General features: G+C 38.4%; 5 protein-coding genes and 1 long non-coding RNA gene across 6 annotated transcripts in view; 4 read left to right on the top strand and 2 right to left on the bottom strand.

Moving 5' to 3' along the window:
• Nucleotides 1-26377: 26377 nt before the first annotated feature.
• LOC142624527 (putative 3-hydroxyisobutyrate dehydrogenase-like 2, mitochondrial) lies at nt 26378-28229 on the top strand. Its single transcript, XM_075798122.1, has one exon. The coding sequence runs from the start codon at nt 26612-26614 to the stop codon at nt 27542-27544; it is 933 nt and encodes a 310-aa protein (XP_075654237.1). The 5' UTR covers nt 26378-26611; the 3' UTR covers nt 27545-28229.
• Nucleotides 28230-28510: 281 nt separating this feature from the next.
• On the bottom strand, nt 28511-32884 carry LOC142624529 (endo-1,3;1,4-beta-D-glucanase-like). Its single transcript, XM_075798124.1, has 7 exons — nt 32651-32884; nt 32307-32328; nt 29940-30069; nt 29617-29707; nt 29398-29487; nt 29214-29314; nt 28511-28837 (listed from the first exon to the last, which is right to left on the bottom strand). The coding sequence occupies exons 1-7, from the start codon at nt 32796-32798 to the stop codon at nt 28697-28699; spliced, it is 723 nt and encodes a 240-aa protein (XP_075654239.1). The 5' UTR covers nt 32799-32884; the 3' UTR covers nt 28511-28696.
• Nucleotides 32885-36618: 3734 nt separating this feature from the next.
• Nucleotides 36619-41600, bottom strand: LOC142624528 (endo-1,3;1,4-beta-D-glucanase-like). The gene is made up of 7 exons (XM_075798123.1): nt 41349-41600; nt 40794-40815; nt 38192-38321; nt 37851-37941; nt 37633-37722; nt 37449-37549; nt 36619-37087 (listed from the first exon to the last, which is right to left on the bottom strand). The coding sequence occupies exons 1-7, from the start codon at nt 41494-41496 to the stop codon at nt 36947-36949; spliced, it is 723 nt and encodes a 240-aa protein (XP_075654238.1). The 5' UTR covers nt 41497-41600; the 3' UTR covers nt 36619-36946.
• A 16704-nt stretch (nt 41601-58304) lies between these two features.
• On the top strand, nt 58305-60663 carry LOC142626187 (uncharacterized). The gene is made up of 3 exons (XR_012842473.1): nt 58305-58389; nt 59315-59382; nt 60230-60663. It is a non-coding gene; the product is annotated as an uncharacterized LOC142626187 (long non-coding RNA).
• A 4289-nt stretch (nt 60664-64952) lies between these two features.
• On the top strand, nt 64953-65327 carry LOC142624802 (uncharacterized). The gene has a single exon (XM_075798552.1). It carries the CDS (start codon nt 64953-64955, stop codon nt 65325-65327), a length of 375 nt encoding a protein of 124 aa, XP_075654667.1.
• A 4994-nt stretch (nt 65328-70321) lies between these two features.
• The window catches only part of LOC142624005 (notchless protein homolog), an 8649-nt gene continuing 6881 nt past the window's right edge, over nt 70322-72089 (top strand). The window contains exons 1-3 of the mRNA XM_075797499.1: nt 70322-70608; nt 71320-71401; nt 71550-71639. Coding sequence (XP_075653614.1) covers nt 70450-70608; nt 71320-71401; nt 71550-71639 — 331 coding nt within the window. The 5' untranslated portion in view covers nt 70322-70449. The remainder of the gene's footprint in view (nt 70609-71319; nt 71402-71549; nt 71640-72089) is intronic.

Raw genomic sequence — 72089 nt, 5'->3', positions numbered from 1 at the left:
ATTAATTGTTTTATAGAATTAAATTCATCTTTCACCATCTTCTATAGTGAAATCCATAAAATTTTCATTTTCAATATATATAAGTTACCAAATTGTCTACCATTGCGAGTAAACAAATTTTCAATTGAACTAATGAAGTGTTGAGACATGAATGATCCAAAACTTTAAGAGATACGAGAACACATTTTACAACAAAAAATGAATTGAGAAACAATACATTCTCTATAACCACTTTGACCAATTAGACAATTTTTCCTAGGAAAATTATTTCAACTAACTCAAATATATGGGGGGGCCAAGTCCTCTTTTTGGGGGCTAATTTTTAAAATATTAAATATTTCTATATGGGTTTAGCACTTTGAGAAACATGTTGTTTAAGTCAAGTATTAAAGACATGAAGATTGGTTTAAGAAACAAGTGAAGAAAAGCTATTCATTAAGTCTTGACAGATAGCTCGACAGAAGCTTGCTATAGAGACTTGATTTAAAGCTATATATAACTCGACGGTAGCTCAATCTATCGAGAATTTCGATTTCAGTATTTCTAGATTTGAAATTCAGCCCAAGCTTGTGTATTTGTTTAGGGTTTCTTTTCTCACAACTCTAAACATATATAAAGCTTATTTTTAAGAGCCGTCAAACACGGATACAAAGACCAAGAGACTAATTTTCACAGTGTGAAGCTACTGCATTTGTACGCCATAAGGTTTTGTAACCAAGTGTTTCTTGATCTTCATTGTTGATAAAAGAAAGAATTTTGCAACCAACAACATCTATTCAAGCTGCTGGAATTAGTTACGTACTGGGATCCGTGCAAAAGATTAATTACAAATTGGAGGTTTGTGCATCAAAGGGAAAGAAGGCCACTACTAGATCAAGTTAAATTGGGTATTGGAGAAAAAATTCAATTGTAGGTTTGTATTACAAGATAGGCCAGAGTAGTTGCTAAGATTCCTTATACTTGTAACCGCTTAATTGTTGATTAGTGGATTTTTGGGAGCGGTGACTTTAAAATCACCCGGAGAGGTTTTGCCTTGTGAGGTTTTCCCTATTTGTAAACAAATCACTGTGTCTAATTTATTTTCCACTGCACAGAGAATTTTTGGTGATTTGTTGGTGCCTTCACAATTTGCATGCAATTGAACTTAATTAATCAACTTTGGCAATTGAATTAATTAACCGGGTTCAAGCTATCTTAACCCAACAAAAAGTTTTAGGATTCTCTTAAACAAAAACAAAAGCGGATAGGGTCGGGCCCTTTTAATTGGAAAAAAGAACTTTTCTTTTTTATAGTGCCGAGAAAACAACTACTACTGCTCTAGCGTGATTCTTACTGATTTCTCAAATAAAAAGCTCTAGTACAAAAACAATCTTGTTCATTATGATTGGTATTGATCTTCCTCCAGTTTTGGTTTTTAACATAACCTAAATCTTGAAGAAGTACTACTGTCTATATCAGAACTTAATGTAAATGATTGTATATTGATAAATGGAATTTGAGACTCTTTCATATGTTCTACTAGTATATTGATAAATCCGTAATGGTGTTGGGTCTTCTAGGCTTGTTATGCGAAATCTAACTTAAATTATGTTCAACTCTAAAACAATTGTTTGAAAATTTAAGCATAAAATGTTAGTACATAACTTTTACTTGCCAACAAGTCAAAATGATTCCAAAGTGAACAAATGTACTTCTCGAAAATAAATATAACAAACATAAGAAGTTATGTGTCATGATAACTTCCAATTGGCTCAAGTCAAAATGAAGAGACAAAAGTCTGTATTTTTGTATAACCAAATCCAAATTGAAAAAAAAAAACGTTTGTAGAATTGGAGGCCAATTTAAAGGCTCCATAAAACTTAATTGATACAAAAATATATTCTAAAACATATACTGATTGATACTTACCAAACTCTAATTTTACTTAAAAATATTAAATGCTCCTAAAATCAATGAAATAAAACCCCTAAACCTAAAAATCCAAAAACATAAAAAAAAAAAATCAAATTAATAAATAACAAAAGTGAAATTGTAGATTTTGTCATACATCATATAGAATACGTTTGGATCCAGCTTCTTTTAGCTGCGTCCACGTTTTGTTTTGTTTTTTTTCAACGTGTGTTTGTTACTGTTCATTGGCCATGAACAGTTATTTTAGGCCAATGAACAGTAACTTTTGGAATGAACAGTATTTTTTTATCCTTTTAAAAATTATTTTGCTATAGTGTTTTCAGTTTTCAGCAATAAGTTTTATCCAAACGGACTCATAGTCTAATTAATGTCACTTTTAATGATATAATTTCTAAGCACTTCAAAAATCAAATGAACATATTTTTGGTTTTGTGTTATAAATCGATTCTAAATCTAATCTTAATTGATAATCTTTGTAATGGCAAGCACGTACCTTATATACCTTATATATGAATAGTTAATCCAAACTAGTGCCACAAGAGTCAAAATATTTAGGATATTATGAAGAGTTAATTCTTGTTAAGATTTTATGAATATGTGGTTTGAAGAACTTTCTAGCTCAACTGAAAAACAGGGAAAAAAAAATTCCGGCTCTATTTCACAGATCAATCCATTATTTGTTGTTATTCGCATTTTCGATTAATTTCTCAAATTTTCAAAACTCACGATTCACAAATTAAACCTTGTAGTAGAGTTGAAATCAGCAAAGAACAAAGGCTCCTTTTCATTCTAGTGGGCATTCTAATTGGTTCCGCAGGAACATTTTTCATGCTCAAGCCACCTTTTCAATAAGTTTATCAAGAGAGGAACCATGTGATCATCATTGATAATTTTTAAATGATGAAGTCACTATAGGTGCACTTTCATGAATGCAGAACTAAATTCAACTCAATTCTTTGAAAAAAAAAAATTAACTCAACTTATTTTGAGTAAAAATGACAGATAAAGAAAAAGTTAAAAGCAACTTTTCTGGTTATCTTTTATTAGGTAGTCAACTAGCCAGGATTATCAATATATATATATATATATATATATATAATCCATTTATGCTATGTTGTGGACATAGCATTGCTCATTCACTTAAACCAACTTTAATTTCATTTTTTTTTCCATGCATCGGATTGCTAATCTGTTGTATGGCAAGTTTTTCATAGATATTTTAGATTATAATTCTAAAGGAAAAAAAATAAAGATACATGTTTGAAGAAAAAAAAATTATATATGGGTTAGAATTTAATTATTATTATTATTATTATTATTATTATTGTGGGGGGTAAAAAGATCCTGATGGGAAATGTGGGCCTTTTGGGCCGTGCTAAGGAAGGCCGACCTGCTCCTGGGTTTAGAATTTGTTAGTACTATGGGTCGGCCCATACACCGAGGATCCGAGGATCCAGCCGAGGGTGAACTTACCCTCGGACGGACACCGGAGAACCCGGGACTTCATGATAAAGGTTAGGGAAGGACACGGTCAAGACCAATGGTTAAAAGGGGTGAACCCTTGAATGTCCTGGAAGCACCGATATTAGAGAAAAACCAAAGATAAAGGCTGCCACCTCCACATTAAAGACCCTGCACCTACCACCCTGGCCGCATTAATGGGGAAGTGACACCTGAACAGTGGAAGGAAAACTTCTGGTTACTATTCAAAGGCACTGAGAAAAGAAATATCTAGGCTAAGGGGGAGTTGGGGCAACACGTGTACAAAGTATCAAAAAGAAGAGTATTTAAGGGGCAACCTAGAACTGAAAAAAGGGGAAGAACTTTGTAATCGAAAAGGAAAAGAAAAAAAGAGGAAGAGATAGTATAAGAACAACTCTTGGCTTAACGTCCGAGCAGGTTGATTGACAGTATTCCCGGTTGTTTTTGAGTGTTTGCAATCTTTGGCTTGTCATTTAATCCTCACACACTTCTAACCTGGGTTTCAAGCCCACACTCTACAAATTCATATTGTTTAAGGCTCATTGGGCCTGAGCCCGTAACTGTTCTAGGGGCCAGGTGTAATTGTGCACTTACAATTATTATTATTATTATTATTATTATTATTATTATTATTATTATTAGAAATAGAATTTGAATAATATTAAAAATATTTTATAAAATGGTGATTCAAATAAATGAATTCATTGAAACTCCATCCAATTAATTGGAAGAATTATAAATCTCCAACAAAAATAAATTTTGTTTTAGACTCATAATATTTATAGAGGAAGGGCTAAACAAGGAGAATAACAGTAGGAGAATAAAGAATATTTTTTTTTTCTTTCAATAATATTTTTTTTAAATTTAGATTTGATATATATATATATAGATGGTAGCCGTGGTCTCGTCTCCATCATCATTGGCCACTCCACTAATTATTCAAAAGACCCCCATTGTATAGCTAGAATTTTCGTAAAGCAAAAGAACAATAATTTTCAAGAAAACGAAAGTTTTGTATTGATTATCTCATTTTCCAAAATAGAAAAGAATCTTTTTTAATCGATTGGAATCCATATTATCAATAATCGACCCATAAGGTTATGGGTGATGGGACAAGACTTCCATGCTTATGCCTTCGGCTTATCGAATTATATAGTTTGGTCTAGAAGAATTCCCTTGTATGATTGAGAGCAGAGGCAGAGCTAGAAATTTTTGTTTGGAGAGCCAATTTGTGTACTAATTTGTTATCTATACAAACTTCCGTACACACACACACACATAGAATTTAGTATCTTTCATAGTGAAATCCTTAAAATTAAATGTTGTATAGAGTTAAATTCATCTTTCACCATCTTCTATAGTAAAATCCTTAAAATTTTCATTTTCAATATATTTAAGTTACAAAATTGTCTACCATTGCAAGTGAAATTTTTTTCAAATGAACGAATGAAGTATTCAAACATGGATGATCCAAAACTTTAAGAGATACAAGAACACATTTTACAACAAAAAAAGAATTTGCAAAACAATACATTCTCTATAACTACTCTGAGCAATTGGACAATTTTGCTTAATAAATTATTTGAACTAACTCAAATACATGGGGGGACCAAGTCCTATTTTTGGGGGCTAATTTAAGTTTCTTGAATAATCAAATACACAAAAACATTAGACTCATATAATTTAAATTTCTTAATGACTAGTCTAAAAAAATTTCTTAAAGCTGCAACTTCTTTTTACCATGTGTCATGATCTTGAATAATCAAATACACAAAAACATTAGACTCAAACCAAGTGCTTACAATAATTACTAGTAATTGTTATGTGTTATCAAGAGTCATATAACTTGAATAACATCTTTTAATGTTTCCATCGAATACATATTCAAATTCTCTTTCAAGGAATTTGTATTCAAATTCTCTCCAACCATGGAATTTATCAGGGAAAGAAAATACTAGTACTAGTTACTATATATATTCTCAAATCCTTATGCAAAACGTGGGAGGCTGACTGCTGACATAAGGGAATACGACATGAGATTAGCACTTGGCAGATGGCATTGGCAAGATGGTGAAAGGGATAGTTTATATTGTATTATGTTGCCCGCTAGTTCACACAATTGTGACCGAAAAATATTTAGATTCTAATTCATGATTGGCTTTTACCGTGATATATCTTATTATTGAGAACTCCAGATTTATCAAAATTACTTCACCACAATAAATAAATAATAAATAAAAATACGACATGAGATTAGCACTTGGCAGATGGCATTGGCAAGATGGTGAAAGGGATAGTTTATATTGTATTATGTTGCCCGCTAGTTCACGTAATTGTGACCGAAAAGTACTTAGATTCTAACTCATGATTGGCTTTTGCCGTGATATATCTTATTATTGAGAACTCTATTTATCAAAATTACTTCACCACAATAAATAAATAAATATTGATTATTCTTAATCACAAATTGGTAATTTTTTTCTTTATTTTAACGATATGAAATATATATTTGTAGTTAATTGAGATTATGGAGAATCCTGATCATAATACTGAGTCCGGATCAAATCCTAAACGAACTCATATGGAAGTGGATGTTGCAAATCTTCCCACATATCCTGGTTTAAGAATAAAAATTTCTAACTATCATCTTAATAAAAGAGATCAAATTATGAGGCATTATCTACAAAATAAACCTTGTCACCAGTTGACCATGATTTTCTACAAAGTCAATTTGGCAAAACAAAGCATCGATTTAATCTATTGTGATTCAAAGAAAATCCTAGTTGGTTGGAATATAGCATTACAAAAGATGCTGCATATTGTCTATATTGTTATCTATTTAGACCTAATACTGGTGATCAAGGAGGGGGAGACCCATTTGTTACTGAAGGATTCAAAAATTGGAAAAAAAAAAAGGAAAAATTACGGAATCACGTTGGGGATCACAACAGCGCACATAATATGGCTCAAAGAAAATTTGAACCTTTGTTAAACCAGAGACAAAGTATTCAAACAGTTATAAACAAGCAATCGGATGTTGAGAAAAGGGAATATTGAACTCATTTGAATGCATTAGTGGATTGTATTTGTTATTTACAATGGGAAGGATTAGCATTTCGTGGCCATGATGAATCTAAAGAATCCAACAATCAAGGAAATTTTCTTGAATTATTACAGTTTCTTGCAAAGAAAAATGAAGGAATTGATAAGGCAGTCCTAGAAAATGCTCCTGAAAATCATCAAATGACCTCTCCTGATATCCAAAAAGAAATAGCAAATGCTGCAACCGTTGAGACAATAAATGTTATTATTAAAGATACTGGAGACTCATTATTTGCTATTATAATTGATGAATCACGTGATATGTCTACTAAAGAACAATTGGCAATTGCTTTGCGTTATGTAGACAAATTGGGACATGTGAATGAGCGCTTTTTAGGCATTACACATGTTAATAATACAGCAGTAGTGACACTAAAGAGTGCAATTGAGGAAGTATTTAACAAACATAGCTTAAGCATTAGAAGATTGCGGGGACAAGGCTAAAACAGGGCAAGCAACATGCGTGGTGAGTTAAATGGACTAAAAACTCTTATTTTGAAAGATAATCCTTCTACCTATTATGTCCATTGCTTTGCACATCAGCTTCAACTAACATTAGTTGCAGTAGCAAAAAAATCACATCCAGATTGCAAACTTTTTTAACTTGGTTGCAAAGGTATTCAATATTGTTGGAGCATCATGCAAACGTCGTGATATTCTTCGCGAAAAACGTAGTGTTGAAGTTATAGAAGCACTAAAAAATAATGAAATTTCAACTAGTCGTGGCTTGAATCAAGAAATGAGTCAAAAAAAACCTGGAGATACACGTGGGAGTTCTCATTATGGTGCACTTGTTAATCTTATTCACATGTTTTCTTCTATAATTGATGTGATTGAAACTATTATAGAAGATGGTTTAGATTCTAGTCAAAGAGTAGAAGCAAATATCTTAATTGGTTTACTCCAAACATTTGAATTCATGTTTGATTTACATTTGATGAAAGGTGTGCTTGGCATAAGTAATGAGTTGTCACAGGCATTACAACGAAAAGATCAAGATAATGTGAATGCTATGAAGTTGGTTGACATTTCAAAGCAACATTTACAAGTCATGAGAGATGATGGGTGGAACTCTTTGCTAGAGGAGGTTTCTGCATTTTGTCCAAAAAATAATATTGATGTCCTTGATATGGATGATTTATATCAACCTTGGCCATGACGAAAAGTTCAAAACATGAAAAATTCACGTCATTATCAAGTGGAGCTTTTCTATACTGTTATAGATATGCAACTTCAGGAACTTCATAGTCGTTTTGAAATTTCTAAATTATTACTTTGTGTTTCATGTTTGAACCCAGATAACTTATTTTCAGAATTCAACAAGGAGAAATTGATTCGGCTTGCTTAGTTTTATTCAAGTGATTTTCCAATTTCTTTCTTGGATAACCAACTTGAGACATACATCCATGACATGCAGTTGTTGAGGTACAAATTTTAGGGCCCTAATTTCATTAGCCCACTCACAAAAAATACCCATACAGGCCCATAGACTATTTTGAGCCCACATAAATATTTCCTACATACCTCCCATATATTACCCAAAACTTTTATCATATTATTACCCACATTGAATTCCCACAAATATTTCCTATATAAGTCCCCATAAATTATCTTGGGCCCTCTCACAAATATTACCCATTATAGTCCACATATTATCCAACTTGGGTTTTCATAAAAATACTTATCACACTACTACCAAAATTGGGCCACCAAAATTATACAATCTCCACAAAAAGGCCCAAACTCATTTCCCTTGTAGGCAAAACCCAAAAAGTCCAAACCCTCTGAAAGTCCGTTACGACACGGCATCTCTAAAGGCTTGTTACGATACCGCACCTCTAATAGTCTGTTATGACACGGCATCTCTAAAAGCCCATTACGACACGACATCTCTAAAAGCCCGTTAGGATACGGCACTTCTAAAAACCCATTACGATACGGCACCTCTAAAAGCTCGTTACGATACGGCATCTCTAAAAGCCTATTACGAGACGGCACCTCTAAAAGCCCGTTACGACACGGCACCTCTAAAAGCCCTCCGTAATGACACAGCACCTCTAAAAGCCCGTTACGATATGGTACCTCTAAAATCCCGTTACGACACGGCACTCTTACTAAGTCCGTTGCTACACGGCGATATTTTTACAGAATCTCAAAAAGCCCAAATACTATTTTGCCAACTATTTTTAAAAGCCCAATATCATTTTGGCAACTATTTCTAAAAGCCCAATATTATATTGGCAACTATTTCTGAAAGCCCAATACTATTTTAGAAACTATTTTTAAAAGCCCAATATTATTTTAGCACATATTTACAAAGCCCAAATACTATTTTGACAAAAATAATCACATTATACTTAAAGCCCAAAATTATTCATTGGCAAAAACATATTTTCATAAGGTCCCTAACTCATGGGAAGCATAAATTACTCATCCCTCAAAAATACTTCTTTTACAAAATTTATGGGAACTATGCTTGTTTTCTTTCCATAATCAACTAACTACAAAAGCCCATGAATATCACCCATGGCAAAACTATTCATTTTGTAGGGATGGACAAGCCCAAAAAAGCTTAAGGCCCAGCTAAACCAGCCCAACTCACATGCAAATCCCAATAGCTGAAGCTCACGTGAGCTATTTCAGCACAACTTGACAGTTGGGGCCTACTACCATCAGTTCCAGCTTGTCAAATCAGACCAAAAGAGGACACGTGTCCAGCAGGGGTTAAACCCTTCCTTGCTAAGCTGATTTTCATCATTTCTCATGTGACACAAAGCTGAGATGACATGACATAAAGTTGGGAAGCTTCAACTAGGCATCTCTCCTTTCTTCTCTTCGGTCAAGGACTAAGAGCAACCATAACCAGACAATGAAAGCTTCTGGAACAACTTGAAATCAGTTCGTTATCATGCCAAAAACGTGTACTTTCTGGTTCATAGACCAAGCACATGATCCCTAAATGGGGAAACTTAGGGAAATGTGGTTTAGAGGGCACCAAGGGGATCTCCAGTAGACTTCCCAACAAAGGGCTCCAAGATTGACACTTGGCTTCAGGTGATACAATCTGCCCTAGGGAGCTCTGGTCCTAGTAGCAGCAAAACCAAGACCATTAGCTTAATACATGCTCTAATCCCATTAGCTGAGGGTAATTAGCATTTAACACCAAGTCAAAACTTCAGCTGTTATTACCCAAGATAGCAAGAACATTCTAAAAGCTGGACTTACCACTCTTGGCCAAATCCCAGAAACGATTCTTTAAGGATTTTCTGAAGATTGAGGCTGATTTAGCAGAGATTATTTGCTAATCACCCCCTAAAACTCAACTATTAATAGAACCCTTTATCAACACACCAAGATACACCAATAGAGAAGAACTCTCTCATAAACATCTCTATTCTCCTCTCTCTAATTTTCTTGAAGCTCCTAATGAGGTGTTGAGCCCTGAGTTCTTAGTTTCAAACTTAGAAACTAAGCTCTTCAGCCTACAGCTCAAAAAATACCCCTCACACCTTTACTTATAAGCATTTACCCGTCCCTAGTAGAAAACTCCAGCAACTTCACTACATCCTTACTCTCTCTTATTACTCGTACTACCCGAAATGACCCTCACTACTCACTACATATACTACATCCATGACCATACCCTGGCATCATAATGATCTTGCTGCGCTAGCTAGAATCTCTCTCTCTCCCTTCATCTCACACTAAGTTTCCTCATTATTTGTTGTAATGGAGCCCATGATATTTGCTTACTCATAATTATTGAAGGTTATAATGTAACTGTTACTATAGAATTTTTCCCTCATATTATTGTATTAGAAGACTCTTCTCCAGAGCCAATGGATGATGAGTTTGAAGATGTAGATGCTTTCCTTAATCTATGAAATAGCTAACGGCTGGAGGTTTATTTTGTCTCATTTTACTACTGGAATATTTTACCACGGGAACAGTTTATTGCTGGAGTATCTTACTGCTAGACTATTTCTTTATTGCAGTATGCTTTTTAATCATGCTGACATGTCTGCTGTAGGAAGTGTTTTTGGGCCATCCCATAATCATTGTTAGTCTCAACCTAGGCCTAAGGTATAAAATAAGGAAAATTCTTTAAATCTTCACCAATGGTCTTTGGGCCGTGCTTCAAGCCCATCATCAAATTTCAGTTTAGGCCCCCTAACCCAACATAAATCTCATTTGTCAAAAGGAAGACTTTCTGCCCCCGACATTTTAGCGACTCCATTGGGGAGCTTACTAAAGGCAAGAGTTCACCATGCCTCCTAGGCTGCGGAATAGCCAGAAAGAAGGGACTCAAAACAATAACCCTCCAGCAACATAAAGCCATCACAGCCTCACAGCCCAGCTACACAAGAAGAACAAGCTGACCAACATGAAGTTAATCAAGAGGGTTCTGACTATCGACTTGATTTCCTCTTGGAGATGTTACAAGGAATGCAGCAAGCTCAGTTTGAACTTGCTAAATTTATAAGAGTCTTGAGAGAGGCTCAAGAGCCAACACCCCAGCCGTTACATGAAGGTCCAAATCCTAAAACATAATAGGAGAGAGGTTCACCGCTAGAAATCCTCAATCTGGTGATAAAAATGTCTCTCCTCCTCAGTTTGTTACATTATCTGATCTCACTGCTTTGTTGGAAAGGGAAAGAATTAGCCAACCAAGGGAACCAAGGAACTTTGTTTGAAGGCCACCATACCCAGCTGAGTTACTAAGCAAGCCAGATCCGGAAAAGTATGATACTCCCACTTTCACTCTTTATGACGGGAGGAAAGGGAATGCACTTAAGCACGTCAACAAGTTCTTAGATTCTATGGGTCCTTTTATTGGAAATGAAGATCTTTGTTTAAGGGAGTTCTCAAAATCTCTTATCGATCGTGCTTACACATGGTATTCCACTCTCCAACCAGGTTCCATTGCCACATGGGATGACATGGTTGAAAGTTTCTGCTCAAAATATTTTCATAGGAAGGAAAAAGTTACTATCCTCACTCTTCACAACACCAAACAAAAGTCCTCAAAAGGACTCCTTGACTTCATTCGACGATTTAGATATGCTGCTCTTGATTGTTATGGGCAATACAAAGAACAAGAGCTTGTCGAAATTTGCATTGATAACATGTCTCATGAGTACCGGACCCGTTTGGAGAATCTTGTTATCATTCAGTTTGCCCAGCTGCTCTAGAAAGCTTGTAAGACAGCAATATCAGTCAAGCCCTCCACCACTGAAAAACCCAAGTTAGAAAAGAAGAGTGTTCCTCAGGCTCTCATGGTCTCCAACAGTGAACCAATCATTAGAGTGAAGCGAAAAAGAGAAGAGGAAGAACCAGAAAAGTACCTTCTCATACCATGCACTGATAAAGAGATGAATGCTATCATTGACAAATGGATGGCTAATGGAGTACTTAGGCCCTTCAAGCCTAGCCGAGAGCCTACTCTAGAGGACATGCGAAAGCCCTTTTATTGTCGGTATCATCGATATGTGGGTCATGGAACTAGAGATTGTAGAGCAATCTAAAGAACATTTCATAACAAAATTTCAGATGGCACCTTAAACATCACCCGTGAGCAAGAGGTCTAGCAGAACCCACTGCCTCAACATCACAGAGGGAAAGCTATAGCAGCTATACACTTTCATATTGGGGCTAATGAGGATGAAATGGCCAGCAGTACAAGCATGCCTCTAATAGCTATCTCTGCTCTTTAAAGGAGCTCTACCTTTCAGACTTTGTTCAACCAGCTAGGGCTTAAAGAAGAGTCAAGGAGAACAGTGACCGAAGCTCTTGTATCCATTGCTGCCAACTCCAGAACACACTTCCTCACAGCTGAAGCTCATGCCAGCCAAGCTTTCCTAGAAACTACTAATGTCATTACCTTCACCGACAAGGATATAGAGGTACAACACCTTGATCATAGCAAACCATTATATGTTGCTACTCAGATTAATGATGTTCACAATAGAAGGGCACTAGTCGACATTGGTGCATCACTCAATCTTGTCCCAACTAGCACACTCAAAGCAGCTGGAATCCCACTCAGCAGAACTGCTGGGGCTCCTATTGAAGTTTCTGGTTTCGCTGGAATTCATGAGTACACTATTGGAAGTATGCAGCTAGTCCTCAAAGTGGGGCCCATTGTTGCTCTCACCAGATTTCATGTTATTGACTCACCCGTCTTCTATCATGCTCTACTTTGAAGGCCATGGCTTCACAAACACAAGCTTGTGCCATCAACTTACCACCAATGTGTCAAGGGAAGATTTAATGGTAAACCCATACGCATCCCTGCTAATCCTACACCATTAGGCACACTACTTTGAGGCTACTTTCTATGATAAGCTCACCCCAAGTGGGGAAGATTCTACTTCAGGGTCTGTTGGGGTCCCATTACCCAGCTGGCAAGACATTGAGAATGATCCATAAATAGACATGAGGTCCCTCCTTGATCAAAAGAGAAAGAAAAGAGAATGTGGGGAAACGTCCAGCAGTGACTCACAGCCACGATGTGTACAAGTCCAACTGCCAGATGGTCGTTTGGGGTATCGTTTATGACGGTACGCGGGGCCTAGTTGTCTCAAGCAGAAGGGTCCCAGACTGAATGAAGCAAGCACTACACCAACATATTGTTATACTCAAGAAATAGAAACCCCAGCCATAGAAAAGAATCTGCCCAGCAGTCTGGTAGAACTATCTGAAGAGCCTCTAGCAGTAACCAATTTTTTACCTGATGTGGAACTGGAGACCATTAATCTCAATGACGATCCTAGTATCTAGCAACCAACTTCAGTCAATGCAACTTTGCCACCGCTGGAAAAAAAAAAAAAAAAAAAAAAAAAAAAAAAAAAAAAAAAAAAAAACCTCAGCTTATTTCATTATTGAAGGAGTATATTGATTTCTTTGCTTGGGAGTACCATGAGATGCTCGATTTGGATCCCAACCTAGTAGCACATGCTCTTAACGTGGAAATAGGGGCAAAGCTAGTAGTACAGCCCATGCAGAACCTTCCATCCTAATGTTGAAGATCAGATTATTCAAGAAGTTCAAAAGCTTCTCACAGGTGGGTTCATCAAGCCTATCATGCACTCAAAATAGCTTTCCAACATTGTACCGATCAATAAAAAGAACGAACAAATACGATGTTGTGTCGACTTTCGGAATCTTAATAAAGGATGCCCCAAAGATGAGTTTCCACTTCCAAACATGGATATGCTCATTGATTCAGCTGCTGGACATGCTATGTTTTCATTCATTGATGGTTTCAGCGTTTATAATCAGATCAGAATGTCAACCAAAGATGCAGCCAAGAATGCCCTCTGAGCTCTTATTGACAACTTTTACTACACCGTCATGCCCTTCGGTCTCAGAAATGGTGGAGCCACGTATCAAAGGGCTATGACCGCAATCTTTCATGATATGATGCACAAAGAAGTCGAAGATTATGTAGACGACATTGTTATGAAGTCAATGACAAGAGAGGATCATCTTGCTATATTACGAAAAGTCTTTGAAAGGTGTTCTACTCTACAAGCATGAATCCACTTAAATGATGTTGAAACTCGATACCCAAGGGCTGAAAGGGCTTGTCTTACTCTGATATATGCTGCCCACCGGTTGCATCGCTACCTGCTAGCTCACACGGTACAACTCTTAATAAAATCTCATCTGATCCACTCACTCTTGAAGCGTCTGATTCTTTCTGGAAGGCTAGCACAGTGGCTTTTGCAATTATCTGAATTTGAAATCATCACGATTACCCCAAAAGCTGTAATGGGCCAAGCCATCACTGATTTACTATCAAATTTGCCTAGAGAGGACAGCTGGAACATTACTGATGATGTACCTGGTGGGCTACCAAAAATTGCACTTATGGAAACAGCTGGAGTTGTTTGGACTTTACGTTTTGACGAATCCTCTACCACTTCTGAAGGAGAGGCTGGAATAGTCCTATCCAAAAATACTGGAGAAACAGTGGTTATGTCATTCAAGCTTGATTTCCCATGCACCAACAATATGGCTGAATATGAAGTACATCTTACAGGCCTAGCGATGGCTCGTGAAATGGGTATCAAACACCTTCGAGTAATGGGAGACTCAAATCTAGTTGTTTGCCAAGCCAGAGGAGATTTTGCACTCAAGGAACCATCTTTAGCTCCATATAGAACTATGGCTCAAAGATTGGAGGACTCTTTTGAAGAATTCAATATTGAACACTCTCTAAGGTCCGACAATCGCTTTGTCGATGCTCTAGCCACATTGGGATCAAAAGTCAGCTTTGAAGATGCAACTACAGATGTCACTATCATGAAGAGGCCTATCCCAGTCGTGCAAATGCTAAAAGAAGAGTTCTTTGATTAACTGTTGGAATAGACAGACTGGCGGTCTTCCTTTAAAGACGCACTATTATCACCAAATGAGAAGGATCATTTGAAGGTGCTCAAAGATTACGCTCTAATGATAGGGGAGCTGTACAAAAAACTTCCTGGAGGAGTTCTAGCTAGATGCTTGAGCCCTGATGAGTCCACTAAGTGATTGAAAGAAGTTCATGAAAAATCTGGTGGCTCTAGCGGTTCTGTCAATCTCTACGGACGCCTCCAGCGATAAGGGTATTACTGGCCAACAATGGGCAAACAAGCTGCCACTATCCAAGAACAATGCACCAACTGCCAATACGCTTCTAATCAGTTGGAGTCATGTGCAGTCTTTACCACTAGTGATTGGCATATACCCTTCCTTGAGTATCTCATAGAGGGCATCTTGCCCGACAATCATGAGAAGGCTTATCGCTTGAAAAAATTGGCTACTCGTTATTTTGTGGAAGGAGGTATCCTTTTTCGGAAGGGGTTCAATGGGGAGCCTTTAAGATGCCTAGGGACCCCCAAAGCACAATCAGTCATGCAAGAGGTACATGCGGGAGAGTGTGGTGACCATCAAGGAAAAAAGCGACTTCTCTAGCAGCTGCTCAATCTTGGGTATTTCTGGCCCACCATGAAACAAGATGCAGCTAAATGTGTGAAGACATGCCATACTTGCCAAGTTCATGGGAATCTTATACACACTCACCCCACCAACCTCCAAAACATGATGACTTCTTGGTTATTCCATACTTGGGGGCTTAATCTAATAGGCCCAATCAATCCAGCATCCAAGGGTCACATTTGGATACTAGTGGCTACCGAATACTTCACAAAATGGGTTGAAGCCTATCCCTTAAAGAAGGCTACAGGCCCAGTTGTTGCAACCTTTATCCGAGAGCATATAATCTATAAATTTGGCATCCCCCACAAGATTGTTACTAATAATGGCACTCCTTTTTTCAACAAAGACATCCAAAAGTTACTTGACCATCGCCACATCAAGCACCGTAAATCCATTCCCTATTATCCACAAGGCAATGGTTAAGCAAAAGCAACCAACTGAGTGCTATTGAGAATTCTCAGTAAGATGGTGCATGAATATGAGGGTGGCTGGACAGAACACCTACTGGAAACCCTGTGGGCATACCGAAGCTCAAGGAAAACAGCCACCGGACTATCACCATTCTCTCTTGTATATGGTACTGAGGCAATATCTCCAGTTAAGCTATTGGTTCCCACCCCAAGGTTGTTCATGGACAAGAAATGGACATGGATGCTGCCACTTGTGCAGAAATCAGAACTACAGACCTTGAAACCTTGGAGGAAACACGGAATCCTGCCTATAACCGTACCTAGTGGTATCAGCAATAGATGGCCAATGCTTACAACAAGGCCATGAGATCCATTTTTTTGTCAAAGGACAAATGGTTCTAAAAGCAACAGATCATATAAGAAGGAATCTCTCAGCACCCTTCAAGTTTGCCCCAAGTTATGAAGGGCCCTATCTCATAAGGGAAGCCAGTGACAGTGGTTATTATTGTCTAGCTATGGCAGAAGGTGAAAGTCTCACGGAACCTATCAATGGCAAATGGCTTAAGTTGTACTATGCTTAACTCAACCTTCAAGTATGTACTAAGTAACTTTCCTTGTATAAACTACTACTATGTGAATAAGAATTAAGCATTGCCTTTTGCCTCAAATTGGAATTTTTTATATTTACCAACACTCTAATATTACTTTCCATACATAAATATGCATACTCTAAATTATAAATAAAGTTATAGCCTTAACAATTGGGTATTTTGAACTTAAAACAATCATGAGCACAATGAATATTTTCAAAACTATGTATATGATTTCCATGGCCATATTTTAGCTGAATATACTATTCTTTGATAAATAAAGCATTTTTCACAAAATAAGTTCATACACTTGTGCATAAACAAAACACAGCTTGCACAGCTAGAGAAATATTAAGCTATCACATAAAGTTCATATGGCTGGTGCACCTTTGCACAAAACACAACCTACATAGCTAAATAAACCCAAAATACATAACATCCATTACATCATAATTTAAACACAAATTGTCCAAAATACTAAGCTACTAATAAAAAGCTAGTCTAATAAGCCATCACCAAAGGTTTCCGCTGAGGAAGAAGCACCTCCAGCTGACGACGACCGCATCATTTCCTCCTTTTGGCTCACTAGAAGAGAAAGCTTGACTCTCTTTGTTGCAATTTCTTTCTCAAGATCAGCTATCTTCATTGTAAGCTCATCATCTCGAGAAATACAAGCCTCAGCAGCTGTCCAAATCTTATCAAGGATGAATTGGATTCCAAACTTCATGAACAACAAATCCTTGAGAGCATTCTTCCACTCAAGTGCTTTCTTCAAGTTTGTACTTTCAAGCTTTGTACGCTGCATATCTAGCAGTACTACAACAAGCAACTAAAGTCCAAATTTCCTCAATGAAGCACCTCGCTTGCATCCAGTCATGAAGTGAGGATGTTTCCTTACAATTGCCTCCAGCAGTGGCTAACCTTCTGCAAGAATCTCAGACCACTGGAACATGACAATATTACTTGAAAGGGGATAGAAGTCAGTTGCCACTTTCTCATTCTCCTCATCCCCTGTAAATTGCTCCAAGAATTCTTCAAGGCCTATTCCCTTGATGGTAGCACTAGAATATTCACTCCGCAACTCTGCAAAAAGAAGCATGATTATATCTCCAGCAGTAACAGAAAGCACTCATACAGCCAAGCATTATTGGAAAGGAGATTTACTCTACTCTGTGTAAATAACTCAAAATCATCATACCTAGGGGTTCTTTGCTCTGGTGTACATCATGAACAGTCGAAGAAACAACGTGCCTTTGGTTGGGCACACTAGCAATAGCTTCTCCAACAGTGACAGTGACATTAGGATCCTTGCTAGCATGTTCTTGGCTAGACACTCCAGCAGCAGTTCCTCCAGTAGTGACAGCAACAGTAGGACCTTTGTCAGCCATCTCTATGTCTTCATCAGTTGGACTTAGAGAATAAACGACGTCAAGAGAAGAAACCCAAGAAGAAATCGAGGGGAGGAACAGTAGTTTACCAAAGTCAGCAGTTGTATCCTCAAAATCATACTCCTCCACTCTTCGCTATCACCGAACTGTTGTAGCCATAAAAACATATGGTTAGCACCAAAAATTAAGGCAAAGAAGAAAAGAAAAAAGATAGAAAGGATGTAAGAAGATAAGGGATTTGTCAGAATACCTCTTCTAAAGACTCAAGAGCCTTTACTTTTCCAACACTAGTCTTCCTCCTGTATTGCTTCAATGGTGAGAGTGCACTAGCAGATGCAGCAACTGGAACACTGGGCTTAGTGACTAGAGCTGCACCAAAACCAGATTGGACAACAGCTGGGGGCTTAGGACTGCCAGTCTTGGGCTTCTCAGCACTTGCTCTCTTACACCTCACCTTTTTGGGCTTATCTTCGGAAGGAGGTGATTTGCCACGAGATCTCTTTGTTGCACTAGTGGCTGGATTAGACTCGAGGGCTTCCACTATGGTATTGTTCTCACTCAACTCTATGGGGACATTGCCACCATGAACCACCCAGCCATTAATGTCAGCACGCCACTCAGCAAATCCCAAATTCTGCCTAGTAGCCCATGCTAAAGCTGCCCTTGTATTCGAAATAAGCCGAGCATTGGCAAAAGGCTCACCTAAAGGGGGACTTATCACTACTTGGTCAACCTCTCAGCTATTTACATAATCAACGAAGGTACCCATCACCTTCCTCCAATACAGTCACAAATTTGAAGTGGCATACCCCTCATGGTGCCTACTTGGTACCAAGACTCTCTCCACCTTGCTAGCCCAATACTCCAATGTTGTACTATGAGCCAACAGCTTCATTGCATCACTCAAGGGACATCATGTGGCACTGATGTCCGGGACATCTTGATCAAACCAAAATTGCCTCAAAACTCTATGGGGATTGTATTGTATCAAATTAAACCCGACACCACTTGGATATGGGATGTACGAAGGGGATGTAATGAGCAAGAAATGGGGATCTTCTCATGATCAGCTAGTCCAAACTCTTGAGATCCAGGCCTAGCATTTGGAAAAGGGTTCGGGCAACAAAACCCAATAGCAACATAAGAATAGGGCTTCCAAGCAAAATGAGACCCATCATCCAGCAATGTGATTGAAGGAAAATTCCAAACCTTCAATCCCATCCACTTCATAAGCAAAGGGAAACCATCTTCAAAACCAAAAAACCGAAGGTCACCATTCGGTCCAGCAGCTCGGACCACCCAATTAGCCATTTTGACATTGCCAATGTCTTTGCCAACATCAATGTAATCTTTCGAATGCTCCCATATGAAAGTTTGCAATCATACTACATTAACACTAGACTCAATAATGTGGTGTGGAGATCCTTCAAGCTCATCGCTACGCAATCTATCTAGCTCAAAATAAAGGGTACCTAAACACAAAGTACCTAAAGGCAAAGACACACCTCTACTCAACACTACGGCTAGAGGAAATGTGAAAGGCTTCATGAACTGTACCGAGTCCAGATTAAACACGCATTTGCTCATCCACAAAGCCAAGAATGCAGCTCTTCTTATATCAACATCCTCAAATTATCTAAACTCATAAATCCAAAAGGAGAACTTGGCTCTGTTACCTGTCCAAGACGCAGAAGTGCCTCCAAAGGTCTCCAGCAGCTTTCTAGCAATCGCAGACTCCTTATCAAACAGCCCTAGCTCTAGCAGATTCACATCTCCCATGCTAGGTAGCAAGCAAATCCTTTCCACATCTTCAAGGGTGACTATAGTCTCACCCCAAGGAAAAAAGAAAGTGTGGGTATTAGGATTCCAACGGCGTACCAAAAATCAAAGTGCTCTCATATCTCTATATAGGTTCCACCCACGAGACATAACTACGGCTTTGAAAATCTTGGCATTCCTCAAAATTTGATAGAATTCTTCATCGGCAAACTCTTTCTCCACCCAATCGGACCAACCAACAGTTGTGCCACAAGGACACAAAAATTGAATGGGTACTGGCAAAAGCTCTTTCTGGAACCTATGATACCAAGAGCAACTGGAACCCATGATGTCTCATGGCTGGGGGCTTCACCCTTCAAAATCCATTTCCTCAGCACACCAAGTGGGCTAATCTCAAAAGCTCCAATTGCTAGAAACAGAGAAGTTAAGAAATACCATGGGTCTTGCAACATCAACAAAGGCTCTCCTAGCTTAGCCTCTACACCAGCACCCACAGCAACAGCCCCAGCTTCGCGTCCAGCCGTAGCTTCACCACCTGGCACAGCCACCCCAGCGGTACCAGTATCACTAGAACCTAGCGGTTCTTCTCTTTCAGCCATCACTCACAGGAGCAAAAATATTTTCTTTTCAGAAACAAAAGGGGAGGCAAAGAAAACACTCACGACCACAACAGGAAATAAAAGAAATTGTGGGTCTCTCTCTCACACTTGGTCGAAAGCAAAAAGGTGGAAAGAAAAATCTTAGTTTCCCTCCAAACCCTAGCTGAAGCTCTCTGTTTCTCTCACTTTTAGTCAAAGAAAAGAAAAAGGAGGAAGAAAAGGCTTTGTTTCTCTCTCTGCTTTGCCAAGAATCCCAGTCACTCTCTCTGCCTTGGTTAGAATCGGTGTTTCTCTCTCACCCTTGGCCAAAAATAAGAAGAAGAAGAAGAAGAAGAAGAAGAAGAAGAAGAAGAAGAAAAGGCTCTCCCTCTCTGCCTTAATCTCTCTATTCTTCGATCCAAGCAAAAAAAATAAGAAGAACCAACCAAGGCCAGCCTTATACTGGTAAACGTGAAAGTTGCAAGTGACAAGACATGAGAAAGAGACTAGCATTTAATGCAAGAAACCTGGGGGAATAACTGAAAACCCACCAAGTGCAAAACGTGAGAAAGTTGCAGAAGCCCACTACTCACAACTACCACTAAATTTCAAACTCGCTCGTGTGACCAAACAAGAACTACTCACACGTGACTCGGGGGGCTAAATGTTGAGGTACAAATTTTAGGACCCTAATTTCATTAGCCCACTCACTAAAAATACCTATACAAGCCCATAGACTATTTTGAGCCCACATAAATATTTCCTACATACCTCCCATATATTACCCAAAAATTTTCCCATATTATCACCCACATTGAATTCCCACAAATATTTCCCATATAAGGCCCATAAATTATCTTAGGCCCTCTCACAAATATTACCCATTATAGCCCACATATTATCCAACTTGGATTTTCACAAAAATACTTATCATACTACTACCAAAATTGAGCCACCAAAATTATACAATCTCCACAAAAAGGCCCAAACTCATTTACCTTGTGGGCAAAACCCAAAAGTCCAAACCCTCTATAGGTCCGTTATGACACGGCATCTCTAAAGGCCCGTTACGATACGACACCTCTAAAAGTCTGTTACAACACGACATCTCTAAAAGCCTATTACGATATGGCACCTCTAAAAGCCCCTTATGACTCAGCATCTCTAAAAGTCCGTTACGACACGACACCTCTAAAAATTCCTCTAAAAGCCCGTTATGACACGGCACCTCTAAAAGCCTGTTACGACACGGCACCTCCAAAAGCCCGTTACGATGCAGCACCTCCAAAAGCCCGTTACGATACAGCACCTCTAAAAGCCCGTTACAACACGGCACTCTTACTAAGTCCATTGCTACACGGCGATATTTTTACAAAAATCTCAAATCTAAAAGTCCGTTACGACACGGCACCTCTAAAAGCCTGTTACGATACAACACCTCTAAAACCCCGTTGCAACATGGCACTCTTACTAAGTCCATTGCTACACGGCGATATTTTTACAAAAATCTCAAAACGCCCAAATACTATTTTGGCAACTATTTTTAAAAGCCCAATATTATTTTGGCAACTATTTCTAAAAGCCCAATATTATTTTGGCACATATTTACAAAGCCCAAATACTATTTTGGCAAAAATAATCACATTATACTTAAAGCCCAAAATTATTCCTTGGCAAAAACATATTTTCATAAGGTCCCTAACTCATGGGAAGCATAAATTACTCATCCCTCAAAAATACTTTTTTTACAAAATTTATGGGAACTATGCTTGTTTTCTTTCCATAATCAACTAACTACAAAAGCCCATGAATATCACCCATGGCAAAACTATTCATTTTGTAGGGATGGACAAGCTCAAAGAAGCTTAAGGCCCAACTAAACTAGCCCAACTCACATGCAAATCCCAGCAGTTGAAGCTCACTTGAGCTGTTTCAGCACAACCTGACAGCTAGGGCCCACTACCATCAGTTCTAGCTTGTCAAATCAGACCAGAAGAGGACATGTGTCTAGCAGGGGTTAAACCCTTCCTTGCTAAGCTGATTTTCATCATTTCTCATGTGACACAAAGCTGAGATGACATGACATAAAGCTGGGAAGCTTCAGCCAGGCATCTCTCCTTTCTTCTCCAACCCATTCAGCCAAGGACTAAGGGCAGCCATAACCAGACCATGAAAGCTTCTGGAACAACTTGAAATTAGTTCGTTATCATGACAAAAACGTGTGCTTTTTGGTTCATGGACCAAGCACATGAACCCTAAATAGGGAAACTTAGGGAAATGTGGTTTGGAGGGCACCAAGGGGATCTTTAGAAAAGTTCCTAGCAAATGGCTCCAAGATTGACACCTGGCTTGGTGTGATACAATCTGCCCTAGGGAGCTCTGATCCTAGCAGCAGCAAAACCAAGATCATTACCTTAATACATGCTCTAATCCCATTAGCTGAGGGCAATCAGCATTTAATACCAAGTCAGAACTCCAGCTGTTATTACCCAAAACAGCAAGAACATTCTAAAAGTTGGACTTACTGCTGCGACTTAAATAATGCTCCTAAGTGCAGGATTGTCGTGAAGTAATAACTCAGAAAGTCCGAGGTCAAATCCACAGGGAAAAGGGAATTGATTAGCAAACCACAATAAAATAAAACTAAAATAATAAAGTTTAACTGAAGAGATTTTCGATAGTTTAGTAAAGGTAATTTAAATTGAGAAAAAATAACAATATATTAAAGCGCTAAGGTTTAGGGATCCACGCACAACATATCTATTGGTAGCCTTAACAATGTTTATTTTATAACTCGACTAAAATTTATATGAAGGATGATCTTAGTCAGATGATTTAACAATAAAAATTCAAGAATTGATTGTCTAAGGTAGTTTCATGGAATTGATAGATTTTAGGTAAAACAAAACTAGTGAATTAGTTCGCAGAGAATACTAAGCATTTAACGTGCCCGGAGTCTATAATAAATCATTGGATTATACAGAACTAAGAAATTTTCTAGATGTGTAAAACAATCAAAAACATAAAAACATAAGCATTAAAACCAATAAATAATTGTTAAGAACATACCAATAAACGGTTGGGTTTCACCCTTGCCTTAGCAAGGCTTCTAGCAAGCCATAACACAAATCAAATTCTAAAAACTGTAAAGAAACTTTAAGAAAACCTAAATTATGTTCTACAGCAGCTCCCCCTGAATTTTGCCCTAAAGAGCCTTTAAATAGATCAAGGAATCCTATTACAAGTTGAATTCCCGTTTGGAAAAAATCCCAGGTTTTTAAGCTTCACTTAACCGACATTTTTGGCCTATTTAACTTCATAATTCGGACTTTTGGTAAACTACAAAGTTGTAGCCCTTTAAGTTAGAGTTCTATCCCAACTTGAATTATATCGATTGGACATCTGAGCTGAAAGTTATGCTCCAAATACAAATTGGTGCGCAAGCTGGAATCCTAATCCGAATTGGGCTTGGATTAGGTGCAAATTTCTTTTGATTCCTTGCTCCAATTGGACTTGAATTTAATTGGATTGGCCTTCTTTGACTTTATCATGACCCTTGTAAAATTAAAGTCCATTAGCTTTCTTCTTTGGACAAATCCACTTATTTAATTTCATTATCTTACAAAAGACAAATTCACGCATTAAAATTCAATTAAACACAAAATTAATTATTTAACATTATTCCAAAATCAACTATAAAATGCATGAATTAACTCAAAATAAGTATGTTAATGCTTTTCTAATAATGATATAAATATGTAGAATTAAGCTATTATCACTTACCACTCTTGGCCAAATCCTAGGAACGACTCTCTAAGGATTTTCTAAAGATTGAGGCTGATTTTGTAAAGATTATTTGTTAATCACCCCCTAAAACTCAACTATTAATAGAACCCTATTAACACACCAAGACAAACCAATAGAGAAGAACTCTGTCATAAACTTCTCTATTCTCCTCTCTCTAATTTTCTTAAAGCTCTTAGTGAGGTGCTGAGCCTCTGAGTTCTTAGTTTCAAACTTAGAAACTAAGCTCTTCAGCCTACAGCTCAAAAAATACCCATCACACCTATACTTATAAGCTTTTACCGTCCCCAGTAGAAAACCTCAACAACTTCACTACATACTTACTCTCTCTTATTACTCATACTACCCGAAATGACCCTTACTACTCACTACATATACTACATCCATAAGCATACCCTGGCATCATAATGATCTTGCTGCGCTAGCTGGAATCTCTCTCTCTCCCTTCATCTCACACTAAGTTTCCTCATTATTTGTTGTAATGGAGCTCATGATATTTGTTTACTCATTTACTATTGAAAGATATGATGTAATTGTTACTATAAAATTTTTCCCTCATATTATTGTATTAGAAGACTATTCTCCAAAGCCAATGGATGATGAGTTTGAAGATGTAGATACTTTCCTTAATCTGTGAAATAACTAACGGCTGGAGGTTTATTCTGTCCTGTCTCATTTTACCACTGGAATATTTTACTGTTGGAATATCTTACTACTGGGCTATTTCTTTTTTGCAGTATGCTTTTTAATCATGCTGATGTGTATGTCATAAGAAGTGTTTTTGGGTCATCCCATAACCCTTGTCAGTCTCAACCTAGGCCTAAGGCATAAAATAAGGCGAATTCTGCAAATCTTCACCAATAGCCTTTAGGCCGTGCTTCAAGCCCATCATTGAGTTTCGGTTTAGGCCCCTAGCCCAACACAAATCTCATTTGTCGGAAGGAAGACTTTTCTACCCCCGACAGCGGTCTACTGAAGAGTTTTCAACACTTAAAGGAATTGGACAGCTTGCTGAAAAGATGGTAGAAATGAAAAAGGATGTTTCATATCCGTTGGTTTACTCATTAGTGACTTTGGCATTGATCTTACCAATTGCAACAGCTACGGTTGAAAGAACTTTTTCAGCAATGAACATAATTAAAAATCGATTACGCAATCAAATAGGAGATCAGTAAATGAATGATTGCTTAGTCACATATATTGAGAAAGATATATTCAATACTATTAAGTGTGGAGAAATCATGCAGCAATTTCAAAATATGAAAAATCGTCAAGGGCAATTGAGTAAAATAAGTTAGGTGTGAAAAAATAAATTAAAGTTTACATTTTATGTTAGATTCTGTATGACAATTACATTATCATATAGTTGTTTATTTATTTTGTTATTAATATTGATTAATTTTTTTAGATTAATTTTTCACTTTCAATCTTGTCTTTTAATTTTGCTCCACTGACCTAAATTTCTAGCTCCGTCACTACGAATAATTGACACATTCTGGTATATTTAAAAGAGACATTCAAAGTTCAAATCCTCATTTCCTGATGTAATTATTAATTTGTTATTTAAAAAAACAAAGGAAATATAGAGTGAAAATTTCAAAATTGTCACTAATAGCTTTTAAGTATTTTAGATGATATTTATATATAAATAAATATTTTAGATGATCCTTCTATAGAAATATTTAGGTAAAGTGTGATTGTAGAGACTACCAATGCATTTGGTTAGGGTGTTTTTTTAGGAGTGTTTGAGTTACGTTACTCATTTTAGGGTGTAATTTGGAAAACTCCTCTTACCAGTTTTCGGATTTCAAACAACGTTGCTCAATGACACTTTTGTAAATATTTTTAAAAATATGAGGCCCACTTGATTAGACAACACATAAAACTTCCTTCTTCAATTTCAACTAAGGGGCGCACTTATCAGCTTTTTAACACGTATACCAAACACATAATTATGTTTTTTCATACACTGAAACATGGTACCAAACACATTTTTTGCTTTATAAATACTGTAAACACGTGTTTTCACAACACTTTTTAAACCACAATTTTCACATCATTTAAACGATACTAAAAATCTCCAACCAAACGGGCCATAATCCACTAGCAGCTGTTCATTTTAGGGTGTTTAAACACTGAATTTAAAAAACACCTCTTACCAGTTTTCAGTTTTCAAACAACGTTACTTAGTGGCACTTGTAAATATTTTAAAAACTATAAATCCCACTAATTAGGCTACATATTATCACTTCAAAAAAACACACACACATATCGAATACATAATTATATTTTTTCACTTTTGAAAACACATTTTTTTTTGTATAATGAGTACTTTTAATAAGTGTTTTTATGAAACTTTTTAAAGGATAGTTTTCACATCATTTTGAGCCAACATTGTCAAACACTTTGACAAACAGGCCATATGTAATAAACTAAAAATACAGCAGGTCGATTACCATGAGTACTGTAGTAATGTTGATGCAAAAAAGAGCCTCTTCTCTAAATTGAATCACCCGAAACCAAACCCCATTAAAGCCAGAAGAACAAGTTTCATTATTCAACAACTGCAAATCAAATCAAATCAAATGGGGACTCTCACTCCCTTCCCAAACCCCATCACTCCTTCCCAAACTCGCATAGGTTGGATCGGCATAGGCGTAATGGGCGCTGCCATGGCCTCTCGCCTCCTCTCTGCTGGTTACTCACTCTCCTTCTACGCTCGCACCCCTTCCAAGCCTTCATCCCTCTCTCTCCAATCCCAAGGCGCCGTTCTCGCCTCTTCCCCACGCGACCTCGCTCGTTCCTGCGATGTTATCTTCACTATGCTGGGACACCCACCAGATGTTCGACAAATTGTCCTCGACTCGGATGGCCTCCTCTCCGGCCTAAATCCAAACTCTGTCATTGTTGACACTACCAGCAGTCACCCTGCACTCGCACGCGAAATTTTTTCCGCTGCACGCAAGATAGATTGCTGGGCTGTCGACGCCCCGGTTTCCGGGGGCGACGTTGGTGCTAGAGATGGGAAATTGGCTATACTCGCTGGTGGTGATGGTGAAGTTGTGAAGTGGCTGACACCCTTGTTTGATATTTTAGGGAAGGTCACGTATATGGGTCAAGCGGGTTGCGGCCAGAGTTGTAAGATAGGGAATCAGATTATTGTGGGAGCGAATTTGTTGGGGCTGAGTGAAGGGTTGGTGTTTGCGGAGAAGGCGGGTTTGGATGTTGGGCAGCTCTTCGAGGCGGTGAGGAGTGGGGCGGCGGGGTCGATGGTGATGGAGTTGTTTGGGGAGAGGATGATAGGGAGGGACTTTAGGCCAGGTGGGTTCGCAGAATATCAAGTGAAGGATTTGGGGATGGGTGTGGATGTTGTGGAACAAGGTGATGATGAGAAGGTTGTGGTTTTACCTGGGGCAGCATTGTGTAAGCAGTTGTTTTCTGGGATGGTGGCTAACGGGGATGGGAAGCTTGGCACTCAGGGCTTGATCACTGTTATACAGAGACTCAATGGCAAGTGAAAGGTTAAACAATTTCCAATCTTTGCAATAATGTTTGGGGCTTATGTATGGTTTTTCATGAGAGTTAAGGCAATGTGTAGAGCATAAAGTATGTCCTGCAATGGGCATACATGGCATAATTCTTTAATGTATGTGAGATCCATACAGCATGCGAGAATGACGTTTTATGTGTCCATTACATAAGGTACGACCTCGAGTGAGATTGAGGTGGAATGGTGTGAAGTGGTAGGAATTTGTTCTTGGTTCATTTCGCTTGGCTGATTCTGTATTTTTCTGAGATGTTTGGTGATTATTTTGTTCTGCTCTGCAATGGGTTCCCTTAAGAGTTGTTTCTTTAGAGATGAAAATTAATGAAAGACGATTGTAAAATACATCATCGCGTGTAATTTGGAAAACTGGTGGTTTTTTTTTTCTTGTAATTAAATGAATTGGAATTTAATTGGTTTGCAAGTGTTGTGGAGCAAAATAAATAAATAGAGTCAATGGTGACTCTGCCGTGGAAAGAGCTGCTTCTTTCTTGCTTGATAGGGGGGGCTTCCATTCAGTTATAATGGTGAATTGATGAAAAGGCTTCTTTCTTGCTTGGTAAGGGGGCTTCCATTCAGTTATAATAGTGAATTGATGAAAAGACATTTTCACAATTTTAATTGAAATTCAGCTGATGTGGCATTGTGCATCCCATACATAAGATACACAGTGTGTGTGACTACCATATGCTTATATATCATAACTGAAATTTAGTTGGAAGGCTGCACTTTGTGCTGCCTGTAGCTAAGCATCAACTCAGACTTAATACCCTGGGCTCACATGTCACAATGCACTTTCTCTGTATATGCCTTGTGAGTAGCATTTTCATATCTCATGCTTGAGTAGAGTCTTGCACATTGAAATGAACATATAGCTTCGAATAAAATAAATGGCAAACAAGAATTGGTCATTTAATTAAGATAATTTCAATCAACATTCTAATCGTACTAATTGAAAATAATATCATTAGTAAAATAATCAGCCATGAGTATGTAATTATCACCGAATTTCATAAACAAGGATGCTGATTTCTGCATACAATACATGGAAAATTAGTCTTCTAGGCACATTGCCTTACAAGCACATTCCAACCCACAAAGTACACTTTCATGCGTAAACAATTTTTCACTTGACATACTTGGTAAACCAATTTAACATGTCCAATTGGGCCTCTTCAGCACTCTTGACGGCTGACTCATCCTCAAGACTGTACCTTACTGACCATCCATGAGCCACACCAGGGAATATTTTCACAAAGCTATCAAACTGAAAGATATACATAATAGGAGGTTAAAATAAAAGCAACTGAATTATTGTTAATTTCGACATGCAAAGCAGAAAAATCACTCCGTCCTTCTTGTTGGAAGAAGAAATAACATATTTAATAAAAGTAGCCAGAATATTTACTTGCCCCAATGTTGGAACTTGGAAGAGATTATGCTCTCTTATTGAGAGAAATTTTTCTGACTGAATTTCAAGTCTTGAAATTCCAGGATTATTACCCAGGCTTCATTAAATGCTGTAATATTCTATGATGACAAATTTAATTCAAAAATGTTTTAAATTGGAACATAACATTCACATATATAAAATCTAAAATCATGATGAGAGAATCAAGGAATGACCTTTTCTTAGGTCTTACCTCAGATTTTTCTGACAACTTCTTTCCAAACTCTTTCAATTGTTCAGGTGGGGAAGTATGGTCAATCTCAGCTCCCAATATAGCAATAGGAACCTTAACATCTGATAAAATGAACCTTAACATCTCAGACAACATGCTATCAGTAGCAAATAATTAGCCTGAGCTTGAAAAGTGGGAGACTAACCATCAATTTCATCTTCCGTGATCTTTCCAGGATGTAACACGACAGCAGCCTGAATGTCAGTAGAACTTGCTAATTTCACTACTACCTTCCCTGGTACATATGAAGGCATGCAAGATATTAGCAGCTGAAGCACTATAGGTTTTCTATGCAAAAACTAATTTCAAATAATTCAAGCATGAAGTCATACAACAAAGTTGAAATTAAAAGCAAATCACTTACCTCCCCAGCAAAAACCTGCAGCTCCTATGGCAGAAACTCCTCTGCTCTTCAGAGCTGTAAGCACAGGTTTGGCATCTTCATATCCTTTATCCTAGAGGTAAAATGTATTCAAATTCAGCTCAAAGCAATCAAAAATGTTCAATCATACATAATAGATAATAAGCCATTCTATTTCAATCAACTAAGGCCCTAAACAAAACATGCATAAATGTTCAACTTGGACACCAAAGGCAAATCGATATATGCCCTGTTTGATTTCTTGATTCTTGCACAATTTGTCATATGCCCATCCATAGATTAAATCTGAGAAGCAAGAAACTAACCGTGTTGTGAGTTTTTCGCCATGAGTCTCGATCAAATGTAGGGTCATTAAAATTAATAATAGGGTCCCCATAAAAAAAATCAGGAACTACCACCAAATAGCCAGCTGATGCAACTTTGTCTGCAAGTTTCCTTCACAGCAAGACAATACATAATATTAATTTCATACTAGTGAACAACATTCACTTCCACCAGTTCAAACTATAGAGGACAACTGAATATCATTTGGCTCAAGCTTAGATAATTTATTGTTGAATATATCATTAGCATGTGAAAGACTACTAGGTGGTATGAGAAAAATCATTTATATGGTAAGAGAAAAAGAAATGTATCCTGTACTTACTTAGTGTTTCAGACTTGTGACTCGCAAAAATTTAATATTTAGGATGCATATGCACAAGCAGCACAAACAACAATTATAAACAAGTTTGCTTCTCATCAAAACAAAAACAAAAACAAAAACAAAAAAAAAAAAAAAGAGAAACAAGTTTGCTTTACAAGCCCTTAAAATCAGTAAAGGGAAACTACCAAAAAGAAAAAGAAAAAACCCTTATGATTTGACTGTAAAACACGGAGACGCACTTAACTTTAAAATGTAACTCATAACTCCCCTGTAGTTGTGTTTTAGTTGGAATTGTTACATCTTCCGTTACTGTTGATGGTAAATAACACGCCTCACACATGCATTTACACAATTCAAAACAAAGGCTAAAAAGACATGAATATTTCCCGCTTCTTTCTGATGGCTATGAACTATAAAGGCTAAAATCGAGCCATTTAAGTCTTTATAACTGTTGGAAACTTTTTTCTGTTTTAGCCTTCTAGGGTGTACATGTGTCCATGTGAGGCAAACACTATCAACAATAACGAAAAATGTTATAATTACAAGAAAACCATGACCACAAGGTGGTTGTGTGTCACAATTCAAAGTTTGTTTTATGAGCAAACCACAATGGTTTTTTTTTTCTTCTTTTTTAAATAATTTCCCCTTATAGATACTTGCTACTTCATTTTTCTTATTCTTCTTTGAAATCAGAGACGTATTTTTGAGCTCATCATTGTATTCACTTTTCTTGTTTCATGATTCTCATAAAATCAATCAGTGAAATTCTCAATTCTCTACTCACACTTAGATCCGTTTTAGGCACAGTAATAAAATAATACATTTCTTTTGCTAACTCGCATTATTTGATTAGCTAAAACTTTCATTCCTCCAAAGGCTTTGAAATATATTTAAAATGATGTCAAAATATTAAAGCCATGATAGGCCTGGTGTTGCTACATATTAAGGGTTTCTTGTTTATCATCATCCTTTGAATGAGTTTTTGCAGGCAGAGAAACCAAATTGTAAAATAATGGTATTCATGAAGTTAACAACACACGAAGTTATGTGAAAATTTTTGCATTACTAGTGTTGGGTCTTGTTTGGTCCAGACCCATAAGGGCTTATTCACTTATTCATGCCCCAACCCATCAGGCATTTTATAAAACTAAGTGGCGGGAACTTCCGGCACACAAAGCAATAGACACAAACGCACACACACATAATGAGATATACACAAGTGGCTAAGAGAACACAGAAGTGAAAGAGATAAGGGTTTGGGTGTGAGTTTTCTTTCCTCCTACCATGGCCATTAAAACTACTGAAAGCAAGTGTCTGAAAGGTGTTTGGGGTCTCATTGTTGTGTAACCTCAAGTTGTGTGATAAAACTTGGGTAGAAAACCGTTGCAACTTGTTGTCTATAATAAATTGTTCGGCACTCAACCCATAGATGTAGGCTGAGTGCCAAACCAAGTAAATATTGTGTGTGCATTGTGTATGCCTTCTGTGTGTTTGATAATTTGTCTCTTAGATTCAATATTGCATATATTGCCAACTTAGCCTTGGTATTTGTCGTGACTAATTTCCAATACCTCTGTGTTGGTAAATTTAGAATTTTTTTTTTATTATTAGATAATTTTATTGAAAAGAGACTGCTTCATGCAAAATGACATAAATCAGCCTAAGAATTACAAACAAAAACAGAAAATTTAGACTTGCTTGACAATCTTGGTGGAGACTTTGCTCTCACCAAGAAGTGGCTAGTTTTTCCCAACAACTAGTACATGTATTTTGAGGAAATCCTTAATCCTAGAGAATGAAAGATTTATAAGTTCAGCTAGCTATGCTTTCAAAACCAATCTTATGTTTCTGTGCTTTTCCTTTTTGTCACAAAATTCTATCCTCTTATTTTGAGTGACAGTTTTCTTCTAAAATGGAAGCAAGCACCAAAATATGTAACTAGTTGCCTCTATATACCGCAATTAAATTTGAACCATTCAGTAAGTTACAAAACACCTGATCCAGTAAAACAAAGAAATCATCGTACCTTAAATTGGGTGCTTCATACCCTGCAAAAACATCACCAGATGATACAAAAATTAAATTGTAGCTCCAAGGAACATTATCAAATTTATGTATTACATAAAAATAATAAATAAATAAATAAATTCCACATTCACACACATATGTATATAAGTGAAAGTTGTGAAATTATAAATTGAACAACAAAATCATTCAAACCCAGATGGCAAAAAAGTGTTTTTTTTCTTTTTTTTAATGCTTTATTATCAAAACCCACGTCTCTAAACTTTTTGAATTAGAGATTCAAGAATACAACATTTACATACATGTTATAGTGAAGAAGGAAAAACAAGTAAGATGGGGTGGTACCAAAAACATCGGAAATGAGAAGGATGGCAAGCTTGGAATCTGGAGAGCCAGTGATATAGGTTTGAAGGCCTCCAAATTCTTGGACTGTCCCTGCTCCACAGGTTGAGCTCAGAGTTGGTGGGTTCTCAAAGCACTGAGAGCTTGACATCTTTACAATTTTGAGTGGCAGTGTCAAAGTGTGAAAGTCGGGACTGAGGAGACGAGTGGAGGGAATCTCAGGTCTTATAGAGAAGACAGCGTCACCGCTTACGTACGTGAAAGGATAAAAAAATAGAAATGTTTGACAAGTAATTCAAGCACCGCGCTATTTAACGGAATTACTTGTGGTAAATTGTAATGGACAATCTGTCCTTTTTCTTTTTTTTCTTTTTTTTTTTTTCTTTTTTTTTTTTAAAATTTTTATTCTAACCTAATTTAAGCGTGTATATATATATATATATATCCTGTAAAAAGTTTGTTGATTCTTGAAGAGTTAGGGTGGATCTGACTCATCTCATGAGGTAGAATAAGCCATGACTGTCAAGAATTGGGGAGAGTACAGCAATGGTCACATGAAGACCATTGGGAGATGCCCATTGTCAGTTTATTTGTCCATCTACTCTCTTAGTTATATAATTGGGTTTATGGCCAACATGTTCATATCTGGAGGTCTTGAAGAAGCACCAATAGTTAGATCTGGTGGTTACATGTTAAAAATCTCATCATGCCATTTTGAAGGAGGGTTGTTATCAATGGTAAACAAGTGCTGGTAGGCTTGGGTTGACATTTTGGTATTTGGGGGAGAACTTTCTATGAACTCTCCATAGACTGGAGTTGCATCAACAACTGTTTTCTTTCTTTTTCTTTTTGCCAAATGAGGGGGAAGGAGACAGACAAATCTTTTACTGTGGAGGCAATCGTTGCCAATTCTTGTTCAAGTGATTGTATTTTTTTTCTTCAAATCTTCAATAAGAGAATTTGAGGACGAGAAGGTATATATATATGTGTGTGTGTGTGTGTGTGTGTGTGTGTGTGTGAGAAACTCTCTTCTGGAAATTTGAACCTCAGTCTTTACCCCACAAGCACTTGTGGAATGACCACACACCCTTGTAATTGACAATCTGTCACTTTTATGTTAATCCATCATTTTTTATTTATTACTCACATTCTATCATATCAGAGTTGTGTCAAACTTATGACACAAAAATAGTGTAGTCTTAAATTCTTACGTTCAGAAACACATGAAGAAATCTCATTAGTTTTTGGACTTAGTGTTTGGTACAAATGAGAACCTGTTAAAGTGCATTGCAATTGATCCACAATAACCAGATTCATATAAATAATTTTTATTTTTATCTGACTTTAATTTTGAGTTTTAAATAATGAATTGAGTTACTAAAACTTAAAAGAGTTTTAATTGTTTTATTGACAAATTCTTCATTTTGGTCATTTTTTAAATAGGTTGAAATGGGTAGTGGCCGTATCAACTCTATACATGTTTATTAAAAATATTGAAATAAGTTTGTTTGTGTTAACCCAACATAACCTATATGTTAAGTGCATTATATGGATCATATTTTTAAACTAATGGTTGATGGATTTTGACATGATTATTAAATATGCCACATTAAGGGTTTGTTTAAATATCGCTAATTTTGCTGAAAACTTATTGCTAAAAAAATTGTAGCAAAATAATTTTTTAAAGGCAAAACACTGTAGCAAAACCCATGGCTGCGTTTTTCAGTTCTTGGTGGTCCATGTATAGTACCCATGGGACCCACTAAAAAAACGCAAATGCAAAAACATTGGTACGCAAATGCACACTAAGATTGATCCATGTAGTTTAATCCTCATGTCTAGATATGAACATGATCCACTATCATTAAATGAGTGAAGGAAACCTCAGTCATCTCTCCAAAATAGCAATTCATTTTTGTAGCCATAACATACTAATATTCCTTCTCTCTCAGTCCCTACATTATGTTACTTTTTGTTTTATTTTTGCTTTTGCTTTAATAGATAACATAGACTTCACCTTATGACATCTATTCTATAATAATTGATTTATTCTTTGCTATTTGACCAAGATACTAATTGGTTTTTTTTTTTTAATGTATAAAAGATTTGACCCTAGAAAGAGACCTTACTAATCGAAAGTGAATCAATATTTTGAAAATGCCATTTTTTAATTAATTTTATAAAAATTGATTCATTCTTTATCGTTAGGCAAAGATACAAATTGGTTTTTGTGTATAAAGGATTTTTGTGTATAAAGGATTTGAACCTACAAAGAGACATTACTGATTGAAAATGAATCATTATTTTGAAATAGCCATTTTTTTAATTTAATACTATCCCATAAAATCATGAAAACACCTCAAGAAATCGGCTACTTGACTACTTCCCTGCTCTTACAAACACACAGACAGATTTTTCAAATTTCTACTATCAGACATTTTAAATATTAGCACGATGCACATAAATCAGGCTTGTGAGGCTTGTGCTGGCTGTAGCACGAGGTTTTTTTTTTTTTTTTTTTTGAGAGAGTGTTTCAACTTATAGCGTCCGCTCTTGATAATAGCTCTTTATCATCAGACCAAGACACCAATCAGTTTTTGGTATAGGCGGGAATTGAACCCTAGATCTCTTATACAACCATCAGAGACTTTACCAATTAAGCTAACTAGAACCCACTGTAGCATAAGGTTATGTTACTGTGAATTAAACATTAGACAAGAGTGTGAATGGTCCAAATTTACAATCCTCTAAGCATCAACTCAAATTCAATAATAATTTATGCTCAACTGGTAAAATCTCTAATAGTTGAATAAGAGATCTAGAGTTCAATCTCCACCTATACCTAAAATTGAATGGTGTCTTGGTCTGATAAGCGGACGCTATAGGTTGAAACTATTCAAAAAATAATAATAGCTTATACTCAAAATGGACTTTGTATGTCTATTTTAGAATATATTTGTTGAGAAAAATTTTATATAAGTGGGAATAAATGCCAACAAGCACAGCAGAAGCACAACCATAGCAGAAGCACAACCACATCAAAATACAAATATTTACGTGAAAACCCTTGTTCCTTGAAGAAAAAATCACGAGACAAACTCCGAATAATTTCACTATATTAAATAAAAATTACAACACTTAGAGATGCAATTTGAGCAAAAAAAAAAAAACTTTATTTTTCTTTTCACTCGCTGCTCTCTTCTTCACTGTGTATCTCTCACAATTTTCTCTTGCCCTCTATATTTCCCTCTTTCTCTTTTGTTTGCTCTCACGCAGTTATTTAAAACTACATTGGCCTTAGCCTCATTCTCTAGGACTTCTCCACTTACTCACTGGCCTAATGGCCTCTCGTTTTATTTCTTTATCTTTTCCTTCTTTTCTTCCTTTCACACTCTTGACATCAATTCACTTGCCTTGACTTTTGCTTCAGCCAGTTTCTTTTTTCTTCAGCTCTCCCATAGCTAGGCTGAATAGCCCCTTTCTTTTCTCTTTTTCTCCTCAACATGTCCAACACGCCTAAGCCAACCAAGGCAATAACTCATGCTGACTTTCGTACATGATGAAGAAAAGTTTAATTAATCGTTTTCGTTCAAGATTATGTATCTTTACGATAATTTTTCACCTATTCATATTTTAATAACACTTTTTCACTCACATGTATTTTTACAACATTTAAATAACATTATTAAAAATCTCTTACCAATCCGGTCGGAGAGACATGAAGACAAGCTCATTAAATGAGCATGTCTATTACAAGTGGGCTTGACCCATGGTGCAGTGCACCCAACAATATTGTGATTCTCCGTATGACATATTTATTGAGAAACTCTATTCTCACGTAGGATCACCATTAAAGCAGATTTTTTGCCTGGAAATGTCCGGTTAGAGAGGGAATAATAAATAATATTATAAAGTCTTAACAGAAGATATCCTGCACAAGTGAAGATATAGCTAAATGGCCAAAGAGAGAATTGAACTCTTAATTCAGACAATTTTAATTAATATTCTAAACGGTGCTAGTACAAAATAATATCATAAAGTCATAAGTAATTATTACCAAATTTCTGAAACAAGGTTGCTAATCTTCTTCTTTTCGATAATTCAATTATTGCAACAAGTGAAAGATGGGGTTGGTTCTTTTCACTAGAAAGACCAAACAATACTACTAAAGTACAAGCTTTTAGGCGAAACAAAGAGGCTAATTTCTGCGTACAATACATAGATAATTACCCGTCTTCTAGCCGCATTACCTTACGTTATTCTAACCCTCACATTTCTCTCTCATGTATAAACAAATTTTCACTTGACATACTTGGTAAACCAGTTTAACATGTCCAAATGGGCCTCTTCAGCACTCTTGACGGCTGACTCATCCTCAACATTGTACCTTACTGTCCATCCATGAGCCACACCAGGATATATCTTCACAAAGCTATCGAACTGAAAGATATACATAGTAGGAGGTTAAAAAAAGCAGCTGAATTATTGTTAATTTTGATATGCAAAGCAGAAAAATCACTCTTCTTTGTTATAGGAAGAAGAAATAATAACTTTTAGCCAGAAGATTTACTATGCTGGAAGAGATTATGCTCTCTTATCATGAGAAATGTTTCTGACCATGAATTGCTGGTCATGAAAGAAATTCCAGTATTTTTACTGAGGCTTCATTAAATGCTGGAAATATACTATGATGGAAAATTACTTTTTAAAAAAATGACTTAAATTAGAACAAAACACTTAAATTTATAAAATTCAAAATCACGAATAGAGAATCAATGAATGACATTCTCTTAGGACATACCTCAGATTTTTCTGACAAATTCTTTCCAAACTGTTTCATTCGTTCAGGTGGAGAAGAATGGTCAATCTCAGCTCCCAATATTGAAATAGGAATCTTAACATCTGAAACAATGAACCTGAACGTCTGAGACAACATGCTACCTGTAACAAATATTTAGCACGAGCTTGAGAAATGGAAGACTTACTATTGATTTCATCTTCTGTGATCCGTCCAGGATGCAACAAGACAGCAGCCTGAAGGTCAGTAGAACTTGCTAATTTGACCAATACCATTGCTGAAACACATGCACACAAGCTAGATGTTAGCAACTGAAGCACTCCAGGTTTACTATGCCAAGAAATTTTCAAAAAACTCAAGCATTAAATTCGCCATCAAAGTTTAAATTGAAAGAAACTCACTTACCCCCCCAGCAAAAACCTGCAGCCCCTATGGCAGAGAATCCTTTACTCTTCAAAGCTTCAATCACAGGTTTGGCATCTTCAAATCCTTCATCCTAGAAAGGTAAATATATTCGAATTAAGCTCAAAGCAGTCAGAATTAGGTTGGTTCAAGTCATACATTACAGATAAAAAGCATTCAGTTGCAACTTTGGTTTTAGACAAAAATGCATAGACGTGTAGTAGTATGTACGTCAAATAGGACATCAAACACAATTCAATATGTGCCCTGCTTATTTTCTTGATTCTTGCACAAATTTTTATATGCCCATCCTGAAGATTGCAACTGAGAAGCAAGAAACTAACCGTGTTGTGAGCTTTCATCCAGGTGTCTCGATCAAATTTAGGGTCATTTAAATCAGTGACAGGGTCACCATGAAAAAAATCAGGAACTACCACAAAGAAGCCAGCTGCTGCAACCTTGTCAGCTAGTTTCCTTCATAGAGAAGCAATGCATATTATTAATATCATATAGCTAGGAATAACTGATATTTGAATGCACTAACATCTAGTTTATCTAGAACACAAGAGTAAATTTGGCTGGTGAATAAGAAAATTGATGGAACACAAACAGCTCTAAGACATGGTTGATGACAGTTTGGATTTACGTGCTTAGTAAAAGCTAAAATGTGATAAATCATAGTATTTGAAAAACATTTGCTTCCACTAATTCAAACTATTAAGGACTAGATATTATTTGGCTCAATTTTAGATAATTTATTGCAAGTATATATCATTAACATGTGAAGGACTAAAAAGAAGTATGAGTAAAATCAAATAAATGGTGAGTACAGAAGAAAATAAAGAAGAAGAAAACATTATATACCCTGGACTAAGTATAGCATGTCGGACTTGTGATCAAAACACTTCATATTTAGGATGAACTTATCAAAACACTACATGTTTAGGATGCATATACAATCAACAATTAGAAACAAGTTCACTTTACAAGCCCTTAAACTCTATAACGTGGAAAATGCAGAAAACCCCCTTGCAATTTGCCTATAAAACACAAAGACCTCATGAAATTTTAAGCCTGACACACAAATTTATGTAATCGTGCTTTAGTGATAATTGTGACATTTTCCATTACTATTGATGGTAAATAGTATCTGTACCTCATGTGGGCATTTACACACTCTGAAATAAAGGGCAAAAGAGGAGAGTCATTTCTATTACTATCTCCAGCCTCTTTCCAAAGGCTATAATTCCATGAAATTCAAAGAACTTTAGGCCCCTTTGGCCCTTGGATTTCTTGATTGTGTTCCATTAGCTAACTAAACATGACTAAATTTAGGCCAATTACATGTAAATGGCCAAATTTTGGCCTCTATAGCTGTTGGAAAGAGGCATGAAATATTCTTGTCTCTTCTGTCCTCTGTTTCATATACACATATAATTTCACATGCGAGGTACATGTACTATTTACCATTAATAATAATGATAAATTAAAACAGTTATACCTAAAACATGACTTCAAGGATGTTATGGGTCATATGTCAAAATTCAGTGATCATGTCTTGCGGGCAAACCATATGAATCCCCTTATGGATACTTGCTATTTCGTTTTCCTTATTTTCCTTCTTGGAAATCAGAGTTCAAAAGTTTATAAGCTAACCATTGATATCACTTTCCTTGATATCGTCCTTCCCAGAATATTCATCAGCCACATGCTTCACTCAAACTAAAAATTCCAATCCTTCCACAAGCTTCATGTTTCCCACATTCTTGGACTTGATATCACTTATTTTTTCTTTTTCTTTTTCTTTTTTTTTCTTTTTTTTCCAAATTCATTAACAATGATGTTAAGGATTGCATATTTTTTATCATTGTCCTGCGTGACTGCATCACATCCTTTAAAAGACTTTCTTAGGCAGGTGAACAAAATTGTTGGATAATGATCCTTGTGAAGTTAACAATACATGTATTGGCAGAAATCAAGGAATTTAGGCTGGTCACAATTACTCAGTGTTACCAAATCTGGTCCTAATAAACCACCATTAGTTGGAGCCTCCTAAGGAAGCAATTACTCAAATGATACCAAAGTCGGTCCTAGTCAACCACCTTTACTATTGGAAAATTCTAAGGAAACAATCACATAATACTTTCTAAGAATCACACTTTGTACAATCGATTTTGAATTTAAATTCTTTTTGTATGGAGAATATGTTGTATTTTAAAAGGAGATGTAACCTTACTATACTAGCCGAATGAACAAGATACAGTTTCTACTTTCTACTCTCCAAATATTCTCTCAACTGTTTGATTTCTTTGAACATGTACTAGTTTTGTGAAAATTAAGAAGAGAAAACTCCCCATTCTTCCTTTTCATGGGTCATAGCTGCACAAAAAATGGATATCCTTCATCCCTAAATTCCTTAATCCAATAGAAGGCAAGATTTTATCTCGGAGAATTACTCTCTATATATATGGTTTTGAAATTCAAAATTCTATTTGTATAGAGATAATGTTGTGTTATAAAAGGAGATGTAACCTTACTATACCAGCTTTCTAATCTCCAAATATTCTCTCTACTGTTTGATTTCTTTCTACATGTACTAGTTTTGTGAAAATTAAGAAAAGAAGGATCATAGCTGCACATAAAAGTGGATTTCCTTCAAAATCCTTAATCCTAGAGAAGGCAAGATTTATCTCTAAGAGAACCAAGGGAAAAAAAAATAGCAGCTCAGCTAGCCGTCCTTTAAAAATCATTTCTATCACCTATGTTGCTTTTCTTTTGCTTAAATGATCCAAAGTAACTATTGAATGTTGTCATATAACTCTATCCTCTTAGTTTGAGTGACACTTTTCTTTTACGAATGCAAGCAGGTAACAGAATATGTAACTAGTTGCCTCTATATAGCGCAATTGAAATATTTGATCCAGTAAAATAAAGAAATCATCATACCTGAAATTTGGTGCTTCATAACCTGCAAAACACCACAAGATGATACATAAAAAATTGAATTATAGCTCCAAGGAACATAATCAAATTTATGTCTAGTAAAGATAGATCATATTCCTTATTTGTAATGCTATACTTTTATCTCAACAAAACTGAAGAACCGCTCCCCAGACACACACATATACACCACAACAACAAAAGGCAAGCCTTAGGTCTCAAAGTTTCTTGGGGTTGACTATTGATTATCAACCACTAATCATGGTCAATCACTTATTCTTTCCTATCGTTTTAATTATTCTATTCGAAGTCATATTTTTATTACTTCATTAACAATATTATCATTCAAACCCAGATGGTCAATTTTTTTGTTTTTTAATGTTTATTAGGAATTATAATCGCTTTGCAAGGAAGCTTCCACAAAACTAATCAAAACCCAGGTCCAAAACTTTTGAATTAGAGATTCAAGAATGCAAACATGTATTTAAACATCATGTATATAAAACATATATATATATATAGAAACAAAGGAACCCAAGTAAGAGAAAAGAGGATAGGTACCAAAACCATCGGAAAGGAGAAGGATGGCAAGCTTAGAATGAGAAGAGCCAGTGACATAAGTTTGAAGGCCTCCAAACTCTTGGACTGTCCCTGCTCCACAGGTTGAGCTCAAGGTTGGTGCGTTCTCAAAGCACTGAGAGCTCGACATTTTTTAGTTACAGTTGTGATCAGTGGCTGAGTCTGAGCTGCAGTGTCAAAAGTGTTGAAGATTTGGAAGGAAAAGTGGAGGCAAGTTGAGGTTTAATGGAGAAGAAGACAAGAATGGAGTAAACGTCACTACTTACGTCAAAGGACGCTCTGTCTTGGTCAGTCTCATCCCTCCAAAAAAAAAACAATTTGTTATTCCTGCTTATTATAAAAACAAACAATTTATTATTCCAAGCGTAATATACTACTAACATATTCCTTCTGTATAGATCAAACCTCTTTTTTTTTTAGCCACAGCATATCTAAGCTATAGAGATGTGGAGAGTAAAAGGACTTGAATGGGCATATGGACCTTTGGATTGTAGTACGGAGGGCCGACCTACTCCAGAATTAAACTCTACAAATTGGCTCATACGCCGAGGATCCGAGGGTACAGCCGAGAGCGAGCTTCTCCTCGGACAGAACCAAGAAAACTCAAGACTTCATTATAAAGGTTAAGGCACAACTCTCGAAAGACTAATGGTTAAAAGGGGACACCCTGAACCTTCTAGATGCACCAGTGTTAAAGAAAATATCAAGTGCAAAGGCTGCCACCTCCGCATTAAAGGCTCTGCATCTACCTCCCTGGCCGCATTAATGGGGAAGTGACCCCGAACGGTAGGGCTAAAACTTCTAGTCAGCACATCCAAAAGTATCGGAAGGAAGTATTTAAGATGAAGGCCAGAGAAGAAGGGGGATCAGCAAAAAAAGAAAGAAACTAAGAGTTGTAACTTCTAAGGAAGAAATATCAATAATACAGAAATGGTCCTCGGATTACGTCCGAGGAGGCCTTTTTTCAGTTATCTTTTGTTATTTACATGTGTTTGTAACTCTTAGCCCGTTATTAAGTTTTCAACACTTCTAATCTAGGTTACAAGCCCACGCTCTACAAATTTTATTGTCTAAGGCTCATTGGGCCTGAGCCCGTAGTTGTCTTTGGGTCCAGGTGCAATTGTGCACTTACAATTGGCGCCGTCTGTGGGAAATCTAGTCTAAAAGGAGTTGGGATACTATGGCAGGCTTGGGTTCCCACCATGCAGAGTCACAGGGATCACAGCTAGAGGATCTTTTCGAGCGTCTTGAGCGTCGAAGGGATCGGGAGGGAAGCGTCCATACAGAATACCCCGGGGCTAGCCATACTCATGGTGGGGGCAGCACCACCCATGGGGATGGAGCTAAAGCCATGCAGAAGGAGATTAATCGTTTGAAGAGAAAGTTACGCCGCGCCAGACGCAGGTCTTCACCATCCTCATCTAATCCTTCCTCAGAGGAGGTACAGGGAGGTAGCTACAGCTCAAGATCCTGCTCACCCCCCAGTGCAATGTCCTCTGGTGAGGAGGATGACCAGCTAGCTCGCAGACGCAAGAAGGCTCCTTCCAAGGGCTTAGGGAACGATGCTATGAGTCGGGCGTTGCACCAACTCTCCAAATCTCCGTTTTCACGGAGGATTGAGAAGGGGAGGCTCCCCAGGAGGTTTACTCAACCCACCTTTACCATCTACAATGGTCGGACTGATCTGGTGGAGCACGTGAGTCACTTTAACCAGAGGATGGCGGTGCACTCTCACAACGAGACCCTGATGTGTAAAGTTTTCCCCTCTAGCTTGGGACCTATTGCTATGAGGTGGTTCAACGGCCTTAAATCAGGGTCTATAGGTTCGTTTGGGGAGCTTACTAGAGCATTCGCTTCGCGGTTCATTACGTGTAACAGAGTACCTCGGCCATTGGACTCGCTGTTATCCATGACCATGAGAGAAGGGGAGACGTTGAAAGCATACTCCGACCGTTACTGGGAGATGTTTAATGAAATAGATGGCGACTTTGATGAGGTGGCGCTTAATACCTTTAAGGTAGGTCTTCCTACTGATCACGACCTGAGAAAGTCTTTGACTAAAAAGCCCGTCCGCAGCGTACGTCGCCTCATGGACCGTATTGACGAGTACAAAAGAGTGGAGGAAGACCAACAGCAAGGAAAGGGTAAGGAGAAGGTTATCCCGCAGGAGAGAAGGGATTTCGGATCGGGACAGGTACCAGAATTACAAGCATAGGAGAGATTACTTTGGGCAGTCAGTCTCGGCAGCACCTCATGCAGTGAACACGGTGTTACAGAACCGGTACATCACTCGCCGGAGAAAGTTCGTATGGAACCCTTCTTCAAATGGCACAGTAAGATGGCAGGAGACTAGGAATCAACAGCACACGCCAATACCATCAAGATGTGGGCCACACTACCGAGAATTGTCGGACCCTTTGGAACCACTTGGAGCAGCTTGTCAGTGAAGGAAAACTGAAGCAGCACTTGTGCCAACCTAGCGGGTCGGGCAGTCAATCTGGCTCAAACAATCAGATGAATAATTCATCTCGGCAGGCGTTAGGAACAATTAATGTTATTTTTGCTGCACCTGGCAGGATCGGCTCGGCTCCCACCAGGGTGATGGCAGTTTCACATCCTCAGGCCGAGGAGTCGGGCTGTATACCGAAGAGGTTGAAGCTAAACTTGCCCGTTTTGGAATTTTCCGAGGAGGATAAGGTAGGGACTATCCAACCCCATGACGATGCTCTTGTAGTTACACTTAGGATAGGGAATTATGATGTGAGGAGGGTGATGATAGATCAGGGCAGCGGTGCAGATATCATGTACCCTGATCTATTTAAGGGGTTAAGATTGAAGATGGAAGATCTTACTCCTTATGACTCGCCACTTATAAGCTTCGAAGGGAGAGCCGTTGTGCCAAAGGGACAGATCCGTTTGCCCGTTCAATCCAGCTCAGAAACGGTTGAGGTGGATTTCATTGTGGTTGACGCGTACTCTCCATATACAGCCATCCTCGCCAGGCCATGGCTGCACGCTCTTGAAGCTGTCTCCTCTACCTTACATGTTAAGGTTAAGTTCCCCTCGGGGGAATGTGTTGAAGAAATCCTCGACAGCTAATCGGTGGCCAGGCAATGCATGTCGGCTGTAGTGCTGCACTAGACAAAAGCCGAGTCTTCGGCTTCGATCACCAAAGACTTATAGCAGTTAACAGCTCCTGATGCATCTGGAATGATGACAGGAGAGGAGGCTCATTGTGAGGAGTTGGAGAAGTTTTTGATAGTCGATGATCCAGAGAGGTTCTTCCAAGTCAGCATGCGCTTGCCACACCAGGAGAAAATGGAGTTGTTGGAATTTCTGAAGGACAATATTGATGTTTTTGCGTGGGACCCGTATGAGGCTCCAGGTGTAGATCCGAGCTTCATTTTCCATTGTTTTAATGTCAACCCTGCAATTGTTCCGAGAAGGCAGCCACCTCAGCGTTCTTCCAAAGAACATTCCGAGGCTGTAAAGGAAGAGGTGCTCAAACTCAAGAGGGCTGGGGCTATTAAGGAAGTTTTCTACCCCGAATGGTTGGCGCATACGGTTGTTGTTAAAAAGAAGAATGGAACGTGGAAAGTATGTGTGGACTTCACAGATTTGAACAAAGCTTGCCCCAAGGACTCGTTCCCAATGCGGTGTATTGATCAACTGGTGGATGCCACTGTCGGGCATCCTCGAATGAGTTTTTTGGATGCTTTCCAGGGTTACCATCAGATTCCATTAGCGTTGGAGGATCAAGAGAAGACTGCTTTCATTACTCCAACAGGGAACTACCACTATAAGGTCATGCCATTCGGGTTGAAGAATGCCGGGGCTACCTACCAAAGAATGATGACCAGAATGTTTGAACAGCAACTAGGGAAGACTATTGAGGTATACGTAGATGATATGGTGGTAAAGAGCAAAACAATACCTTCACACGTCAAAGATCTAGCCGACACCTTCTAGGTGCTAAGAAAGTACAAGCTGCGCCTTAACGCCTCAAAGTGCTCTTTTGGCGTGGGGTCCGGGAAGTTTTTGGGGTACATGATTACTCACAGAGGCATAGAGGTGAACCCAGCGCAGGTCAAGGCTATTCAGGATTTGCAGCCACCTTGGAACCCAAAAGAGATCCAGAAATTGACCGGAATGATTGCTGCATTGAATAGGTTTATCTCTCGGTCAGCTGACCGATGCCGTCCTTTCTTCCAATTGTTGAATAAATGGAAAGGGTTTCAATGGACCGAGGACTGCGTGTTAGCTTTCCAGCAGCTTAAGCAGTATCTTTCTCGACCACCCATCTTGTCTCGCCCCGAGGCGGACGAGGTCTTGTTTGCTTATCTGGCAGTGGCCATCCACGCGGTCAGCCTGGTCCTTATAAGGAATGAAAGCGGGGTGCAAAGACCGGTCTACTATGTTAGTAAGTCTTTGAATGAGGCCGAGGTGCACTATCTGCTCTTAGAGAAAGCGCTTCTGGCCATAGTTCACGCCACGCGCAAGCTTCTCCATTATTTCCAGTCTCACATCGTAGTGGTTCTGACCCAATTGCCTCTCAAGGCGGTGTTACGCAGCGCCCATTATTCTGGTAGGGTGGCAAAGTGGGGAACCATTTTGGGGGCTTTTGATATTAAATACAAGCCTCGCACCTCGGTGAAGGCCCAGGTCCTCCCTGACTTGGTGGCAGAGTTTACTGAACCATTGTTAGAAGAAACTATAAAAGAAGCACACATGGATGGAAAATCAGTTGGAGTGATCACGGCCGTAGTGCCTTCGATTTGGAAAGTGTATATGGATGGGGCTGCTAATCAGAGAGGGTTTGGTGTTGGACTTGTTCTAACGTCCCCTGAGGGGATTGTCTTTAAAAAATCTTTGAGATTGGCATTCTCGACTACTAGCAATGAGGCCGAATATGAAGCAGTCTTGGTAGGTATGCAGATGGTACGTAGGATGGGTGAAAAGGAAATCTATGTGTTCTCGGACTCTCAGTTAGTGGTCGGCCAAGTCATGGGGACCATGGAGGCTAGAGACCCCAGAATGCAGGAATATTTGGCCCAGGTCAAGCGTCAGTAAGCTGAATTTGACTCCTTCGTCTTAGCTCATATTTCTAGGAGTGCAAACACCCATGCAGATTCTTTGGCTACGTTGGCGACATCCTCGGCTTAGGACTTGCCCAGGGTTATCCTCGTGGAGGATTTGTTGGAGCCAACTCTTACCGTCGTCAGCACATTTCACATTCATCTGATAAGGCCTGGACCTAGTTGGATCGACCCGGTTATAGCTTTTCTTAAGAATGATATCCTTCCTGAGGACAAATCTGAAGCAGAAAAGATACGTCGAAAGGCGCCACGTTTCTGGTTGTCCGAGACCGGAAGGTCTGTACAAACGATCCTTCTCGGGACCGTACTTGTTGTGTGTGCACCCCGAATCAACGGAAGCATTGCGGAGGAACCTGGCATGAGGGGATTTGTGGAAGCCACACTGGGGGAAGGTCCTTAGCCCATAGAGCTCTGACTCAGGGTTATTGGTGGCCCAATATGCAGAGAGAGGCTCAGGACTATGCCAGAAAATGTGATCAATGCCAGAGGTTCGCTCCTAATATTCATCAACCTGGTGGGGTTCTTAACCCTCTCTCCAGTCCTTGGCCTTTTGCCAAATGGGGATTGGACATAGTGGGGCCATTTCTGAGAGCTGCAGGAAACAAAAGATGGCTTCTTGTGGGAACAGACTATTTCACTAAATGGGTTGAGGCCGAGCCCTTAGCAAATATCAGAGATGTTGATTCCAAGAAGTTTGTCTGGAAAAATATTGTCACTAGATTCGGTATACCACACACACTTATCTCAGACAATGGCGTTCAATTTGACAGCAAGGCCTTTAGGCAATATTGTGGTGACATGGGTATCATAAATAGATACTCCACCCCAGCTTATCCTCAGGGAAATGGGCAACCCAAGGCCGTTAACAAGCTCATAGTCAGTGGGCTCGAGAAAAGGTTGGACGATGCGAAAGGCAGATGGGTAGAAGAGCTCTCTCATGTCCTGTGGACGTATCGGACCACACCGCGCAGGTCCACGGGAGAAACGCCATTCTCTATGACTTATGGAGCCGAGGCGGTGATACCTCTGGAATCTGGTTTTCCCACCCTAAAGACGAGCTCTTTTAGCCCGAAGAATAACAATGGACTTCTGGAGAAAGATCTTGATTTACTTGAGGAACGACGCGAGGCAGCTATGGTCCAAATGGCCTATTATCAACAAAAGCTAAAACGGGGATATGATGCTCACGTGAAGCTAAGGCCGCTCGCAATTGGTGATCTTGTACTGAGAAAAGTTGTGGGCACTTCTAAAAACCCAGCTTGGGGTAAGTTAAGTCCCAACTGGGAAGGCCCTTATTGCATTGTTTCAGTAGCAGGCATAGGGTCATATCGGCTAGCTGACTTAGATGAAAGAATTGTACCACGCCCATGGAATGTAAATAACCTTAGAAGGTATTATTATTAATATAATGTGCTTTTGTTAGTTAACATTTCAAAGTTATAAGTACCTCTACACTTGAAGTTACTATTCTTAAGAATCAAACAGAAACTTGGTTAAGTGTTGTCCTCGGACCACAAACCTTGTGGAAATTGATGTCTTGTCATTTGTTAAACAGAACCTTAGTTATGCCGGGTCCTCGGACCTCCTACTTTGGGAAAATTAACACTTGAAATTACTATTCTTAAGAATCAAACAGAAACTTGGTTAAGTGTAGTCCTCGGATCACAAACCTTGTCACTGTTCTTAATATTTTTGTCACTGTTCTTATTCTTATCACCCGTTTTATGGAAATCATTATCTCACCATTCATTAATTTGGATCTCAAGTTCTTCATTCTTAAGTGTTAAGCAAAATTTTTGTAAGGAATAGTCTTCGGACCTTACATCCTACTGAAAACAATATGTCAGATTACAAAGGTTTAACTGTCATGTGAGTTGTCTAACTTTGACATTATTTGACGTCTAAATTAAGTTATGTGGCTGTTTTGAAGTCATAGTTATTTGCATGGTGGAGTTATACTTATTTATTCTGTTTTCCCTTTAACTATTTGTTATTGGAAGCTCTCATGGCAAGCACAAAAAGAATAAAGTAAAACAAAGACAACATGAACGAGAATTGAATAAAAGTCTTCTTCATTAATTGTATACAAAAAAAGGAGGAGTACAAAAGGTTCTATCCTAGGCCTTAAGCTTGTGCAGGGGGGTCTTGGAGGGAGCTGCTGCCAGCCTCAGTACTCTTCAACTCCAGTTCAAAGGTGGACAAAACTTGCTTCCCTTTGTCTGTTGAAGGAACGAGGGGCTCCATGTCTTGGACTTGCTCCTTCTCGGCGCCATCACTTGTCCTTCTCTTTATAGGAACCTTCAGACCGTAGGATCAGAACAAGCTCTTGCACCACGGAGGAAGGGCGGGAGGCAGACGGCAACAGGAGGGTCTTCAATTTCCTGTATGTCTAGGGGAAGCCAAATATTCTCGGGCTTCCTCAGCTCGGAAGCTTGAGGAACCCCTGCTGCATTCATGGCCTCTCCCCAGACTTGGTGACAGTACTCTCGGCACAAGGCCGCGAAGGCCTCTGTCAGCTGTTCTTGTGTTCTGGTTACCCCTCCTGATAACTGGTCTTCTTCGCGGCCTCCAGTGCGTGCTTGTGGGCGCGAGCTTCCTCCTTAGCCCGCGTAAGCTCCTTTTCCAAGTCAGAGCGTGCCTGTTGGACTTGGGTGAGCTCGTCATCCTTTTGACGAAGGAGCTTACGCTGTCCCTCCACTTGGGTCTCCATCGTCTTTAGGCTGGCCTTGTCACCATCTCTCTCTCTTTTTAGATTGGCCAACCTTGATGTGAGCTTCCCATTCTCAGCTAGGGCCTGGCTTAAGGATTTTTCTGCCTTTTGCCTTAGTTCTTGCTCCATCCCAGTGCGCTTTCGAGAATCCTTCACGAACTTCTCAGCCACGAAAACTTCTTGGATGGACTGCAAAAATGTTAAGAGGATAAATATGCTAAAGTATTTACAATTAAATATAAGGTAGGAGGGCAAGGTGGAACTTACCAGAGCTAAACCCCTTTTTAACGAGAGGAACAGCTGCGGCTGGCCCATTTTCTCCAAGGTTTCCATGTCCTTAGGCAGCAGAAGAGGACGCTCCAGCACCTCGGCTAAGTGGTGGGCGTGGCCTTGTTGAACTGCCCTAATGCTGGAGTGGCAGGGAATGGGTGCGCCGTCCAGTCTCAAGTCAGGAGACCAAGTAGCTGGTGCTCGGCGCACCTCGGCCACATCTCTGATCTCCCCGCTTTCAACCGAGCGGGGGCGCCCTTTGCCCTTGTCCAACTTCTGCTGCTGGGCCAGCGCGGGCTGTTTCATTTTCTTTTGTTTTTCTCCTCCAGCCCCCTCGGCCTCCACTTTCCTTTTCTTCTTTGGATCCTTGGCTGGAGGCTTAGGGTCGGTTGGAGGAGGAGGAGGTAGTGGTAAAACTGGGGGAACCTGGGACCCCCGTGTCCCCTTCTTCGCCACTCGTGCGCCTCTTGCGGTCATAAGGTCCTTTAGCTCGTCCATCTCTTCATCAATGGAGTTGTCGTCTGGACGTGCTATCACTAGACCTTCGATCCCAAAGGCTTCGGCTGCTTCTTCTTCCTCATCAGAAAGAACGACGAACGGGTTTCCGCGAGGTCGTGGGGAGTCCTCGAATTGGAATTGTTCTATCTCCTCGTCCAACATGTTCGAAGAAGACACTCGCTCCTCTGGGACATCAATAGCCTGAGAGTGCACAGCGAGGGGAACTGCCGCAATGGGCTGTGTGTACAACACTGTATGTGGGGCGTCAGGGATGTCGTGGTCGGCCAAAAAGTGGGGTCTGGCTACGTTAATTCTCCTACGCCTTCAGTCACCCGCGATTATGGCGTTCTCGATCTCCTGGAAGTCCGAGGAGACGGGATCGTACCCCAAAATCAAGTGGGCCGCTCTAAGTTGTAGGTCTCTGCTAACGAACACCTCGGAGCATAACACTCTATTCAAGTCTGCAACGTTGCAGTGGCTTAAGCGCGGGCACACGTTTTGCTTATCTGCAAAGAAAAACATCCAAATAAACAAACATGGTCAGAGGCGCAGAACATATAATAAAGTAAAGGTATACGCTCGAGTAAATGCAAATGCACATTCCTAGATGATTTAGGGAGTTATGGGATGGGAAGTTAAATCCTAAGGTGTCGCACCTGGAACTCCCCACTCAACTGGGCAGTGGGGGCCGTCGTGCCAATTGCCAGAGACGACGAGGTAGTCATCCTTCATGCCTTTATTGGACTTGGGCAAACATGAGATCAACCTAACTACGCTGGAGCGGGATTTGATGTAGTAACCTACTCCAGTGAGTTTGTGGCATTCGTACATGAAGACGACATCATGCCAGGTAAGGTTCAGACCCATTTGCTCGTTTAGAGCGTCGACGCTACCCAAAACTCTAAAAACATTTGGGGCGCACTGGTCGGGACACAACCAGTGGTTGCGGAGGTACTCCCTAGTTACAGGCTTCATTGGGAGGGTCATCACACCTTCTACGAAGGCTACCATTGGGATGATAACCTCTCCAGCCTTCCTAGAACCGGCCACGGCTTCCACCAGGCAATATTCTAAACCTACGTCGCTGGGAATACGATACTTGGCTCTAAAGCCTTCCATCCCAGCGGCGGTATCAACTAGACATTTAAACTTTCCCATCGGAAAGGAACGAAAAACTAAGTTCTAAGAGGGAGAACTGTTATAAGGGGGGCCGAGGACAGGGTCCAAGGAGAAAGGGTTCAGAGAAAAGAAATGAGATTGCTGATATTTTGATGGGATTAGCCTCTGGAGAAATAAATGAAGGCGCAGGTTCCCGAAGCGTCACGACGTGCGGGAAGCGACCTCGAAATTGTATTTGTCCCGCCCAAATTTTCATGGAGTAACAAGGACCGTTGGATGCTCATCTCACCGTTGAACGTGGGGGACAAGGTATAACTTACGGTAATAAATGCGTGCGTTTTTGAAAATAAAACCGCCAAGTGGCATCCTCTGGAACGCCAAACGGTCTTCACACGTGTAGATATTTACAGAACGTGTGGGGAGAGTTTTCGTTGGATCAAAACCCTATTTTTCTCCTCAGATGATGAAAAATAGAGTTTTTAGGGGCTATTGTGGGGAGTAAAAGGACCTGAATGGGCATATGGGCCTTTGGACTGTAGCATGGAGGGCCGACCTACTCCAGAATTAAACTCTACAAATTGGCTCATACACCGAGGATCCGAGGGTACAGCCGAGAGCGAGCTTCTCCTCGGACAGAACCAAGAAAACTCAAGACTTCATTATGAAGGTCAAGGCACAACTCTCGAAAGACTAATGGTTAAAAGGGGACACCCTGAACCTTCTAGATGCACCAGTGTTAAAGAAAATATCAAGTGCAAAGGCTGCCACCTCCGCATTAAAGGCTCTGCACCTACCTCCCTGGCCGCATTAATGGGGAAGTGACCCCTGAACAGTAGGGCTAAAACTTCTAGTCACTATCCAAAAAGTATCAGGGAAGGAAGTATTTAAGGGGGGTGGAGGCCAGAGAAGAAGGGGGATCAGCAAAAAAAGAAAGAAACTAAGAGTTGTAACTTCTAAGGAAGAAATATCAATAATACAGAAATGGTCCTCGGATTACGTCCGAGGAGGCCTTTTTTCAGTTATCTTTTGTTATTTACATGTGTTTGTAACTCATAGCCCGTTATTAAGTTTTCAGCACTTCTAATCTAGGTTACAAGCCCACGCTCTACAAATTTTATTGTCTAAGGCTCATTGGGCCTGAGCCCGTAGTTGTCTTTGGGTCCAGGTGCAATTGTGCACTTACAAGAGACACAACAAATTTGATAGCTGCTGATATGAGAGGTTGGTAGTGGTTGGTTAAAAAATGATATCAATGGTGAGTCTATATAAAAATCAATAAAATTTTGCCAATTTAATAGTGAAAATATTTGTCATTTTTGTGCTTGTTTCTATATCAAACTTGAAAATAAGGGATTAATTGGGACAAATATCGGTGACAAATCGTTGACCTAGTCAATATTGTCAATATTGTTGAAAATCTTAAGAAATGACTTGAAAAGAAGAGATAAACTAAGACAAATATAGGTGACAAGTTGATATTGTCGATATTATTGAGAATCTTAAAATAAATAAATATATTGTAATGACTAGAATTGTGGCCCAAGTTCATTTAGAACAATGTGACTTAGCACAACAAGCCCTAAGCAATAGATTTGTAAGAGAGTGAGTTTAATGAACAACTACAAAGTTGAGCAAATTCAGACTTAAGATTGACTAAGCTAAGGTTATTATTATAAGAGTAGGAGACAATTTTAATGTAAAAACTTTTCATGGGCAAGTCCAAGGAAGAGTTGTTCATACAATCATCAGGATTATTCTCTTTACAATGAGATTATGTATTCTCCTTTTTTCTCTCTTTCCTCCAATGTCCCCACATTTCTGTGGGTATTACTTCCTTATATGGTCCCTTTTGTTTCATCTCAGCCCTCTATTTGTACAATTTCAAGGAAACTCTTTGGATGTTTGTCCCATCAGGACTCTTCTGGAGGTGGTAGGAAGGGCTATGAGCTGTGAAAACACTGTTCATGAGTCATTTTTTCATAAACGCGGCCAGTTTAGTTGCTACAGTACATTAATTGTGGAGGTGGTAGTCACCTTCTCAGATATTTCTTCTTTCTATTGCCTACATGGTTCTGATGCCTTCCCTGGAGCTCTACTTTTTGGTATGGTTGATTACCTAAAATATTTCCGAGGTGCCTTTACTCCTCAGGAACCTCAATCCATGTGCCAATTCCCCTTTTCTCCTCGAACTTCTTGTCTGCGTGCATATGGATCTTTAATGATCCTCGAACAAGGCCCGAAGGTCAAAGATGTGCTTGGATCACTTGCTCCCACACACACACACATACATATATAAAAGAATCTCGAGTTTTTGGTGGTCAATAGACAAATTAATAATATTTCTAAAGATAGTTAACACCTTTAACATGAAGCAACACCTGAGTTTAAATATTCATTAACTAAAAAACATTTGGTCATTTTTTCTTTTTCAAGAGTATGACCATAGGTAAAATTAATAGATTATTTGATTATTTATATTTTTGGAGTTTTTCTAGGTCAACTTAATTCTTGAGATGGAATGAATATATATATATATATATATATATATATATAAATTAATTACATCAGTTTTTTTATTTATAATAGTATGCTAGTCAATAGCTTTTTATTGAATGTGTATTATGCAAAAATCTACTGTTAGATTGTTTACATTTCAAGATAATAAGATGTTATCAATTATCTCAACTATAAATTGTTTACATTTCAATTATTTTGTTTTCTTAAAATTTATACATAAATTATGAGTTTATGGACTTAGTAGTACATACCATCTTATTAAGACCAATTTTAGTGTGCATATTAAAAAAGTGAGAACTTAAGATTAACAATGAAAATTTTAAAATATTGATTGAATAAAAAGTTATTAACAAAAATTTATATGGGTAGCATTGAATATAATTAAAAAAAATTCATAATTGCCACAATAACCTCTATTCTAAGAATTTCCTCAAAAAAAAAAACCTTTTGTGGGCTCATGAGGACCGAGTATGTATTGTGGGGGGCTTGAGGACCGATGATGAAGTTTAAAAGTCACAATATGGAGTGCCAATTCCACGGCCCACAACCCACAGGCCCGACGAAGAGGGTTGCTCAAGCAGATGAAGAGGTACATCAGAAATACTTTAATGCGTACCAAGTAGAGACCAAAAGTCAAGGAATGAGTTTTTAATTTGGAATAGCTTGTAGCCTCCACATCAAATGTCCTGCACACCTAGCCTCTTGGCCACATTAAATGGTGGGTAGCAGCTTTATCAGCTGCATTGAAGAAGTGACTTGAACAGTGCAAGTCATAGCTAAGCAAGCTCCTTCTACCACCTTCTTCAGACATAAAAAGTGACAAGTGTCATGCGAGGAAACTGGTTAGGTGAGAAATGGATGATTGAGATGCGAGGAAGGGAGGAGTATATATACAAGAAAGAGGGACTGCATAAAAGGACAGGAAAAAAAAAAGATCAAGGAAACGGAGAGAGAAACGAGAAGAACACTACGAGAAAAAGATAGGAAATTGTACAATGGACAGGAGATCTTGAACCTCCTTGGGAAGGCTTCGCGGGGGAGATTGGTTAATTTAATATACTTATCTTGCATTTTTTCTTTCTTGTCCGACCCTCAGATTGGGTCATTTCCATGTTGTGTTGTTCCCTCTCTACAAATTCTTTATTTTGGGTCATAGACGAATTGATTCGGTCACTGTTTTGAGTGGGCCGTGGGCCCTTAAGATATTTCTTGCCCTTACACCTTTTATTTTAAGAAAGCATTAACTTTAAGGAACAAAAAAAAAAAAAGAGGTGTTCTTCCACAAGTAAAAGAATGGTGTCACATATATCTTCGGTGATTAGTTTTTTTATTATATATTAAATGAAAATTATTCATTAATAACAATTAAATATTAGAATGAGTTTTTCTCTCTCTCTCACACACACACACACACACACACACATATATATATATATATATTAGAATGAGTATTATTATTATTATTATTATTTTTAAATCCCACTTCCCAAGTATGTTAGTCGGTTTATTACTAAATTTACATTTGACGTAAATAACGTGATCAGGATATTCGCTTGGAACTTGGGACTTGGGAGGGTATGAGTATGAGTGCTATCCGGTGGGAATTGGGGAGGTCTATCATGTATGTCTTGATCTTTTTCTTTTTAATCTTTGGTTTTTTTTTGGGAGTTTAACTTCAATGATATAAATTAAGAGCTTAAAGACACTGTTGATCCCTAAAGTTTAGCTAATAAACAATGCTAGGCTACAAGCAATGATTAAATGTTCACTTTTAATCTTATAGTAGTTATGATTAAACTAAAAATTAACACGATATCATTTTGTAAGGATTAATAGTAAAAACTGATTACTTTGAATTTGTTAGATAATAAAGACTAAAATTGATTATTTTAATTTTTTTTAAATTAAAGTGATTACTTTAGTTTGATGACTAAAAATGATCAACTTAAAATTTTAAAAACTAAAATTACTCGTGAACTAATTTAAGAACCACACATGTATTTTAACATTTCTTCATTCTATTAAAAGATGGAAAATGACCTTAATGTATTAAATTTTGTATTGTATAGACTATAATGAAAGTTGAAGAGTTAAATTACTGCGCATTCATCACCCTACCGGTTAACGTCGCAATCATGACAACACCAACCACTTCTCTCCGTTTGTAACTTTTCATTGGTGCTGTCTTGAAATGATTGAGATCTATGTATTGCACCTGATGCAATAGCTATTAACAATTAAGATTGAAAGTTCAAAAAAAAATAAAGCAATGCGTTTGTGAGTGGGAGAGGGGGTAAGGTATTGCACCCGATCTTAATTCATCCTAAAAATGTATAGTACACTTCTTACTTTTATTATATTTTATCATACGATTAAGTTGATAATTGTACTACATTTTTAAATTTGAGAATCTAAAATATAATGTATATATTTTTTGTCTGTAGAAATACAAACCACCCTATAAAAAAAATCTAATAGCCTGGAAAGGAAGATTTAAATATTAATTATCCTAGTTAAGAGGAACAAATTATGCTGTTGAGTTACAAAGATCTTGATACAAATCCCTATTTTTGAATGAGTAATTTTAGGAACACAACCGTTGTCATGTTATGTTATGAATAGAGAAACATTATTTTCATGTGAGTCTGTTCCGGACACCACATTTATAATACAACAATCAGAATAAGTGATATAATTAGTTTAAAAAGTTAAAAATATAATGTGTTTTGAGTTGAATTCTTTGCAAGCCTCTGGTTCTGCAACTGCCAACTGGCCCACCATTTTTGTAAAACTGTAAGATTGCAAAGTGCAGAGTAAATGAGACTAATTCATATAGAGTAGTACTATCTAGCCAATACTGTTATAATAAATTTTAGTTAGAATTTTGTTATTGGTTAGAATTTTTTTTTTTTTTAGAGAGTTACGATATATGACGTTTGCTCCTAATAACAGTTTTTTATCATTAAATCTGTGAGGACCCGAGGATCCAAAGAATTGAAGACCCGGAGACATATTGAAAGGTATAATGAGTAGAGGAGAATAAAAGTAATCTGCCCGAGAATGAAGTGGGATGGCCGGGCAAAGGACGAAAGAGAGATTGATGATATATGGGACATATTGCAAATATTCGGGTGGGGTTGGATAACTATGAGCATTGCATTGAATGTTCTGTACCAACTATTCTGGCCGCATTGAATAGGGAGTACCAGCTTTGTCCACTACATTAATGTAGAAATGACCTGAATAGTACAAAGCATAGAGCTAAAGCTTTTCTCCATTACCGACTACAAGGAATGGACAGGTGTCAATAGAAGGGATTAAGTAGATGGAGAGGTGTAGGGCTGAGATAATAAGGGCAAAGGGCATATAAGAGAGGAGAGACACAGAAAAGAGGACAGAAAAAAGAAGCTTTGTTGTTGCTACCCTCTCTACAAATTCAATGTATTTGGATCTTTAGTCATACAACGTGTTGTGGTTGTTAAGTTTGTTATATGATTTTTGGTCCTTACAATTGGCGCCGTCTGTGGGAATAACAAAGTGAGACGTTCTGGTTTAAAGGTATATGGCGGAGGCAAGTCCAGAAAGGGAAGAATCAATAAGTTCACAAAGAAGAAACTTACCTGTAAATATCCAACGGGGAGTAGGAAAGAAACGCACCTCAGGTGCAGTGGTGGAATCGCATCGTAGTGGTCAAGTGGTTGGGCAACGATCACCAACTGAGGGGCAAATGTCTCGCGATGATGTGTTGCAGCAAATGCAGTCCGAGATAGATTACCTACGCAGGCGCTTAGATCATAAGAAGCGGGGGAGAAAGAGCTCTTCTTGCTCTTCCAGTGATAGTTCTAAGGAAAAATTTGGAGGAAAGGAACTTCCAGCACTTGAGTCTCTTCACAGTAAGGCCCGTTTGAGTGCTTCTTCGGGTGTTAGGATAAAGAAGCGAAAGGAGACGCAAGGTGAAAGTGGAGCATACCACGGTGAGGGAAATGATGCAATGGGTAAAGCTTTGAGGCAAATTTCTAAATCTCCCTTTATGGCCAGGATAAATAAGGCAAAACTCCCCCGCAGGTTCTCTCAACCTATATTTACTATTTACAATGGGAGAACTGATCCTGTAGAACACGTCAGTCATTTTAATCAAAAGATGGTTGTCTACTCGAATAATGAAGCGTTGATGTGCAGAGTTTTTCCCTCCAGTTTGGGGCCAGTGGCCATGCGGTGGTTTGATGCTTTGGCAGAAAGTTCCCTAACGTCCTTTGAAGAATTGACAAGGGCATTCGGGGCACGGTTTATAACTTGTAGTAGGATCCCAAAACCCTTGGTGTAACACCCCAACCTAATTGCATAATTAAATTCATGAGTTTATATGTTTGTTATTACCTTAATTATTTTAAGTGCATTAAAACTTTGCTATTGTGATATTATAGAAGACATATGCTCTTTTAATGTTGTAGAAAAGAAATTTTATAAAGATAAGGATATATATGCAAAGTTGTATTGTCATTGGGCCTTTCTTGAAATAAAAGTTTATATGGGGTGAAAAGTATAAATGCCAAAAAGTGGAAAAGAGTGGGAAAAAGTGGTCTTGATCTTTTTCTCCTTTGCTATACACATACAAGCCCTCAAAGACAATTTCCTCATCTTTTCCTTTGCTGTACCAAAAGCTTCTTGCTTCATTTCTTTGCTTTTTCTTTTCTTTTTCTCTTTGCTTTCACATGGCAAGACCTCTCTCTCTCCCTCTCTCACCAAAACAATAAATCTCACTTTAAAGAAGGATTAAGAGCCTAAAACTAAAGTTTCAGCTTCAAACTTGTGGGTAAGTAATTAAAACCTTATTTGATTTTAGAGTATTTTGATAGTTTAATTGTTTTCCCTTCTTTGTTCTCAAATCTGATTTTAGCGGCTAAACTTGTGATTCTGTTTTTGTAAGTTGAAAGTTTGATAGTGTTATGGTCTATTGGATGCTTAATAAATCATTTTAATGTTTATTGTAGGGGTATAAAAATACCCAAATGAATTGAAGACCATTTGAATTTAGTTGATAAATTTTGTATCAACATGCACTGAAGCTGTCACTGTGACAGATTTGATGTTCACTACAAGAAAATTCTGTATTAAATCATTTGCTGTGAATTAGGATGCTAGGAGTAGTTTTTATGAATTCTAAGACACATATGGTTGTTATGGAAGTGGTCTCACTGCATTTGGATTAATACAAAAATAATGGTTTAATTTCTAAGTTGCATAAATTTCTGTCAGGACAGATTTGAGCACGTTGTCTTGTACGATTTTTAATAAATTATGGTTTTATGATTTGACTTTGAAATTTATAGGGTATATATTAAACATACAGGGGAGTAGCTCTGTAAAATTTCATGACAATTGGATTTATTTTGACAGCCCATTCGTATTTCACAAATGGGGAAATTGCTACTAAAATGATCAGTAAACAGTGTAGGATAACTATGACTTTGTAGATTTAATTTTGAAGTTAGGGTAAAGATTTTGAGCTATAATTTAATGTGCTTATCTTTTGGTATTTTTAGATCATATATGAATTTTTATGGCTTGGTTTCTCTGTATTTTGGTATGTTATGAGTTTGATGATTGTACCTTGTTTTCGGGAAAACTTTATGTGATGGGAATTAAGATTTTACTAAGTTGAGAGTTAGGTTGTGTTTGAGGAATAAGTTTATATTTTTGGAAGAGTTGTTAGTAATAAGTTTTGGTCTTTCATTTAGGTGACGAGAACGAGAACATGGACACTTGAGCTCCTCTGGTACAAATCTTTCGTGTCTTCTGTTTTCAGGTAAGGGATTTGTGACATGTGCGTTTAATAAGTATAAAGACTATTTAGAAAACTATAATGCATTAAAACATTTTAATTAGAGATATTACATATAAGCATGATTCAAGTAAAGATTTATGTTCGTGACTTATTAAATCCAATATATATATATATATATATATATGATAATTTTAGCATATTGATGCTATTACTCATATCACGAACATAATGTTTAAAGAAAGAATTGGATATGCTACTGTTATTAAATAGTTATGTAAAAGTATAGTATCTGAAAAGTATAGTTTTAGTTATTCCATTGTCATGATCTGAACTCAGCCAGTAAGGGTCATAGTACTGGTATTTCCATGGAGATTCTGTTTGGCCATTAAAAGTGGGACTGGCTCTGCTGTACCCGCCCTTGTTGGTAACCACCAACTTGTGGAGGATGTCAACCTACCCCTATGGTTGAAAGTATGTATTATGATATGATTCCAGAATTACCTAGCATTGTGGGGAATGTTGGATGCCTGGCACTAAGTGCTGGAAGCCTCCCAAAGTTGTGACAGACTTACAATTGAACTAACTAATATGTATTATAAAAGAGCTATTAAGCTATTTGGAAGTTATAAGAAAAGTATGATGATAAGAAAAGTATGTTGAATTATGTTTAAGTTCCTTATCATGTTCTTTTATTATTATATGAAAGGAAAATGAAGTATTTTCATTTGAAAGTTCATAAGTTAATTTAAAAACAATATAAATAGTATGAAGGATATTTTATCAAAGCCAGCATGTCCATAAAATATTTGATTTACATGCATTCTTATCAAAGGCCCATGGAGCTTAAAAACCTTACTGGGTTTCACAGCTCACCCTATTATATTTCAGTGCACAGGTTCTTCCTAGAAGCAGCGAGAGTATTAGAGGTGGCAAGATTCTGTGATTCTCTTTTGTTTAGATTGTATAGGTTTTTTTGTTGTATAGTAGGTTAGATCTTTTGTTGTATAAGAGGAATCAAGATGTACTTGATCCTTTGAGCACAGATGTAATTCTGAACTTTAGTTTGGTTTGAACCCCAGTGGTATGTCTTTGGGGTTGGGTTTGTAAATAAGAATTTTTGCTAAATGTTTAGCTATGTAATATTTGCACGAATACCTGAAGTTTCAGCCAAGTGGCAATCTTGCAAAGTTCAAATGAAATAAATTTTCAAGGTTTTCACATTTTTGTATATTATGGCTTTTATGAAAGAAAATAAGCAGGTGTACAGGAAACAATTCTTGATAAGCACCTTCTGTTTAGGTTGGTTCATGTTAGTATTGAGGTAAACTTGATATTAACATGCCGGTCATGCTCTAAATTCTGAAGTACAGGTTTGGGTCGTGACACTTGGATGCACTACTATCTATGGCCATGAGGGAAGGAGAAACGCTCAAAACTTATTCTGATCGATATTGGGAAATGTATAATGAAATTGACGAAGATGTTGAAAGTGTGGCTTTGAAAACTTTTAAGGTGGAGCTTCCCACGGAGCATGGATTGAGGAAGTCCTTGACAATGAAGGCAGCTGTAGACATGCGCTAGCTTATGGATCGAATAGATAAATATAAACGGGTGGAAGAGGATCAGATTCAAAGCAAAGGAAAAGTGAAGGTATATCCGGAGAAGAAAGATTTTCGGGGAGTGGGGTTTTAAGGCAGTCGGCCTAGGCGAGACTTTCCAAATCGTCCATTACCCGCCGAAACTCTTTTGGTTAATTCATTGTTCAAAGAGCCTATACATCACATATTGGAGAAAATTCGACATGAACCGTACTTTAGACCACCCAACAAGATGAGTGGAAATGCGTCTATGAGGAATCAAAATCTTTATTGTCATTATCATCAAGACAAGAGACATACCACAGAAGAGTGTCGGACATTGCGTGATCATCTGAACCAATTAGCCAAAGTGGGGAAGATCAATCATTTCCTGTCTAGACCGGACGGGCAAGTGGGACAACAAGGTACGCGAATGTATTGGGGAAATACTCCTCGGCCAGCTTTAGGCACCATTAATGTTATTTTGGCACATCCGAGAAGAGAAGTTGGGGATCCTTCACGGATGATGTCCGTGCAAAATGGTTATAGAAACGAAGTCATGGAGGAAAACAACCAACTGGTTAAAAGAATGAGATTCTTGGCGACGCCAATATTGAGTTTCTCTGAAGAAGATAAAGAGGGCACGTATCAACCCCATGATGATGCATTGGTAGTAACTATTCATATCGGGGGATACGACGTGAAACGAGTCTTGGTGGATGATGGAAGTGGTACAGAAATTATGTATCCCGACTTGTTTAATGGTTTAAAGTTGAAAGAAGAGGATTTAGAGAAATATGATTCCCCGTTAGTAGGCATTGACGGGAAACAGGTAATTCCACGGGATATGATTAGGCTACCCTTACAGGTGGAGGATACTGAGATCCAAGTCAACTTCATAGTTGTCAGGGCATATTCACTTTACACGGCTATGTTGGCTAAGCCTTGGCTCCGTGCAATGGGGGCAGTTTCTTCAACTTTGCACGTAATGGTGAAATATCATATCCGAGGAAGGGTGGGAATATTACATGGCAGCCAGTCGATAGCCAGGCAGTGTCTGATGTCTGCAAGTATTAGAACAGGGCAAGGTTTATTAACGGGGGCGACTCCGAAAGCATTATAGCAATTAAAGAAATTTGCTCAGGAAGTAGGTGTTAATGGGGATGGAGGTTCCGCCATAGAGCTGGACAAGATATTTATAGGAGAAGATAAGGAGAAATATTTTCAGGTGGGATCATAATTACCAGTGCTAGAAAGGGAGGAATTAGTTCAATTCCTACAAGATAACATTGATGTTTTTGCATGGACGACCTATGACGTCCTGGGAATTCATCCAGAATTCATTTGTCACCATTTGAATGTTAGTCCCAACGCAGTGCCCCAGAAGCAACCTCCTCGGCGTGCGTCCCAAGAGCATGTTGAGGTAGTTAAGGAGGAGGTTAACAAGTTAAAGCAAGCAGGGGTAATTAAGGAAATTTTTTATCCCGAGTGGTTGGCCAACATTGTTGTGGTTAAAAAGAAGAACTGCAAATGGAAAGTTTGCATTGATTTCACTGATCTAAACAAGGCATGTCCAAAGGATCCTTTCCCTATTCCGAGAATTGATCAGTTGGTGGATGCAACTGTTGGGCATCCTCGGATGAGTTTCTTGGATGCTTTTCAGGGTTATCATCAAATCCCTATGTCATTGAGTGATCAGGAGAAGATAGCTTTTCGTGCTCCTAATGGCAATTATCATTATCGAGTAATGCCCTTTGGTCTTAAGAATGCAGGCTCCACTTATCAGAGGATGGTAACTAGAATGTTTGAGTCGCAGTTGGGGTGTAATATGGAGGCATAAATCGATGACATGGTGATCAAAAGTAAGAAAGTGGGAGACCATTTGAAGGACTTACACGAAACTTTCTCAGTCCTTAGGAAGTATAAATTGCGTTTAAATGCATCTAAGTGTTCTTTTGGAGTAAGCTCGGGAAAGTTCCTCGGGTATATGATAACTCACCGGGGAATTGAAATTAATCCTGGTCAAATCAAGGCTATCTTAGGGTCGCATCCTCCTCGGAATCCTAAGGCGGTACAAAAGCTAGATGGAATGTTTGCAGCCTTGAGTCGGTTTATATCACGGTCTGCGGATAGGTGCCGACCTTTTTACCGCCTCTTGCATAAATAGAAAGATTTCCAGTGGACAGATGAGTGTAACTTGGCTTTTGAGGATTTGAAACAATACTTAACGAATCCACCGATACTATCACGGTTGGAAAAGGAAGAGGTGTTGTATGCCTATCTGGTCATCATGGACTATGCTGTAGGTCTTGTCCTAATACAGAATGATGATGGGGTTCAAAAATCGATCTATTATATTAGTAAATCTTTGCAAGAGGCCGAGCGGCGATATTTACCTTTGGAAAAGGCTCTTTTAGCCGTTGTACATGCAACAAGGAAGCTTCCCCATTATTTTCAAGCTTATACAATAGTGGTGCTTACCCAATTGCCTCTGCAGGCTATCATGAGGAAATTTGACTACACTGGTCATGTGGCTAAATGGGGAACTAAGCTGGGAGCTTATGATGTTAAGTATATGCCCTGGACGGCTATTAAAGGGTAGGTTCTTGCCGATTTCGTGGCTGAATTCACAGAAAGTGACACTAAGCAAGAAGATGTTATGCTAGCCGTAATGACTATTGGGCTTGGGAATGTCCCTCTTTGGGAAGTCTATACGGATGGGGCGTCAAATCGAAAGGGAGCCGGGATTGGAGTTGTGATAATTACTCCTGAGAAGTTAGTTATGAAAAAGTCATTGAGGCTTGGATTTATAGCCCCTAATAATGAGGCCGAGTATGAAGCTTTCTTGGCAGACGCTCAAATGGTTAGGCATCTGGGAGGAGAAATAGTGGAGTTATATTGTGATTCCAGACTAGTTGTTGGACAAGTTAATGGAAAGTTTGAGGCAAGAAATGAAAGAATGAAAAATACCTTGAACGAGTCAAAGGGGTGTTAAGTTTGTTTAAGAGTTTTCAAGTACAACAAATTCCAAGAGGGCAGAATGCTCATGCAGACTCGTTGGCCATGTTAGCCACATCTTTGGGCTCAAAGTTACCACAGACGGTGATGGTAGATGACTTGTTGACCTCTAGCCTTATTGGCATCTCGACAGTCAGGGTTCATAGCATTCGCGTTGGCCCGAGCTGGATGGATCCGATTGTAACCTTCTTGCAGCACGGTGTATTACCTGAAGATAAAGTGGAAGCTGAGAAGGTACAGAGAAGTACCCCCCGATATTGGCTATCGAGGGAGCATAAGTTGTACAGACGTTCTTACTTGGGGCCATATTTGCTCTGCGTACATCCTGAAGCCGTGGAGCCCTTGTTGGAAGAATTACATGAAGGAATATGTGGAAGTCATACGGGAGGAAGATCATTAGCCCACAGAGCCATGACTTAAGGGTATTGGTGGCCAAACATGCAGAAGGCCTCCCAAGAGTACGCAAGAAAGTGTGATCAGTGTCAAAAGTTTGCACCAAACATTCATCAACCAAGGGGTGTCTTAAATCCATTGTCTAGTCCATGGCCCTTTGCTAAATAGGGCTTGGATATCGTCGGAACTTTTCCTCGGGTAGTTAGTAATAGGAGATGGCTCCTTGTCGGCACGGATTATTTTACAAAGTGGGTGGAAGCCGAACCATTAGCTAATATCAGGGATGCAGATGCTAAGAAGTTTATTTGGAAGAATATCGTAACTTGCTTTGAAATCCCGCATACCTTGATTTCTGATAACGGACGTTAATTTGACAGCAAGGCTTTCCACAGGTATTGTGCAGATATAGGAATAAGGAATGGATACTCAACACCAGCCTATCCTTAAGGAAATGGTCAAGCTAAGGCTACAAATAAAGTTATTTTGGCCAGATTAAAGAAGCGTTTAGACGATGCTAAAGGAAGATGGGTAGAAGAGTTGCCTCATGTGTTGTGGACTTATCGTACTACCCCCCGAAGATCAACAGGTGAGACACCCTTTTCAATGGCATATGGAATGGAAGCGGTGATCCCATTGGAGTCAGGCTTTCCCACCTTGAAATCTGATCAGTATAATGATGTAAGTAATCATGACATGCTAAGTGATAGTTTGAATACAATCGAAGAAAGAAGGGAAGTAGCTAGTGTGAAGATGGGAAGCTACCAACAGAAACTCAAGCAAACATACGACAAGGGAGTGAAGTCAAGACCTTTAGTACCAGGCGATTTAGTATTAAGAAAAGTGGTGGGAACAGCGAGAAATCCTACCTGGGGTAAATTAGGGCCTAATTGGGAAGGACTGTATAGAATTACGTCGGTAGTAGGCATAAGGGCTTATCGTTTGGAAGATTTAGATGGAAGGGTAGTTCATCGCCCCTAGAATGTAAATAACTTAAGACATTATTACTATTAAAGAAAGAGCCTTCTTTTGTATCAGTTGTAGGCTCATTTTGTTCCATTAGCTTGTGTATTTTCTTTTACTGTAATACAAATACAAGTGTTAAACTGACCTTAGTCCTTGTTCGGCTCCTCGGGCCACAAGTCTAAGAGAAATTAACAAACTTATACAAATTTAAGTGTCAAACTGACCTTAGGTCTTGTTCGGCTCCTCGGGCCACAAGTTTAAGAGAAATTAACAAACTTATACAAATTTAAGTGTTAAACTGACCTTAGGTCTTGTTCGGCTCCTCGGGCCACAAGTCTAAGAGAAATTAACAACTTATACAAATTTAAGTGTTAAACTGACCTTAGGCGTTGTTCGGCTCCTTGGGCCACAGGTTTGAGAGAAATTACCAACTTATACAAGTGTTAAACTGACCTTAGTCCTTGTTCGGCTCCTCGGGCCACAAGTCTAAGAGAAATTAACCATTTATAAAAGTCAAGTGTTAAACTGGCCTTAGGTCTTGTTCGGCTCCTCGGGCCACAAGTCTAAGAGAAATTAACAACTTATACAAGTGTTAAACTGGCCTTAGGTCTTGTTCGGCTTCTCGGGCCACAAGTCTAAGAGAAATTAACCATTTATAAAAGTCAAGTGTTAAGCCGACTTTAGGCCGTCTACGGCTCCTTGGGCCATAAGTCTAAAAACTAATAACCTCCTAAAAGAAAAGTTAATTGTTAACTTAATCTTGTTTCTTGGTGAAAAGTTAAGTGTTAACTTAATCTTGTTTCTTGGTCAACTTCTCAAATTATAAATGTAAGACAAAAAATGAACACCGTTTACTGTTGGCTTATATTGCAAAATTGGTCGTTATGATCCATTATATGTATGCATGAAAATTTATTATTTGAGCGGTAAGGCATTGTGTTTGACAAATAAGTAAAAACAAAGTAAGTACTAGAGTATTGCAATATGTTAACAATAAACAATAAGCACAACATGGCTATTCATTCCTTCCATTCAGTTCAACAAAAAAAAAAAAAAAACAACAACAACAACAAAAAGAATAAAAAGAAAAACAATAGGATTAAATGCTTGTTTGTTTGTCTTTCTTCTTCTTGGCTTCTTTCTCTTTTTTCTTCTTTTTTGCCTGTCCCCCTTCTTTCGGATCGGCTTCATTTCCTTCATCCACTGGCTCGGCATGAGGAGAAGGGTTTTCAGTTATTTCTTGGCCCTGAGGATGAACAACAGATGGATCAAGATTCGGAATGGTTGTAGCTGGATCATTTGTAGGTTTAGGGGGAGCGGGAGCTAAGTGTAAAACATAAGGGTAGTAAACACTGTCAGGAGCTTGAAGCTCAGATTCAGTGGATACTCCAACAGCGTCTAAAGCCCGACCCCACACTTCTAAACAGAATGTGCGGGCAACCCCTTTTAGTTGGGCGGTCAGGCTGTCAGCAACTTTCTTCATTCCGGCATCATATGCTGCTTGCTCAGCATCAGCCTTCTCTTGCTCCTTAGAGGCTAGTTCCTTTTGTGCTTGCTTAAGCTTAACCACAGTAAAAGCAAGTCTGTTTTGAGCTTGTTTTTAGGCTTCAAGAGTTAGGTTAGCTTGCGACTCATAACTCTGCAAGGCAGACTTAGCGTTTTTGTGAGCTTTTTCTACCTCGGCTAGGCGTATGAAGGTCTCCTTCATGTTCTGTTCTGCTTCATTCTGAGCCCTCACAGCTACCTTGGCATTGTGCTCGGCTTTCCCGGCTAAGTCCAGGGAATGGTCTACCCATTCCTCAGCCATGAACGAGGCCTAGACAGCCTATAATGTGCATAAATTACGAGAACTAAATGAGTAACACTTTTGATAATAATGAAGATAAAGTGATATAGAATTTGGAAAATACCTTAGCTAAGTCCTGTTTTAGAGATAGGAATACTTCTCTTTTGCAGAAAGATCGTAGTTCAGCCATGTCCTCAAGTAGGCATAAGGCCTTTTCCAAGCACTCGGCCACCAGACTTGAACTTCCTTTTTTCGGGTCCTTAAGATTAGCATTGTCAAGAACAGGGTTGCCTGAACTTAGGGTGAAGTTAGGGCGCCAAACTGCTGCTTTCCTTATTGGCTCGCTACTAGTATCCTTAGAAGATCCAATATGAGCGGGCTTCTTGGAAAGGGTTTTCCCTGCCTTAGGATCTTTGGTGGGAAGGTCGGGGTTCTCTCCTTCTTCGATTTCTATGACGTTTTTGCTACTCTGAACCCTTTTTCTCTTTTTGTCCATGACCTCGGAAGGAGGAGTACGTGTCACGGCGGGGGTGATTGGACGAGGGGCTACAGCCATAGCAGGAGATGAGTTGCCTGCATGTGCTTGTAACAAGGCCAAGAGATCGTGTTCTTTCTCTTGGAAACCCATATCGTTGGTGGAAGGGTGTGAATTGCGAAGGGTGTCTTCACGGTAAAAGACTTCAAAATCTTTTTCCGTCACCTCGAGGTGACTAGGCTCAGGAGTTGAAGTTTTTTCTTCTACCACTAGATCAGCGGATTTCTTTTGGGGGTAAAGTAATTTGACTGCGAGAAAGGCGAGAAGCTGTGCATCTTGAGTTCCTATGGGAGGAGGTGCAGGTAGTAAAAAGCCGGGAACTGCAACGTCAATAGGAGCTAGCTTGAGATCCCTGGCTCGAATTACGTTATTTGGACTTTGAAATCGCTTGGTGGAAGGGGTGTAGCCGAGGATGACGTGGGCTGCACGGAGTTGTCCGTCTCTATGCAAAAATATTTCTGACTGAAGAATTTGATTCAGATCTTGACGGTTCACAGCAGCTTTGTTTGGAGCGGTATGGTAGTCGTCTGCAGTGAGAAAACAAAACTGTTAGGAAGAATTAATCAATGTTAGGTCATAAAAAGAAGACGGTAATTCCTAATTGTAATGTCGGTCCTCGGGAACCCTACCTGGCACCCCATCTTGGGTAGGGCAGTGTAAGCCATCATGCCAATTCCCTGAGATGATGAGGTAATCCTCGTCCATGCCTTTGCTTGAGTCAGGCAAGCAGGAGATCAACCTAACAGCTGGGACCCTACACTTCATGTAATATTTGGTTCTGTCCCCTTTTTGGCAGTTGTACACCCAGTTTACATCATGCCAAGTCAAGTTGGTTCCCATTTTACGATTTAGGGCATCTACACATCCTAAAATCCTAAGGACATTGGGGGAACATTGGGCTGGGGTAAGCCTATAATTTATAAGAAAATCTCGGGTCACTCTACCCATGGGAATTTCCATTCCGCCTTTGATAAAAGCGATCATGGGAATTAAAACTGACTCGGGTGGCCATGATACGAGTAAACACTCTTCTTCCTCACAATATTGAATGTCTACATCGTCAGGAATCTTATATTGGGTCTTAAAAGTGGCCTTCGCCTCATCTGTTTTTACTAGTTTAGCGTATCTACCCATTAACCCTTATGACAGGAAAAGAAAAGTAAACAAGCAAAAAGAAACAAAAGGAGAGCAGACACACCTCTGAAGAATGCTTAAAATTGTTCCTCGGGTGGTCTTTTTTCCTTTAATCCTTCAAAACGCCAAAATGAACTTCAGCCAGCTTGAAAGTTTGCTTTTATAGGGGTAAAAAACAAAAATAATAATGGAAGGGCGGTAACTTTCTTGCTCATAATTGAGATCGCCATCTGAGCCGTACGATACTCATCCAGCCGTAGAACGTGCGTAAGTAAAGAACCGCCTGACACCATAAATGCTCCATCGTGGACTACGAGGTGTTAGAAGCGTGTCATGGGCAGCGAAAAGACGTCCGTACGTGTGAAAGTAGAATGCACGTAAGAAGCGTGTCCGAGAAGTTAAAACTTGATTATTAATTCGTGGTTAATAACTCAAGTGTTAAGTGGCTGTTGTGAGGACCCGAAGATCTGAGGACCTGAGGATCCAAAGAACTGAAGACCCGGAGACATACTGAAAGGTGTAATGAGCAAAGGAGAATAAAAGTAATCTGCCCGAGGATGAAGTGGGATGGCTGGGCAAAGGACGAAAGAGAGATTGATGATATATGTGACATATTGCAAATATCCGGGTGAGGTTGGATAACTATGAGCATTGCATTGAATGTTCTGTACCAACCATTCTGGCCGCATTGAATAGGGAGTACCAGCTTTGTCCGCTGCATTAATGTAGAAATGACCTGAACAGTACAAAGCACAGAGCTAAAACTTTTCTCCATTACCGACTACAAAGGAATGGACAGGTGTCAATAGAAGGAGGTGAGTAGATGGAGAGGTGTAGGGCTGAGATAATAAGGGCAAAGGGTATAAATAAGAGATGAGAGACACAGAAAAGAGGACGGAAAAAAAAGCTTTGTTGTTGCTACCCTCTCTACAAATTCATTGTATTTGGATCTTTAGCCATACAACGTATTGTGGTTGTTAAGTTTGTTATATGATTTTTGGTCCTTACAAAACCAAAATACTAATCCGTTTTTGATATAGATGGGGTTTGAACCTTAAAGTTCTTATTCAACAATTAGAAACTTTATTAATTGAGCTAATTAAAATCTACGTTATTAGTTATAATTCAATTTCCCGTTACTTTTTTATCCATTAATAATAATCTGAAATCTAAAATTTGTCGTAAAAATAAAATGTAATAAAAAATGTGTGGACTTTTCTCATTATTCTTTGTTTTCAGACATTCATTTGTTTTGGTCACAAGAGCCAAAGATAAAATGTAATAAAAAATGTGTGGACTTTTCTCATTACTCTTTGTTTTCAGATCTTCATTTGTTTTGGTCACAAGAGCCAAAGATCAAGACCATAATCCTGATGGAGCCCAGAATTTTGTTCAGGATTTTGTAATATTAAAAAATGTGACATTAATTATTAGAGGGTAATTATTTGATATAAAATACTTTTTTCATTGTCATTTTATTTTTTTATAAAATTTTTAAAAGTTGACGTGGCGTGGCATTTTAAGAAGGCATTTGGTAATAAAAGTTGCTAAACCTAAAACAAAAAGTCTGAAACCTAAACTAAAACCCAAACCCCAAAACCCTGTTTCTTTGAAACACAAAACCTTGAGTTCCATTGCACACACAGATACACATACACACGGTTGGAATTTGAAGCTTAGCAATGGAGGTGGTGGAAGGAGAAGAGCAAAGAGAGACAAGTAATAAGGTGATGTGTCTTTTGACGGACCCAGAAGGAACTCCTCTAGGAGTTCCCATGTACCTTCCCCAAATCGCTGGGCCTCAACAGCTTCAGCAAATGGTCAATCAGCTTCTCAACAATGTAAGCTTTTTTTTTTTTTTTTTTTTTTTTTTTTTTTTTTTTTTTTTTGCTTTTTGGCTTCTGGGTTTTGTTTTTTAGTTGTGGTGGCATGTTGGGTTGTTGAGAAATTGTGAGAAGAGAAAGCTGAACTGTTAAATGAATTGAGCTTTCTCTGTTCAACTTGTCAAGTTTGATTTGGGTTTAGTTAGTTCAATTGGTAAAGTTTATTGTCATTGAATAAGGGACCTCAAATAGGCCTGCATAAAAAAGAATCCAATTGGTGCCTTGGAACAATGGTAAAGAGTATGGAGGGGACACTATAGGTTCAGGTCTTGTTGTAATTACATATAATAAAAAATTATAAAGTTTGAATCTTTTGGCCCTGAAAATTCTTAGTTTAGTTTTTGAGAAATTCTAGGAGGATAAAGAAGAAGACTTGAAAAGTTTTATATTGAATTGGTTGAGTTTCTAGGAAAGCATTATAAGGAAGATGGAAAATTCAGCCACATGGACTTGTGGATAATGGAAATTATGAGTCTTTGAATTTAGGAAGTAGAGGGACTAAAACTGCCAGGGCTATGGTCCCAGAATTATGTAATATGGGAGCAAGGACGGTAAATTGATCAACTTATTAGAAATGGTGGCCTTAGTAATTGAAAAATGTTGAGGGGCTGCGTTTGTGTTTCTATGAATTAAATAACAACGAGTGTCTATATTTTTGGCTTGTTTCAGGAGGAGAAGTTGCCCTATTCTTTCTATATATCAGATAAAGAGCTTGTCGTGCCTCTTGGCACTTACTTAGAAAAAAACAAAGGTTAGTCAAATGAGATTGGCAGTAGAAGTGTCACACTTTAGCTGTTGCAATTGGAATTTAGTTATTGCTCTTGTTTTTTGAATGAGGCATTTGAAGGCTGAATTATGAGGCTTTGCTATTGTTTGTTTACTTGATAATAAATTTGCAGTTTCTGTGGAGAAGGCACTCTCAATAGTTTATCAACCACAAGCTGTTTTCCGAATTCGTCCGGTTAATCGTTGTTCAGCAACAATTTCTGGTATGAGTTTGAATTTTTTTGCGTTGCCATTTTATATGAACACATTAACTACAAGACAACATGAACTCTTTTACCTTTTTTATATAATTGGTTGCTTTGTGATACTTTATTATGAATGGACTACTGCTAGTTTTCATTGGTCTAGAGACCATCATTGTGCTACTTATATGCTATTCCATTGCAGTAGTTTTGTGGTATTTGTGTTTGTAGTATGGTATTTACAAGTTATTTTGAATAGGAATACTTTTCAAATATGTATTGTCTTGACAACTCTTGTTACTGATAAGAACTGCAAGTCTTTTTTAATTGTTCTTTTTATAATAGTTAATAAATTCATATACAATGGCAAGTACATATGACTGAATGGTTTTACTTGTACTTCTAAAAAAATCTTGTATACCCTGCCCTCCTCATGTACTTTAATTATATTATCTATAAAGGATTACGCCA

Source organism: Castanea sativa, chromosome 2 (genome assembly GCF_040712315.1).
Source record: "Castanea sativa cultivar Marrone di Chiusa Pesio chromosome 2, ASM4071231v1".
Lineage (NCBI taxonomy): Eukaryota > Viridiplantae > Streptophyta > Magnoliopsida > Fagales > Fagaceae > Castanea > Castanea sativa.
Note: the sequence above shows the minus strand (reverse complement) of the source record. Positions and strands in the feature narration are given on the sequence as shown.

Coding starts and splice junctions, on each gene's coding strand:
- LOC142624527 (XM_075798122.1), top strand. CDS start 26,612: ATGGGGACTCTCACTCCCTTCCCAAACCCCATCACTCCTTCCCAAACT.
- LOC142624802 (XM_075798552.1), top strand. CDS start 64,953: ATGGCATATGGAATGGAAGCGGTGATCCCATTGGAGTCAGGCTTTCCC.
- LOC142624528 (XM_075798123.1), bottom strand. CDS start 41,496: ATGTCGAGCTCTCAGTGCTTTGAGAACGCACCAACCTTGAGCTCAACC. Junction 37,942..38,191: donor GGATGAAAGCTCACAACACG/GTTAGTTTCTTG, acceptor TTACCTTTCTAG/GATGAAGGATTTGAAGATGC. Junction 37,550..37,632: donor CACAGAAGATGAAATCAATA/GTAAGTCTTCCA, acceptor TCATTGTTTCAG/ATGTTAAGATTCCTATTTCA.
- LOC142624529 (XM_075798124.1), bottom strand. CDS start 32,798: ATGTCAAGCTCTCAGTGCTTTGAGAACCCACCAACTCTGAGCTCAACC. Junction 30,070..32,306: donor TATGAAGCACCCAATTTAAG/GTACGATGATTT, acceptor CTTGCTGTGAAG/GAAACTTGCAGACAAAGTTG. Junction 29,488..29,616: donor TGCAGGTTTTTGCTGGGGAG/GTAAGTGATTTG, acceptor CATATGTACCAG/GGAAGGTAGTAGTGAAATTA.